Below are 72,089 nucleotides of genomic sequence, written 5' to 3' on the forward strand. Positions count from 1 at the left end.
CTGACCATAGCTGTTCAACAACCTTCTCATCCAGTGCCTTGTTAGGAGACCTATTGTGATAAGACATGGTAACCACTAAACTCATTCCAAGTTGAAACAAGTGAAATCCTCAGGCATAATGCATCTCTTGTGGGAGAATCACTTAGTTTTGTGTCTCTGCCAATATCCCCTAGCATATTTAAACACAAAATTTGAATAAAGAATGGCAACTTTGTATAGTAATCATTCCTAAACTTTAAATAACTATTAGAATGTTTACCTATGGTGCTAACTTTAGAGTATTAGTAGAAACAATTTGTTGCCTCAATTTTATTGTAGTGGATATTTCCTTGCCTTTCCATGGCAGTTGACCCTCCCTAGGACCCCCCTCTGGCATTGAGAGCCTCCCAGCAGGTAACACCCCCGTAGCATCCTTCCCTGCACCGCCCTCCCTTCTGCCTTACCCTCTCATCATTCTTCCCACCCCGCTAGTCGTTCCTCTTGCTGCACCCCCCCCGCCCCCCCGCATTGTCTCCTATCCCCTCTTTCGCCCCTGTTGCTTCCCTTCCCCCCTCCCCCTCCCCCTCCTGCCTACCCCCCCTGTCGTACTCCCCGTCCTCCCCTTCGCCAGCTGGCTCTACAGCCCTACCTTCGAGAGCTCAGACCTCTGCTTCTCCGGAGATGAGGCGCCCCTTCTCCTTCTCCCTGAGTACGATTGCCTTTCAGCTCCTCTAGAGCTCAAGGGACCAGGGCACCAGACCCTCGATTCAGATTCGGACCTCCCCCTATTCAGTGATTGGGGTGGCGCTTCATGAGATTGATCTCAGCCTGGCCGCTAAGGCCCATGGGTATGTTTCTTCGACTCTTCGGGGCTGAGGAAGCCCCCCGGACTCAGACTAGGGTACATATCATCATGATATAGGGGCGGGGGTCGGCTGAATCGGCGGTAGCCTTCTCCTTCCCATTCTGCTACCCGGTGTGCAGATGGGGTGGACTTCAGAGCAGTTGAGGAGAGTACTCCTTCTCCATGCCTATGAGTTTGCCTACCATTTGGGACACCTAGAGTTAGTTGACTCTCTCAGTCTATTGTGGTCACTGGTACAATTCGGTGGCTCTTTTACTCATGGAAGTGGCTTGCAGCATATGATATTGTATTGGCACTCAGATGTGGGGATGCAGCCACAGTACATGTACATACATGAGGATGCTATGCTCAATGCACCTGAGGTAGCCCGCACTACGTGGGACCCTGTATGCATGTAGCTGATGTCCTCTCTATCAGGTTACTATGAGAGGTTGGACGGGGATTACTCCCCCTCCAAACCACTAGCAAATGTCTCTCGTGTCCTTGCAAGGAGCCCAGCCCCTCGTAGTTCCGCACCATAAGGATTGTCTCATGGAATGTGCAGGGCATGGGAGGTCCGTGCTTTTTGCGGTATCATGGGCGCATGTGACAAGAGTTGCAGAGATGCCTTATCGGAGGACAGCTAGATGTCTTGATTGATCAAGAGCATCATTTGTGTGATAGCCGTATTCGACATTGTGGACAGTTACTCCTTTTGGTAGGAGTCAGACTCAATGGTCAGTTGCTTTTGGCCATGGTGGTATTCAAGGAGGTGTATGTATTGCTATTGCGGCACAGTCATGTATGCACATTGTGGATCATGGGATTTTAGTGCCTGGCAAAGCACAGTGGGTGCGTATGCGCTGGAACGTAGTTTAGGAGTCAGTTGGAGCCCTCCCTCCCTAAGGCTGACATGTGGTGCATGGGGGGGGGGACTTCAACATGATTGAGGATGTAGCTGACCATACAGGGGGTAGTATGACCACCATTTAGAGCTCAAAGCTGGGCTCCTAGGAGTGTCTATGCCTGGCTAGAGGTTTGACGGATGCATGGCACAGTGAGGCCTTTACCCGACTTGAGGGTTCCTTGCTTTTCTCCAGATCAAATAGGAGGATTGGTGGCGCCAACCTCTCCAGGATTGATAGCTTCTATGTTGACCCACTGATTGAGAGGTTTGGTGGGTTGGTCGGTGTTCTTGCAGGCACTTTCTTCTCGGATCACGCTTCGGTGATTTTGCATATTGAGGAGGGCCGTAGATGGGGTGATGCTAGGAGAGTTAAGACCCAGATAGCTTACCCGAGGAGGAGGGCATGTCCTCCCGTGTTGAGGAGATTTGGAGAGATCTACAGTGGATCCCTGGAGAGGCGGCAAGGACTGCCGTAGAGGGCCTTCAGCGGATTAGCAGTTTCTTGCATGAGTATGTGCAGTGTCATTTGGATCAGATCAAAGAGACTGAGAGACATCTCAGCGTTGGGCTCGCCTCCCTGCAGCGCTTGAAGGAGCATCACCCAGAGTGCCCGGACATAGCTAGCCAGATAGTTGTGGCTAGAGCAGAGCTCCAGGAGAGTGAGGATGGGAGATAGGAGTTTCAACACCACAGGAGAGCCGCCCACTTGACACAAGTTGGGGACAGAGCCACGCGAGAGTAATTTGAGGTGACTGGCCCTTGTCACTCGTAGGGCAGCATTGGGGCCTTGTGAGGAGAGAGGATGGGACCCTCACCAGTGATCCCTTTGAGATCAGCTGCATGGCGAGCGACTGACTTCATCGCCATCTCCTTACAGTCGAGACGTTCTCAGATCGAACCGCGCAGGGCAGAGAGAGAGAGAGTTTGGGTTCATGTTAGGTGCAAAGTCATAGAGCAGATGTGCTATAGGCTATGTGCTCCCCTGTAGGGGGGGAAAGAGTTGTATGAGGCTCTATGCGACTTGCCTCGAGGGTGCTGTCCAAGCGAGGATGGACTCACTGTTGTGATATTTTTTATGCATTTATGGTCCTTGTTGGAGACCCACTTGACTGAGGTTTTCTAGGAGATCCTGGAGTCAAGCAGCATGCCCACTAGTCTATCAGTAGGGCTGCTTCATTTGATCCCCAAAGTGGGGGGGGACAGAGAGCAGACGGCATTGGCGTCCTATCACTCTACTTGGGAGGACAACTTATAAGATCTTGGAGAAAGCACTCCAATGCTATCTACAGCTACTTTTGCCTGATCTCATACATGACACTCGGATCGGTTTTGTCAAGGGTCATAGCATCCTTGACAACATCTTCACTTTCTGGGAGGCTTCAGCTCTAGTGAGAAGCTGTGCTGGCGAGAAGCTAGCAGTGGTACTTCTAGACTCTGAGAAAGCCTATGAGACAGGTGTCAGGCAAAAATCTGAGAAGTGTTTTGGGCTTGTGTACATATGGGATGCATGGTATGCAATAAAACTTTGCCCTGAATGCCCTGGCAAATGTACAAACTGAATGGTTTGCAGTGAGCTAGTACATGCGTGTTGTTTTTTTCGGGAGCAGGTGCTTGAGATTGGAAGTTTTTTATTGCAGCAGTATGGTGTGCGGGTGGTTGCCAAATGCATGGCACCGACTGTAATGGTCGTATTTTGGTAAGTCATGATGCAGCTGATGGAAGACTGTGAGCAGCACTTGTTTTGGAAAGCCATGGGGGCGCCGCATGTTCAGGTGAGTACAAGGTAATGAGAGGAGCGTGGTGGCCATCATTGAGGCTTTAAAGGAAAAAAAAATATAAAAATGATATCCACGTGGCCAGCTTGTAGGAGACCACATGGAGGTTTATCTCGCTGCCAGCGTGAGGTTCAAGAAGGTTGGCGAAGCGTGGGATGCGAGGAAGAAGTGGAGTCGGGTTGTAAAAAGGAAGTTGGCGGCCTTGTGCGAGGGGGCTCTCGGGGAAGTGAAGGCCTAGCTCTGGTGAGTCTGCATAGAGACGCAGACAAGGTGAGAGTGTTGCTGCCTTGTGGGAGAGAGCCTGGAGCGTGCGACTAGAGGGTGGTTTTTGCTCGGGTGATCGTGCAGAGGCTGACTAGTAGGCGCTGCAGAGGGCCAGGCGAGAGCTGGGGAGCCGCCTTAGTGATGAGAAGAGTTGGGTACGTCAACGAAAGAGGTAGCAGAGCTGCTGCAGGCACTGTAGAGAGGGAGCCGCCAGAAGGAGTCGCCGGTGAGACAGTGAGGAGAGTATGGAAAAGATGGTTTTCGCTTGGCGCTTGTTTGGTCCGCTAGAGGAGCTGTGGCTCTGGTGCAGGAACTAGCGGGGACTGGCACGTAAAGCAGCTGCAGAGGTGGCTGGTAGTGCTGAAGACAGGTGCAAAGGCCAGGTACTATAAAAGCTGGGTTGTTTCGTGTGTGGATGCTGTGTTGAGAGCTGGGCTGTTGGTCGTGACACACAGAGAGTGAGCTACTAAAGTCGAGGGTTGCTGGTGGGGCGTCCGCTGAAGAGAGAAGTGGCCGTGGTTTGTGTGGGTGTGGCGACTGCAGGCAGAGAGTGGATGCTGACCAGAGAGAGAGCCTTGGGTGTTGTGTGTTAGCTGTAGTAGAGGTGTTGATGTGTGGGCTGGAGACAGGTGGGGCTCGCCTACGACACTTGGCAGGCAGCAGCTGGACAAAGAGTAGCCGGGCTACAGAGGAAGTTGAGGGTTGCTGGTGGGGCGTCCTTTGAAGAGAAGCAGAGATCGGGAGAGAGAGGCTTGGTTGTCAGACGCAAGGGTGAACTCCCTTGGCAGTAAATCCAAGCCAGAGTCTTGGTTTTTGGTGAAATTGTTGAGTTTGTTTGAAATGTGGATGGTAATGTGTATGTTTTTTGCTGGATGATCATTTGTCTATCGTGGTTTTGAGCTATCTTTCTGGTGTGGGTGGGTGGTGAATTGTGAAAAGTGTTCCAGCCGGTGGGGCTGGTGGTGCCCCCGTTTGTAGTTGTTGTATCAAAGTTGGGAGGTGAAGGGCTATAGAGGCATGGTCTTTTTTTCTTGTTTTCACCTCATATCTTTCTGGTGCTCCCACTAAGGAGAGCTGAGTTTTTTGAGGGTGTTAATTAGCAAGTAGTAGTTCTGCTTGAAGCCACCTCCAGGAGGGTGTATGTCCCATAGGAGCACGACTCGCTAGCTACTTTTTCTTGCAGTGTTGTGTTGGTTTTCAGAATGTTGATGTATCCGGAGTTTTTGGTGGTTCTAATGAAGATATAGTAGATTTTCTTGAGAGGTTCGAGGTTGCGTGCATTAGCAACCTTGCTGATAATGAAGAGCAGGTGTTGAAACTTTTGAGGATCTTTTTGAAGAGTGATGTTAGAGATTGGCTCAAAGGTTTTGAAGCAAAGGAAGCTAAGGCTGTACCACCTAGTGTTTTGATATTAGACAGGTTGACAGAGGCTCTTTTGGAGCGGTTCCAGCGAGTTGAAGACTCGAGTGTGCTATGGCAGGAACTCAATGATTTGCGACAGGGACAAGGACAAAACGTGGATGATTTTTTGCATGTGTTCACAGGGTTGCGGAATCGACGGTGCTTTTCTTTGCAGAGTGAGGCTCCCCCGATATTTGTGAAGAAAGGATTGTTTATAAGTGGTTTGCTTCCTGCGTTGAAGCTCAAGGTCGAAGGGAAGAAACCCAAAACGTTTGAGGATGCTGTGCAGATTGCAAGGGACAAGGAGTGGAAGATGAAGAAGATGGCAGAGCTCGGTATGCATTTAGAGGATGTGCATGAGGATCTCTTTAATGCTGGAAAGGATGCCAAATATTTTTGGTTAGAAGGAATGCCTTCAAGGCCAAAGCAAGTGAATAAATGTATGCTTGATAAGCTGTCAGGTTTGTTTTCGTGGTTGAAAGGGTGTCCGAATGAGGATTCCATACAGGTTAAAAAGCCAAAGCAAAAGGAGTGCTTGACAGGTCTTGAAGAGAAGCCATCGCTTTTGGAAAGCGGGGTTGTTGACGAAGACGTTATTATGTCGAATGAAGAGATGGAGGTGCCAATTTGTGTAGAGGAAGAGATGTCCTTGCAATCGTATGTGGATGTTGTTGTGGAAAGTGATTTGGAATGCTCTCTTGGTGATGACTTGATTGTGGCTGCGGATGTTTGTGATGACACACCCATGTGGGAGGATAAGCAGGTTCTTTTGGTTGACGAAAAAGATGCTTTTTATAATGATATTTGTTTTGATGATTTTTGTATACAGACCATTACCAAGGAGGACAGGGTAGAGAGCTTTTCACTTGAGGATGATGATGTGAGTGCTTATATATGTGTGGACAAGATGTGGCCCATGAGCTGATTGCTTTGAAGAATGAAGAGGAGCAGGTCATTGCGGACTTCTTGGATGAGCATGTTTATGATTGTGAGAATGTGATTGATGCTGTGGATGTTTCCTTGTTTGATGAGCCAAGTGATATGGATCTTATGCATGAAGATGAAACCTGGATGGGCATAGACAAGAATGTTATGGATGATTGCTTTGATGTGACTTTGGACAGGAAAGATGATGCTCCCTTGTATGCTTTGGTTAGAGGATGGTGTTCACAAGTGGTCTTGAATTTGATGATGAGTGCTGCCATACAACAGGCTAGACAGATGAGTCTATGCATTGTGGGTTATCACTTATGTGATGCTTTGAAGCAGGAATCGACCAAAGTTTTGGACAAAGAGGACAGGATGTGTGATGAGCATGTTACAAAGGGGTTTTTAGCTGCTATGGGTGAGAATGGTGCGGTGATAAAGGAGAAGCTTTCAATAAAAAAGATGGATATATGGTCAAAACAGGTACTCTTGGATGTTAAAGTTGGATGGTGGTCTATGCGTTTTGGACATGGTTTGCATGCAGATGTTGAGGGTGCTTATCTTCTCAAGTGGTGGCACTGTATTGATCAGTCCTTGTTCTTTCAAGAGCCTTTATGCTGGCATGGTGAATTTAAAAGGATGCTCTTTGACCCAAGTGGGTGGATGTGGTATGCTATGATGTTAAGTTGGGTGATACAACTTTGGCCGTTTGATCCAGGAATATGAATGCAAGTTCTTGTTATCTGCTGAGCATGAATGCTCTAGCAGGCTGGGGGTGGGAAAAGTATCAGGCAAAAATCTGAGAAGTGTTTTGGGCTTGTGTACATATGGGATGCATGGTATGCAATAAAACTTTGCCCTGAATGCCCTGGCAAATGTACAAACTGAATGGTTTGCAGTGAGCTAGTACATGCGTGTTGTTTTTTTCGGGAGCAGGTGCTTGAGATTGGAAGTTTTTTATTGCAGCAGTATGGTGTGCGGGTGGTTGCCAAATGCATGGCACCGATTGTAATGGTCGTATTTTGGTAAGTCATGATGCAGCTGATGGAAGACTGTGAGCAGCACTTGTTTTGGAAAGCCATGGGGGAGCCGCATGTTCAGGTGAGTACAAGGTAATGAGAGGAGCGTGGTGGCCATCATTGAGGCTTTAAAGGAAAAAAAAATATAAAAATGATATCCACGTGGCCAGCTTGTAGGAGACCACATGGAGGTTTATCTCGCTGCCAGCGTGAGGTTCAAGAAGGTTGGCGAAGCGTGGGATGCGAGGAAGAAGTGGAGTCGGGTTGTAAAAAGGAAGTTGGCGGCCTTGTGCGAGGGGGCTCTCGGGGAAGTGAAGGCCTAGCTCTGGTGAGTCTGCATAGAGACGCAGACAAGGTGAGAGTGTTGCTGCCTTGTGGGAGAGAGCCTGGAGCGTGCGACTAGAGGGTGGTTTTTGCTCGGGTGATCGTGCAAAGGCTGACTAGTAGGCGCTGCAGAGGGCCAGGCGAGAGCTGGGGAGCCGCCTTAGTGATGAGAAGCGTTGGGTACGTCAGCGAAAGAGGTAGCAGAGCTGCTGTTTGCAGGCACTGTAGAGAGGGAGCCGCTAGAAGGAGTCGCCGGTGAGACAGTGAAGAGAGTATTCCGCTTGGCGCTTGTTTGGTCCGCTAGAGGAGCTGTGGCTCTGGTGCAAGAACTAGCGGGGACTGGCACGTAAAGCAGCTGCAGAGGTGGCTGGTAGTACTGAAGACAGGTGCAAAGGCCAGGTACCATAAAAGCTGGGTTGTTTCGTGTGTGGATGCCGTGTTGAGAGCTGGGCTACTGGTCGTGACACACAGAGAGTGAGCTACTAAAGTCGAGGGTTGCTGGTGGGGTGCCCGCTGAAGAGAGAAGTGGCCGTGGTTTGTGTGGGTGTGGCGACTGCAGGCAGAGAGTGGATGCTGACCAGAGAGAGAGCCTTGGGTGTTGTGTGTTAGCTGCAGTAGAGGTGTTGATGTGTGGGCTGGAGACAGGTGGGGCTCGCCTATGACACTTGGCAGACAGCAGCTGGACAAAGAGTAGCCGGGCTACAGAGGAAGTTGAGGGTTGCTGGTGGGGCGCCCTTTGAAGAGAAGCAGAGATCGGGAGAGAGAGGCTTGGTTGTCAGACACAAGGGTGAACTCCCTTGGCAGTAAATCCAAGCCAGAGTCTTGGTTTTTGGTGAAATTGTTGAGTTTGTTTGAAATGTGGATGGTAATGTGTATGTTTTTTGCTGGATGATCATTTGTCTATCGTGGTTTTGAGCTATCTTTCTGGTGTGGGTGGGTGGTGAATTGTGAAAAGTGTTCCAGCCGGTGGGGCTGGTGGTGCCCCCGTTTGTAGTTGTTGTATCAAAGTTGGGAGGTGAAGGGCTATAGAGGCATGGTCTTTTTTTCTTGTTTTCACCTCACAACATGGTGGATTGGGCTTTTGTAGAGGGCACTCTTGAGAGGATGGGCTTCCCTTTGTAGTGGATCACGGGGGTGGCCTCACTATATCGGGGAGCACACAACCGTGTTATGTGTGGTGGCAGCTTCGGAGAGCAGATCTCCTTATCTCGCTCTGTCTGGCAGGGATGTCCTTTGGCTCCCTTCTTGTTTCTTTTCTTTGCTGAGGCCTTGAGCTCCTTCTTGCCAGCTAGAGTCGTGGGCATTCATGGATTATATATGCCAATGAGAGAGGAAGACTTGATTGATGTGGAGTTCGTAGATGACACTGGTGCTTACTTAGATGGCACTCTTGAGAACTTGCAGCAGTTCCAAGAGATGATTGAGATCTTTTGTGATGCTTCTGGTGCCCTGATCAACTGGCACAAATCTTGTGGTTTTTGGGTAGGACAGGGCACTCACCCACCTTGGTTACCCAGCACAGATTTTAGATGATTTGAGGAGGGTGTGCCAGTGCATTACTTGGGATGCTATGTGGGCATTGGCCTTACTTTAGAGCAGTAGCTTGGTCCTCTCCTCTTGGGCATTCGGAGGAAGCTTCACTATTGCATATCTCTTGCCGGCAGGCAGAGTAGTGGTCACCACCCAGGTGATTTTGGCCACAATGTGGTACATTACCTCATGCTGGGCATTCTCGCATTCTTGCATCAGCCAGATTCAATAGCTCATCAAGAACTATCTTTGGTCAGGTAGGGATGGGAGCCCCGCTCGGGCGAAGGTGGCCTAGGGTGTTTTGATGCTACCGTCAGTGCAGGGCGGCCTTCGCTTGATTGATCCGGCTACTCAGAGCATAGCCCTACTGGGCAAGTTTGTGGTCAGAGGTCTTCTCCCAGGGAGCAAGCCTTGGAAGGAGCTGCTGTTATAGCACGTCAGCATGCTACAGCCTAGGCTGGGCAGACCTTGGCAATTGCATACGCGATGGCTATTCACTGACATGAGGCCGAAATTTCTCTTGAGAGGCCAGGAGGACCATTTCATTTGTAGTATCTAGAGAGCATGGAAGCGTTTTTTTCCCGGATTGCATCAGAGGGAGCCCCAGTCTCTCGATGAGTGGTTACAATAGCCTTTGATCTAGAACCCTAGATTCCAGACTGAGGCTAGCCACATGCTTAGAGTGTGCCCCCATGTGGCTTGGGGGGCCATGGAGTCCGAACATGCTAGGACACTTGGATCCTGGCTCGAATTTAGTCACTGGACGAGATTCCTTAGAGTCGTTTGATGCAGGGCATCCACGGAGCTCGTAGCATGATAGAGGATATTTCGATGGTCACAGAGGGTTGCTCCCCCTTGCCTGAGGAGACTATAGGCACCTAGAGAGGCCACTTCTCGCGACTCGGCTTTCTCATAGGTGTCACTTGGTGCTCCACAGAGGAGGAGCTGACCTTTTTTGAGCCTCAGGAGGATGGTCATCTACAGTGCATTTCCCCACCACCGGTGGAGTGGCTGGAGCTTACTACTACGTAAGGTATCAGAGTGATTGGTAGGTGTGGCCAGCGATGGATCATAGACCCAGCCCCCCTGTATTAGGCTTATTGGGTTCTTTGGGTGTGGGAGAGGAGACCATTGGTTGAGCTTGAGTGGGATCTAGCAGAGTGGGAATGGCACGACCCCTTTGCCTCTCCAGGCCAGAGTCCCATTCCTTTCTTCTAGTACTCAGTGCGGGTTGGCAGGCGTATATAGATTTCCAAGAGCCAGGCAGCTCCAGTGGGGCTGTTGAGCATTGGTGTCGTCAGGGGATTGGAGCGGACTTCCTTTAGGACTTCTGGGTCAGGATATGGGGTAGCAGAGTTCCGTGCAGGGTTACTACTTTTGGATGGCTGCTAGCACAGCGGATTGTGTGTCTCTCTTCTCCTTCTTCATCTCCATATCTCCTGCACACACACATGCTCCACTTGTACACTTCAAGTGGTATCAAAGCAGGTGGGAGCTTCCAGGTAGCACCGCATGCATGCAAGGTCAAAATTTCAGATTGGGCTAAGATTTGTTGAGCATGTAGAAGAGTGCAAGTACTATAAAACAAGCTTGTAGGGCTTGTGATCGATTACTTTTTCCATTCGAGACCATTTCGACCTTCGTTTGGGCTTCGCAAGGCCTATGTAGGCACTTTCGTCATTTTCTACAGAAGCAGGCCGAGTTTTGCATTTTTCTACATTTTTGGCATTTGGACATCTTTACCCACTGTGCCAAGGGAAGATCTAAAGGGTCGAGATCTACAAGTGGCAGATCTACTGCTTCAGATCAACAGTCTTGTGGATTGTAGAATTCAAGGTGCAGACTTTTGACATTCAGGCATGTAGGTTGCGGTTGAAGGTACTAGTTATCGTCGTGAGCTTCTTAGCGCTCACATAGGTGTTCTACATATTGTAGACTTTTGTTGTCAAAGATATGCTTTTGGTGTGTAGGCAGTGTTATTTTGTTCATATTCATAGTGTATGATGTATGAGATCGTGTGGGTCCATTTAGTTTGAACAAATTGCAGCTGTAGAGAGACTTTTATTGTGGATGTATATTGAATGTGGTGGATGTATCTAGTAGTTGCATAGCCTTTTGTTGAGGGTCGTTTGTGAGGTTTTGTGAAGCTACCATACTCTGAGCATGGCATAAAAGTATGGTGGTGGATTAGGTACTAGAGCGATCCTTCGACATCACCATTGTCTACATCAACAATAGGATGTATGTTTATGTGGCTAGATCAATGATTGGATTGCATATTGGTTATTTTCTAGATAGTGTATCATTGTTTCTTTCCCATATACACATGCCATTTTATGCCACAGTTAGAGTTTGACACATTGGTTGATAGATGGTGACAAAGTTAGTCATTCAAAGTGAGCAGTTTTTATGCTGAGATCAATTTTTATGATTGACAAATTGCTCCTTTTTTGAAAGACTTTGCCGAATTTTTGCTAGGGAGTCAAGGTTGCTGTTTTTTTACGGTATGTGAAGCATGGCATATTGAATGTGCTGTCTTTACCAGACAGCACATTCAATATTGAAAAGTTGGATGGTACTAACTTCCCCTTTTGGAAGGAGACGATCTTCAATGTGTTGGTGTAGAAAAAATAGATCAGACCTATAAAGCTACAAGGTGTTAAGCCAAAGGGTATGACTGATCTTGAATGGTAGTGAACTTGCTAGGTCTACAATTATGCTCATGCTATCCAAGAGTGTTTACTTCAATGTCAAGGACCAAACAACATTGTATGGGTTATAGCAGAAGTTGTGTAGCTTGTATGACAAGCAGAGTGTATCCTCACAGGTTTATTGGGCTAAAGCGGTTGGTGTGGCTTAGGATGAAGGAGGGGACATCTATGTCGCATCATATTAATGACTTCAACAAAATATTCAACTAGCTATCTGTACACAGGGAATCAATTTCAATGATTCTGTCAAGGCTATTTTTCTACTGGTGACTCTCCTAGAGAGTTGAGATACATTTTGTATAGCTATAAGCACTTCTGCACCTGCAATGACTGGTCTAACCAGTGTTGGTGTTGAAGGTCACCTATTAAAAGAGGAGGTCGATAGGAAGAACATGGAAGGCTTAAAGTCCAGTAATGCTCTTATTGTTAGAGGTCTGGGCAAGGAGAAGAATGCTAAAAGGTCACAGTCGATATAAGTCACGTACTCCTAAGAAAGAACTTGAGTGCTTCTATTACCATAAAAAGGGGCATATAAAGAAGGATTGTCACAGTCGATATAAGTCACATACTCCTAAGAAAGAGCTTGAGTGCTTCTATTACCATAAAAAGGGGCATATAAAGAAGGATTGTCAGAAGTGGAGGCATGACAAAGGCAAATAAAAGAAGCACGAAGGAGACAAAAGTGATTCCCAAGGAAAAATAGATGAGGCCAATATTGAGGCCAATACTGTGTGTAAGGAAGAAAAGGACGGTGATGTTCTTTTCATATCAGCTAATGAATCATGCTAATCTAGTTGCCATAGATGGCTATGCCTTGCATGACTAGATTTTAGATTCAGGGGCATCATTTCATGTTACTCCAAATAGGGAGTGATTCAGCACATATGATACATCTCGCAGTGGGGCAACAATGACTCGTCAACATTGGTGATGTGCAGCTAAAATTTCAGAATGGCTTATCTTTCACACTTCGGATTGTGGTCCCCAAACTCACCAAGAGTTTGATCAGCACATGGCAAGTGGATGACACAAGCTATCATTCTTCATTTGGTGATCATGCATGGAAAATCACCAAAGGTCCCCTTGTTATAGCCTATGGGTCAAAGTGTGGCACACTCTATTTGCTACATGTTTTCAATGTTAAAAACCATGTACTCTATGTAATCGAGCAGCCAAGTGTTTCTTTGTGGCATCACTGATTAGGACGTATGTCTAAAAATGGAATGGAAATATTGTCTTATCTTGGTTATGTTCTTGGCTTCAACTTTTCTGATTTGATGTGTGTGAATATTGTCTTTATGGTAAACAAACTCAATCGCCACACAAAAAGGGTAGTATACTCGTAAAAGTGAGCCTCTTTCACTGTTACATAGTAATGTGTGTGGGCCTATGCCTACATTGTCTTTGGGTGGTGCTAGCTATTTCATCACTTTCATAAATGACTACTCACAGAAAGTGTGGGTGTATCCTCTCAAGAGAAGGAAGATGTTCCTTTAGTGTTTTAGAAATTTGTGACACTAGTGGAGAATCAGTTTGGCAAGAAGGTCAAGAGCTTGCATTTAGAAAATGGTGGGGAGTATGTCTCAAAAGCCTTTCAAGAATTCTGTGATTCTAAAGGTATTAGCTGAGAGGATGAATCATATAATTCAAGTAAAAGTACAAAGCATGTTGTATGCTAGTTTGTCCAATTAACTTTGGGCAGAAGCAGTTGGTACAGCTACCCATTTGATTACCCATTCTCCAAATAAGGTAATAGAAGAGAAGGTATCTGAAGTGCTTTGGTCTAGAAAGCCACCTTCATACAAGCATCTTAAAGTCTTTAGTTAACGAGGCATTTTTCCATGTTCCTAAGGGGTTTAGATCCCAAGTCAAAAAAATGCATTTTTCTTGGCTATAGTGCTTTTGGGGGAGATGGGATATCATTTGTGGGATCTTGAAGCTAGAAAGATTGTTTGCAGCAATGACATATACTTCAATGAAGAGAAGATGCATAAGAGCCCTTCGCCTAGTGTGGAGATCAGAAAGGTTATCATTCAAGAGGATGGATATGTGCATGATGGGGCTAGTGAACAACATGTACTACAAGCACCTATTGTTGAATGAAAAAATCAACCCATGGTTGATGGCGATAGAGTGGAACAATAGGCTATTCAGGCTGAGCTAGTTTTAAGGAAGTCTACAAGGGTTTCACGACCTCCTGATTGTTGTTATGTTCTATCTCTAGATTATGTCATGTTGACAGATTGCGAAGAGCCATCCTACTGTAAAGAAGCTATGTTGAGATATGGCAAGCTTAAGTGGGAGTGAGCTATGCAATCAAAAATAGATTCACTATATAAGAATGCTACTTGGGATTTGGTATAGCTACCAAAGAGTAAGCAAGCATTACCTTGCAAATGGATATACAAGATGAAGATTACACCTGATGATGGCAAGCCAAAGTACAAAGCATGATTGGTTGTGCTGAGGGATTTAAGCAACAACAAGGTGTTGAATTTGATGAGATATTCTCTCCAATTGTCAAGATGACCACTTTGTAGTGTGTGCTTGAGTTGGTTACCAAGGAGGACATGGATCTTGTCTAAATGGATGTCAAGATGGCATTCTTGAATGGTGATCTTCATGAAGATATTTATATGTAATAGCTAGAAGGGTTTGTGGATAAAGGCAAGGAGCACTTGTTGCATAAGCTAAAGAAGAGCCTTTATGGTCTTAAACAGGCACCAAGGGAGTGGTATCACAAGTTCCATACTTTAATGCTCTCTCAAGGTTACCAAAGGAGCGATGTTGACCATTGCCTCTACACCAAGGCAAGCTATGGATGGTAGTTTGCTGATTTTGATCCTTTATGTGGATGATATGCTTATTGCAGGCCAAAACAGTGCTGAAATTTCAGCCCTAAAGTTAAAATTAAGTGAGACCTTTGACACGAAGGATTTGGGGAAAGCAATACATATTCTTGGCATGCATATTTTTTGAGATAGGAGTTGTAAGGTTCCCCCCTTCTAAAATAGAGGAAACACTTAAGATAGTCCACTAAGTCTTATTTTGGAAAAAATTTCCTACTTATCGACACCTTGACCATGCAGAGATTCAAGGATACGATTCATAGGTAAGACCTAGTTCTATCCCGCAAGGGAAGCATGATCTTCTAAAAGTCAAATCACCCAAAGGGTAATTTATCATAAATTGGGCAACTACTAGACTTGATTTCTAGAGGCAACGCTTTTTTCCTCATCCATGCAAGGCACAGCCGCTGACCTAGTCTTCTAGAATAGAGTTGCCCAAGAACCTAATTATCTAGCGTAGGGCTTTCACTTAATTTGTTGGAAAGCTACCCGACTAATCGGGTCCACCCGTCCGTAGGATGGTGCCATCGGGGCATTCCATCCTCCCACTTTCCACCCTACTCACGCGTCAATTTGTTTTCTACTTACTCCTACCACACTGTTTGACATAAATAAACATGTTCCTTAAGGTCCTTTTCACAAGGTTTGTTAAAATAGCCTTTTTACACAATACAATCATGCCAAAGACAAGATATATATATAGAAGGTTTATACATGAAAAAATTCCATACAAGCCAAACCGGCTCTCTTATTCTTTTCCTTTATTCTGTCGATGATCTAGAATTCGGCCTTCCATACACCTCATCCTCGGTCGCCGCTGGCGAGGACTCAAGCCGGCCTGTCGCCCTCTTAGGCTCCATCGCTCGATCCTCCCACCGGATGTCTACACACTAGGGTGGGCTTATTTACCGCACTAGCCTGGGTCCTCAGAACTAGGCAGCATCATAACCTCTCGCCTCAATCGGCGAACCTTATTCTCCCAATGGTATAAGGGATACCTTGGGCCGTTCCCGGGCTTTGCTAACGACGTCGCCCGGCTACACAAGCACGGAACGGAGTTAGCGTTGAAGCCACGAAAAACTTGCACTCTTTAAAGATAACAATTTCAATGCAATTTATTGAATACAGCATCACACAATTCGTAACTTCATACAATTTTATGTCATTATTTTTAAAAGGAAAAGATACACATTTATTAGCACTAATATAAAAAATAAAAAAAATAAAAATAAAACTCTTCTTTAAAATATAACCAAGCTAACCTGGCCACCATTTCCTTGGGGAGCTTGAAAAGGGAGGGTTGGAGCTGCATCGGGAGCATCTTCCCTAATCTCGTTGTTGCGCGCTCCTCTCGAGGCAATATTCTGACGTTTTCGGGATGGGGCCATCTTGGACGTCGTCTTGTAGGGCTCGCTGCCGCGGTCGAAATGCTTCAGTCGGATCTCAATTCTGAGATCGTTTGCTCACTGTATGAGCAAAAGACTATAGCGCATGAACCCTTTCTTAAGGCAAAAACCTCTTATTAAAGTCTATGCAAATGGGGGGGGGAGGGGGGAATTGTGAGATGTCCTTACGTCAAAAACGTTTTGCTAAAGGGGAGAAGGGCTGAGGGCTGAGGTAAGTTTCTTCACACGAGGGGGGGGGGTGGGGGGGGGGGGGAGAAGAGTTAAGGACACTACCTCCTAGCAAAGAGGGAGATGGAGGAAAATTGCCTTATCTGAAAAGAGGCAAATGAGGGGGTGTGAGAGGGGTGGCTGCAAGGGGCGGCTGTACTATAGCAAGTACACTGCACAGGGACAGACGGCGGTACAACAGGACGTACGACGCTGTGCAGAAATGTGTGTTGCTTGTGGAGCATGCCTATGGAGCACCCCGGAGCATCCCGGGGGTTTATATAGCTGTGGGGTATGGGTACGGGCGTCGCGCAAAGCAAGGACGAAAGAACGGTGTACCATTAAAGGCTATGGATCAGTGGCCTGCATGGGTCTAGGGGAAAGGTACGGTGTCAGTTATCAGGGAAAGGAGTGGTACACATGTACCTTATCTGGTCTGGGGTAGCATGGGTGTCCATGTAGCTGTACGTGTGGACCACACAGTGGGCGGCCATCTTTTGGTTCTTGTGCAGCCATCGTACGGGTACCCTGGTAAGTGTGTACGGTCCAAATTTTTGGGGAGGGGTCCCCAAATTTGGGACGCCCGCCTCGATTTGCATGCCGGACCGGGGGCGATTTTTTTTTTTTGTCCGGGAGGTTCTCTTGGTCATTGGGGTTTAGACCGTTCGTCAATCGGACACCCGGTCGTGCATTTATTAAGGTTTAAAGGTCGTCGCTTTTTAACTAAAATGACTGAAATTTACGTATAAGCTTGATCCGGTATCCGTTTTGGATGCTGTAAAATCCTATATTAGGGTAAAATCACACGTAGATTCTAAATTTGGGCTCAGAATTTGAAGATTCTAAGTAGAAATGACTCAAATAATAAAATCATTGATTTTTATTCCATAAAAACTCATAAATTTATCTATTACATGAACATTTCTTTATTAGTGGAGATGGGTATGTTACATCCTTCCCCCCTTAAAGAAATCGAGATGTCCTCATCTCGTCATGAATTGGGGATAATCCTTTAAGAGTGTAGCTTCATCATCCCAAGTTGCATCCTCTTCAGGGTAATCTTTCCTCATCATCAATGGAATATTGTTTATACTTTTTCCCCCAACAAACTTTATCACACCTAAATGAACCAATGTCAAGTGGTTGTGAAGGGTCTCTATCTCAGTACATAACCCAAGAGACTCACCTAGTCTCTTTGGACTAGTTCCCGCTCTCCTTCTCGTCAAAATCTCAGCTAATCGCTTTGGATTATAGCACTCCTTTCAAATGAGGAAGGTGTAGGTTGCTGATAAGTTCAACTACGTACAGCAAGCCGTACCTTTGAAAAGATTGGATCATGCTCGCACATACCACGTAGTATGATGACATGTATCATCAATTTGTTTTATAGTTAAGCTTTATGATGACACGTATCATCAATTTTTTAATATCATTTTGATTCTAATAGGATATAAATACGATATTCAAGGAAACATCTTTTTACACACACACACACACACACACACAAGTGAGCTTCCATGCATATGAAGTAAGGAATATAGTCCACTTTCCACCAAACATTTTGTCGAGACAAAAGGAGAGAGAGATGGAGATTAAGATTATTAATCATACTTAATGTGCTAATTGCTATATTATCTATATGATCTACTTTTAATCATGTTTTTGCATACTATTTTATTTATCATGGATTAATTTCTTAGTCAGAGTGTACATTGTGAGGAATCAGTTGGATTATTTATGGGGCACTTTGCATTGATATCAAAGCATGGGGGCACTATTGAGCAATTAACAACATTAGAAATCTAATTAAATCATTGGGATTTATTTGTAGTATTGATCCATGGCTTGATATTTGGGAGAAATTTCTTTACATCTTGTGGGAGAAATATATTTTTTTTTGAAGAAAATCTCTAAGTTTTATGAAGCTATTCATAAGTACTCTTACTTTACGTGCTATATAATAGATAAAGAGGATACTTTAGCCTTATATTATCAAAGCGTGCATCTAAAGAGTAAACAGAAAGATTTTGAGAATAAAATCGATGCTCTTTGTGATTTGTAAATACAAAAAGCATATTTCATATCAGAATACTTTATCTTTTATCAAAGCATATACTAGAGTCTAGAAGAATTGTTGAATGAAAGATTGAAGAAAGAAGTCTTTTTCTTGCATGTGCTTTCTAAAGAAAAAACATGCAGCAAGAAGTCTTTTTCTTTCAAAAGGAAGTTTTCTTACTAAAAGCCAATGTTTTTAATTAAAGAGGTATTTCTCAGAAAGAGAAAAAAGAGAAGTCTTTTTATTTCACACGAGAGCATTCCCACTCAAGCCAACAATCAAGAATTTTCAAGATTATCCTTATATTTTCTAAGATTCATACAAGCTTGGAAATTGCTCAAAATCAATTTAAGGCCTCATTATAATCAACATCCCTTGCTCAATACTCAAGGAGAAATTCAAATGTGATGAGGAGATAATTGTTCAATATTTCATATATATGTATATTTATTGCTTTGTATATTTTTTTCTTTTACAAAATGGCACAAAATTCTAGTATTTACATTTTGGAAATCAATTAGAATTAATTCAAAATCAAATGCTTTAAGAGAAAGAATAAGGGGAAAACTTAGAACAAAAATTTCTAAAATTTAGAAAAGGAAAAAATTATTCTCAAAAAATGAAATTCATGAGGGTATTGAAGATTCAAGTCCTACTAAAATTTTTAAAAAATTGAGGAAGTTTTAAAATTTTAGGAAATAAAAATGAATCTAAAATCGGTACTAAGGCTTTTTCGTTTCAAAAATTTACGATAAAAGAGATGATTGTGAGGTGATTGAGTGATTAAGTCATTTGAATGAATATTTTGAAAGTGATTTAAAAAAAAGAACCCAATAAATTTTTTTTGGGATGTCCTTAAAGCGACCCAATAAACCAAGGTCATGGAAGAAATTCTGAAAAGTAGTTAAAAAGAACTTCATGTTTCCTATGTTCAAATTTCAATTGGGTAAATTGCATAAGAAATTGGGACAAAAGAAAAATAAAAATGGTACTTCATGAAGAATGTATTTTTGGCTATATTTTTGGCTTTAGTGATCCCTCGAGGAGTGAAGTGGTGATTATGAAGCACCAATTGTCAAGCTACCTTTGTAGTAGCAAGTGTTTGGGTGGAGGCTTGGAGCTGAGCCTATATGGTTCTTCTTTCCTACAAGGTAAGAGTATTATAGAGGTTGGTCATATTTCCCTTGTTGGGGGTCTTGAAAACAAAAGAATTTCTTTGCAGCAATCGAATACACAAAAGCATTTCACTTCTAATACTTGTTCACTTCTTCTTAGGTAGGCCCATGTATAACCCTAAAAGGATTTGTTGTTGCCACATTAGCTTTCCATTCCTGAGTGGGGAGAGGGACTCTTCTATTATAGCAATGAAGAGTTTTGAGAGACGGCATTCAAATAAAAGATGGGTAATTGTTTTCTCTTTCTTGTGACATTTGGGGCACCATCCATTAATAAACCCTAGCTCCTTAGCTTTGGAGTAGCCCAGATAGTAGTATGTGCTATCATCCAAAGAAGAAAGGACTTTTGTGGTTCTACATGAGGCCCCCAAAGTACAAAAAAGACCTCATATACCACTAGTGTGATTCCACAACATTGCCCACTTATTGTTTTTAATGTGAATAGGAGGCTTATCGGATTGTGTTGGGATAGGGAGGAGCAAGTGCCCATCTAACCATGTGAAGGTTCTCTGGGAGGTCATGTGAGAGGGGCATGGAAGGAAGGAAATTATCTTCAAGAGGCCAAAAAGAAATCCCTCGTGACAAGACAACCGCCACAACTAGGAGGTTGAATAATTGTTGCATCTTCGGTCCTAAATACCATATGTGGTCTTCAAGCTTCATAAAGCAAAATGCGCCACATTTGAAGATCTATACAATAGTGATGCTAAAAATTTTGCCCAAATTTTTTGTGCAACAGGGCTCTGGAATACCATTTAATCCTTGGATATGTATTTTATTTTCAAAGTGCTATGCTCCCCCCCCCCCCCCCCCCCCCCGCGAATAATGTAACAAAGAGATGCTTCCCTGACAAAAAAGCCAATTTTTGTATTTTGAGATCTTCCTCTCCTCTCTTTTTCTATTAATATAAACTCCTCACCTTTATTGCAAAAAGAAAATGGTACTTCATACATTGAGTGTTTTTAGAAATGTTTTAATCAAATCTCAATTGTGAAGAAAGTAAGCAAGAGAAGGCAAAGAGATAGCTGAAAGTGGACTTGTTTTGGTTGCTTGATTAGGGCATTATTAGTGAGAGATTAATGCTTGAGCTTAAGAGATTAGCAATGGTAATTGTGGGGCTGATTTTATGAATGTTTTTGGGCTGATTTGAGCTTTAAATTTGAGCTTAATGATGGTGGAAATGATTATGAAGGCCTGAAGAAGAAGAGAGAGCTTGATAGAGATGAGTTAAGATGCAATGGAAACTTGAATGGTGATGGTAATGGGCTGATTTTGTGGGCTATTTTTCTTCAAGCTTTTGGCTATGGAGAAAGCTTAGAATTGGGGAAGAAGATGAGCTAAAGGTGTGTACATGAGTTGCACATGAGTTAGGCATAGAATGAGGAGAGTATGAGGTGCTACACACACACACCTACAAGCCCTAAAATGGAGTGCATGCCAACTTTCCTTCTCTGTCTACTCTCTTGCTTCCACACAACTGCTCACTTCACTTTCCACTTGCCCACTTGCCCCCAAAGTCAAACCTACCTATCTTTGGCCCTTATTGAGTGGAGGTGCCAACCAACTAGAGATATTCCCTAAGGGGTAAAACCTATGCACCTAGACTAAATGCAACTAACCTAGTACTCTGATACTAGTTGTTGGGGTAAATTTATGGTGGATCTTCTAGAGTTGCATTCATGGTAGAGACAGAATGACACACACTAAAACAAAAGACTAGTAAACTTGAATTGGTAACTAGAAATGCATACAAGCTTGATTCATAAAAATGAGAGATGGAGTGGCCTTATGTAGGTGCTTGAGAGTGATTACATCATGGTGCACATCATCGATGTGACATCATGCGGTAGGTGTATGTGCATGTAGGATGCATATTACATGGATGCTCATGTGATGAGCTTTAGATGTGATTTTCATGGAGTAGCATAGGCTTACTCCTTCACTTATCACTAAACTTGTGACCTCTAAAAACTTTTTGTATACTTTTGGTAGAAAATTCATGCTGTTAGGCTACGAAAGGAGTGAAACCACCTCTATAGCTATGCTACCTACCAGCACCAAACCATCAACAAATCCTCAAAAGAGGCCCACAAATTCTCTACACAAGAGATTCCAACCCAAACTCCAACTCCAACTCTCTTGGGAGTTTACAAGCCAACACCCACCCAAGAGTCTTCCTGTAAGATTCCTCCCCAACCTCTCAAGATGTCCAGCATCTTCCCCTGTAATCAAATCCCTCTTCAGAAATATAAAAGATCTTGTTTCTACCAGTTTTGGCCTAAAGAGAGAAAATGTTCTAGAAAGAGAATATTCGGATTTTAAATATTTTTGGATAGAAAAATATCTCATCTTAATAAAATAAGTTTCCTTGAAACAAAAGTTCAAAAAGATTTCCAGAAGGTGCATTAGATATTAAGTATAATCTGTTCAAGAGGCATTATCCTAGGGGTGAAGATTTTTTCGAAATTTTAAATTAAGGTTCCTATTGACCAATAAGATTCATCCAAATGTAGGGAGGAGATAAATGAAGAAATAAAAGAAAAATCCCCCAAAAATGAGTAAATACTCACATAAGATGAAGAGTTGACTAAGGACAAGGTTAATAGTTAAAAAAGACAGATATTTAGGTGAAATGATGCATTTTTGACACCTCTGCATGGGGAAATTCCCCTCATGAAGGAGGCGCCTATTTCACATGCTTGAATGAGTTTTAAACTCCCAAATAATGGGATATTTTTATCTCTCCTCTCTCCTGTTTCAACTAGATCCAAAAAGTGAGCAAAACTGACCTAAAAATGGTCAAAAATTGACCAAACTGATCTGGAAAATTCTAGAATCAGTTGGCTTGGTTAGAAGCTCACTTTTTTCCTATAAATAGAAGCCCTCCTCTTTGTTGAAACTTAATAGTGTTTTTGCACTGTTACCCTGTCTCTCCCAAGTGCCAAAGACTGTGAATTTTACCCATAATTCACTAGTTTTTGACCCTCCCTCTTCCAAAAGATTGGTGGCCACTCTTGTCTCAAACAAGAGTTGAACCCTCAAACCATCAAGCCAAAGAAAAGCTCCCAAAGTCATTAGTAAGTTGGTGATTCTTCTCTTTCCGCTTATTTTATGGTTTTTTTAATGGTTTTTTCTGCTTTGTCTTCTCTAAAATTGCAAATAATGTTATGCCTCATTACAAAAAGGCATTCCCCTCTCTTCTCTAGTAAATCCAACCATTCTCTATCCTAGGTGAATGATTAATGATTAAAGTCAAGTTTTTATAATGATTGTCTTAAATAAGTAGAAAAATGTTTACTTTAGAATAAATTCAATACTCTTGGTACACTTTTAATTAATTTTAGAGGCTTAAAATTTAAAAAATGGTCAGCCATACAAAGGAGGTTATGGCGAAATTTTTAGAAATTAGTGAAATAAATTTCATCTTTTATTATTCTAAAAGAGTAATCCTTATGGTATCTATATTCTAAAGTATCATTTTCATGCATAGAAGATGCATTTTGATTATTTGTATAAAAAAATTTAGTATTATTATAAAAGTATTACTTTCATTATATTTGATTTTTATGCATAAAAGTATGCATAAAAGATTAATTTTTATTATAAAAGTGTTACTTTTATCATATTTCAATTTCATGCATAGAAGTATGCATAAAAGATTAATTTTTATTATAAAAGTGTTACTTTTATCATATTTGATATTTATGCATAGAAGTATGCATAAAAGAGTTTTTTAACTATAAAAGTGTTACTTTTATCATATTTGATTTTCATGCATAGAAGTATGCATGAAAGATTATTCTTTATTATAAAAGTGTTACTTTTATCATATTTGAATTTCATGCATAGAAGTATGCATAAAAGATTAATTTTTATTATAAAAGTGTTACTTTTATCATATTTGATATTTATGCATAGAAGTATGCATAAAAGATTATTTTTTTATTATAAAAGTGTTACTTTTATCATATTTGATATTTATGCATAGAAGTATGCATAAAAGATTTTTTTTAATTATAGAAGTGTTACTTTTATCATATTTGCTTTTCATGCATAGAAGTATGCATAAAAGATTAATTTTTATTATAAAAGTGTTACTTTTATCATATTTGAATTTCATGCATAGAAGTATGCATAAAAGATTATTTTTTTATAATAAAAGTGTTACTTTTATCATATTTGATTTTCATGCATAGAAGTATGCATAAAAGATTACTTTTTTATTATAAAAGTGTTACTTTCATCATAAATGATTTTTATGCATAAATGGTTGCATAAAAGATTTTTTATTATTATTAAAAGAGTGATTTTCATCATAAATGGTTTTTATGCATAAATGGGTGTATAAAAGATATTTTTTTATGATGATAAAAGTGTGACTTTCATCAGAATCGGATTTTATGCATAATTAGATGCATATAGAATCATTATAATTAAATAAGGGTTCTCCTTAATCCTCTATTTAATTTTCATAAAAATTAGAAAAATGAATAAGTAGATAATCTGTGAGAAGAAATGCTACCGTTTTATATTCACTAAGATGGTAATGAGAAAATTCAATTAAACTATTGAAGTTAGAGATTGAGATAAATGATTATTTTATTCTTTTTAAGAAATCCATGTTTTAGAAATCTGTAAGCAAATATTCGTCGAACGAAATTTAGAAAAAGAGAAATTGAAATTGTACCTTTCAAGAAAGATAGTTTAGGAAGAAACTTTCCAGACCCAAACTGTAATTCAGACTATTGACCAAGACCTAATTCCTTCGTCAATGACGATGTGATCAATTCAGGGAAAATGTACTTAAATCACCCACCGAATCTGAAACTAAGATAAGACTTTTGATTTTGATCTGAGGATCAAGTTAACAGAATTCGAGGGATTCTGTTTGGAATTCAGACCTGGATCTAGAAGTATTGGGATACGGAATTAAGATTTATTCATGGTATTCAAACAAAATCAAAACTATAAACTTGTATAGAAACCCTGTTTTCTTAAAAGACTGTCTTACGCCAGAATGTTGGGGAGGGAGTATTTGGCATTTATGTTTATCTAAGGGAAGTTCGGTTGCAACAGCTGGCGGGGAGTGTTCGAGGGATAGCTCACGCGGCAAAGCCTGCCGAGGTCTTGACCAGCCTCGGTATGGTTAAAATGGTGCGCTTCCGGTACGATGGACGAGGGCCGACAAAGCGGTCCCTGAGTGAAGTGCCAGGACACCTAAGGAGGATCCTGGAGGGTTCTGACCAGGCGATGCACGGGCTCGCGGTGTCGAGGACACCCATATGTATGTCGAGGAAGATATTGTATGACAGACCAATGTTATTGTAATCTATGGATCTCGTTGTTGACTTGCTGGTCTCAACGGAGAGTCCAGAGTGATACTGTTTTGTGAGAAACAAAGATTCCATGGAAATTTTGAAGTATGACATGTTTAACCAGTAAATTGTTTGTCAATGAATTGTTTTTTTTTTTAGTTTTAGAGAGGAGTGTGTGCGTATCTGTTTTCTAAAGCTAAAGTTAAGAAAGGCATTTCAATTATGGGTGGGTGAGTACTTGTTTGGATCTACCGATTCCAGTGGCTAACCCATGGGCCGGATGGGGTTAGGCTGGAATCAGTGGAGTTTTAATAATCAAACTGAAAAAAAATCTTAGGATTACGCTAGGATTCGAATAGATAGTTAATTCCCTGATAAATTTCTCGATTGAGTGGATCAACATGTGTGCCTAATCTTGATTAGGAAAAAAGCGTTGAATTGCTCAGATGATCAAATTATATCAGTGATAGTTTCCTTCTATCTGTTTATTCAGGTGGAGGATAGTTTAGAATTGATCTCGTTAGAAAAATTCATTAAGAAAAATCAAAAAGGTGGAATCGTCCCCGCTTTCCAGGCATGGAAAATTTTCCCAGTTTCGGTTTTTCGGAGTGACCACCAGCCTAGTCTCGTGCCCGGACATTCGTGGGCGAGGCCTCGAGTGAGAGACCCTGCCCCGCGCATGAGGGGAATGCTTCCGCTGTCAGCTACCGAGAATCCGGTGCACGGAGGGGGCAGAGGGATCTCACAGTTGGTATCAGAGCCAAAATTGCCTAAATTTATAATAGAAATCTGGGAAAGAAATATTTTTCACTTGTTAATACTATATGAATGAACTTCAAAAATAGAAAAATTATAAATTGAATTGGAAATTTATAGATGGACACCCCAAACCTATCTGGAATTCCTGGACTCTCTCAGAGTCAGGATATGATAGCTTTTGCATTTGATCACCTCATCAACTCTGCGACGACCTGAATGAGCAGAGTGAGACTCGCTCGCCATTTTGAGAGTCTTTACTTTCCTGATCCTCTTGAGCGACGTCGGTATATGTGGTTCTATGGAGGACGGTGTATTAACATCAGTACCAGTCAACGTCAGAGGCTTAGGCAAAACATGATTCTGATAAGACTAGGGCTTGTTCAGCACGTTCTACTCTGTGATCATTCACCCAGGAGCTTGAGAACTTCATGATGACTTTTTAGACTTCTTAGCCACTTTACCCCGAGAAATAGAATTAGAGCACCTCTTTGTGTAATGAATCGTGTATACCATGGTATGTCTTATTCGCAGTTTCCCTTCTTTATGCGATTACGACTGAGGCGGTGATTCTGGAGCCGAGCTGCTCTGTACATATTGCAACTTTTATATAAATAAAGAAACGTTTTCCGGAGAAAAATTTCCTGTTGTATAAGTGATTGTTTACGGACAATCTGATAAAAAGAAATCTGTTATCGGACATATGTCATAGATCTCCAATAAGATCATTGTCTTGTTTAAGAAATTGTTTTCCGAACCTCTTAAGTCTTAGAATCTCGTGGATGATATCAAAATAAAAATTTAATAATATATAAATTTTTGGCAGAATCATGAGATGAGGAAACCGTGGCCGTCAGTCAGACCCTGTCTCTGAAGATGACGAGCTTGACCATGATGTTCGCAAGGCTCTTCATAGGACTCAGCCAGGACCCTTCAAAGGAGAAGGGGAGAACCTGGGTGAGGCTGTGGAGAAATGGGTGGAAGCCATGGAAGAGTATTTTGACGTCACATGCTACAATGAGCGGAGCAAAATGGCTCTTGCTCGGCTTAAAATAGTGGAAACAGCCAGGGTAGCATGGAGGAACCACTGTGACACCAACGGTCTGGACAGAAATACTCAGTCCTGGAATGATCTAAAAACCTATCTAAGAAAGAGATTTTGTCCTCCTGGATTCTTGGAAACCAAAATGAACGAATTCTTAGAGCTAAAGCAGGAGAGCAAAACCATCGAGGAATATCACCAGGCCTTTGCTCTTCTACTCAAATATTCACCACCTCTAGATGAAGAAGAACTCATGGCCAGGTTCATTTGAGGAATGAACGAACCCTTGGACACACTGGTCAAAAATGCCAAGCCAGTGTCCATGGCTGAAGCAGTAAGAATGGCAAAGGATTTTGCCAAAGCCTTTGTAGTAAAGGTCCCGCCAAAGCCTGCACCCTCTAACTTTAAAAGATTCCAAGCCCAGGGAAGTACTTCAAACTTTCCACTCCCAAAGAGGTAGCAAGGCCCGAATCAGAATCAGGATGCAGGAAGATTCAAAAGTGAAGGAAGACCCTTCCCCTAGAATACTTTCTCAAGAGCCACACCTCTTTCAAGAAATCAGAGAGATGAGCTCAGAACTGAAAACCGATGTTTTGGATGCCAGGGTTTTGGTTACCAGTTAAAAGACTGCCCGACTCCTTCCATGTCAAGGGGACAGGGAAGTCAAGGACCCCGAGTTCAGAGACCAACCCCTTCATACCAGTCTAATCAGGGTCCGTCTCGCCCAAGCCAAGGAAACCCCAAAAGAACTCCAGCCCAGCCATCTGCCTTTATCCAGAGTAACCTCAGAACTCCTTCCTAGAACTGGGGCAACCAAAGGGAAAGAGTTTCGCCTCAGATAGCAGCCAGAGCAGTCACAATTTCAGATGTAGTAGAAGAGGAAAAAGGGCAGATCTATGCTGCAATTGAAAATCAAGGGCCTAACCAACAGTTCTTTGTCATCCATACTCCAACAGAGTATCAGGGTAAGCCTTTTAAGCTTTTGATTGATTCAGGCAGTTCTCATTCATTCATTTCCCCTGGATGCTTGCGTAAGCTAGTCTTAGAACAGAAATCAGGGAAACCTATGCAAGTTGAATTGGCCAGTGGGAAGACTCTTTTCACTCACCATGAGATAGATCTTATCCAGTTCAATCTAGATGGTAATGTAATCGACTGTCAGTTCAAAGTCTTACCTCTGGGAGTTTTTAACAGGATCCTTGGAATGGATTGGCTCCACAAAAATTAAGCTGACATACACTGTCACAATGGAACCATTTCCTTCCATGACCTTCACGGGAACAAAGTTCAAGAAACTGGAGTTTCCGGATCCCCAGACCTTCAGTTAGTAAAAGCTTCCAGGTTATTGAAAGGACTTAGGAAGAAGTAGCAAATTTATGTTGTCAAAATGAACCCAGTAGACTCAAAGCTTAAGGCTAAAGAACCAGAATGGTTAAGTGAATTTGATGATCTATTCCCAGCAGAGCTAACTGAAATGCCTCCAATTCGGGAAGTAGATCATGTGATTGAATTAACACCCGGAGCTCAGCCAGTAGCCCTGCGCACGTACAAAATGCCAATTCCTGAAGCCATTGAACTCAAGGAACAGCTTAGACAGCTGTTAGAACAAGGGTTTGTAAGACCCAGTGTTTCACCTTGGGGTGCGCCAGTTCTTCAGTTTACTAACATGGAAGACAGGATGAACTTGAGAACTCTCCGGTAACTCAAGTTTGTAGGCTACGTCCCCAATCTTCTTAAGGACCTTGAAAGGATCGCAATTTCTAGGAGAAAGTTTATCACACTTTCCCGTTTTCATGGTTGCTGACTGCGCAGGAACCTTTAAAAATACAAAGTCACCTTCTGCAAAGGTCACTTGTTTGCGTCCTTTATAGGCAAATGTTTTAGCTCGATTCTGTGCGCTATGAATGCTCTCACGTGCAGCTTTGAGCATATCATTCATATCTTCAAGGAAATCCTTGGCAGATTGAATCTTCTCCTTTTCTAGGCCTACAACCATCGGAGATCTCGGCTGGAATCCATACATTAACATGAATGGTGTAAATCCAGTCGCGCTGAGTGTTTGGAGCTGTTATAGGCAAACTCCAATAAGGGCAAGTACTCTTCCCAATTAGATTGCTTCTTACTAACATAAGAACGCAACATATCCTCTAGAATTTGGTTAACTCTGTCAGTTTGACCATCAGACTCCGAATGATCTGCCATACTCATACTCAGAGTAGTATCCAGTCTTTTGAAGACTTCCCTCCCAAAGTGACTGTTAAACTTTCTATCTCTATCTGACACTATATCTGCGGGCAGGCCATATAGCTTGTAGAGATGTTCAATAAAGAGTCTTGCCAACTCTGGCGTTTTTACATTTTTCTTCGTGGCAATAAACTTTGCCATTTTAGTTAACCTGTCCACTACCACCCACACTGAGTCATTCCCTCGACTCGGGTAAAACCGGTAATGAAATCCTTGGAAATGTTTTCCCATTTCCCTTGAGGAATCTCCGGCGAATGGAGTAGTCCTCCAACCTTAAGACGTTCATGTTTATTGACCTGGCACTTACTGCATTTCAGCACATAAGTCTGGACGTTCTTAAACAAACTAGGCCAATAAAACTGTCTTTTTACTAGTGCATAGGTCTTCTGAATCCCAGGATGACCCGCACTTGGACTATCAAAAAAATACCCCGAAGGCTCGGCTAGCCTCTCCGGACTAACTCTCGCCTCGCTACCCGCCGCACCTACGGCCAGTCTCTCCGGACTAGCATTACGTGCCGGCGAGGAAGGTGACCGAGGCTGTGACAAAGTGCGTACGCGTACAGCGCGCCAGACCTCTGTAAAGACAGGATCATGCTCAAACAAGCCATGATTTGGTATTTCAACCAAAACCTTAAGGCAAATTTCATGCCTTGATTTTGCATCATGTCATTAGCACAGAAGCTAATGTACTGGAGAGCACTCTAGTAGCGCAAGTTCTTAGACTATGCTACTAGATATTTGTAGACTACGCTACCATGTTGCATCACCAACTTGTTAAAACTTCTCGTTGGAAAGCTCTACGGCCATAGGAGAAATAAACTAGAGCCAATCTAATCATGCATCACAAGGATTAGTTCCAAAGCTGAGAGATACTTTCTCTCTTAGAGTAACATCGTTGCACAAGCATATGCTCTAGAATTTTGTTGAGTTTCTAACTCCACTCTAACTCAGAGTAAATGTAACTTTTTGAAGATTTCCCTTCAAATATAACAATCAAACTTCCTATCTCTTATGCCATACTATATATGCGGGCAGACCATATAGTATGTGGAGATGTTTGATAAAGATTCTTGCACCACTACGGGTGTCTGGAGTTACATCCAATCACTTACAACTCTTTGTTGCTATTACCAGACACATCCCTTCAAGTATTGTCTGGACTCACACAACTATTCGAGTTTATGTGATATTTGAGGATATCCCTCCTTTCCCTCAAGAAAGGTTTTTGTCCTCAAAAACTCTACTCTCAAGCGGACTACGCGCTAGTGTCATAGGTCCAAGAACAAATCTAGACCGTGTTTAGTATCATATGTTATATTCTTGAGTCCTTCCAAGAAACTTTTAAACATCTTGCAACGAAGATGTGGTATAGTGTCTACGCACATATGGTGGTACTATTAATAAACTGCTTTGCAACATATCAGTGGTTTCACACTTGTAACAAAGTGCTTCATTGTTGCATATTATCACCCTTCATAAGCGGTTACACACTTATGAATCATTTGGGTGGGTTGTACCATCTATCAAGAAAAATTCCAAACTACTAATAACCACATTATCAATCCACAGATAATGACTGAGCTTTCTGCGAAGCCATAGGTTGCTAGATAATTGATGGTAATTACACAAGCCCAATGTCTCATTACATCATACATTCAATATAAATGCAAACATCACAGTACTTCGTGATGATGAACTTAGGAATTTCATCCTATCCCTGTTTGGTGTTGGTATGAAGTATAACTATGAGAACATTATTTGCTGCCTCCTCATTATAGCGGCAAAGCTACCTACTCATCACAAGTGGCAATCTCTACCAAGCTATAACCAATGACAAGCAAATAAATGAGTACTCTTGTAAGTTCTTCATGACCATATCTCGTACCAAACTCATAATCACTACGGATTAAATGCCAGGGCTTGCAAAATTGAATGTTATCTGATAGGTAGAGGGGATCATCAAACTACGGATGACCTCGACAACTCACTAGGACTAGTGATGTGTAACTTTTAAGTTACTCCACTCTCCTTGCTTATTCCATACCATCGAACAAATCGGTCCCTCGATTTGAGCAACGTCAACATATTTATGAGTACCTCGATACTCATGGATTGTGGTTCGGTAATTTAAAATGTTGATCTTAATTTTATTAGCAGCTATGTATTAGTAGTGAGTAACTATGTACACACTATCATCACACTAGTAGCTCCATACTAGTCTGTGAGTAACTCCGTACCCATGGCGTATGTCCCCCGAGTGGGAGTACCATATACAACCATCTATAACAAGATGCTTAAGTCACTTGCTGCTAAGAAGTGACTACACAAATTGACATACTAGTCTGTGAGAGTAACTCCGTACCCAATGGCGTACCTCCCCCGAGTGGGAGTACCATATACAGCCATCTATAACAAGATGCTTAAGTCACCTGTGCTAAGAAGTGACTACACAAATTGACCCCTCCATTGCACATTGCAGTACAATTTTTGGTATTACAACACGAATTTTTGGACGTTCTTATCATAGAGGTCAACTTAAAAACTAGTGCATAGGTCTTGTGGAGTCTCGGCCGACCTAACCACACCATTGGTGACTTCCTACAAAAAATGTGGCGCCGAAGTCGCCACCTATGTACTTTAACTCCGTAAAGTACATGGTCTTCATCTATCATCTATGGAAAGTTGTAAAACATTCCTGCGAGATGGATTTTTATCACCCTAAAATTATTGTGCACTATTTTAGTGTGAAGAGCTTTTTTCGTGGGTACCATGGTTCACCCCAAGCTCATCTTTTGCTAAATTCTCCGATTTAACAAAAGATATGTCTGCCTCCGAACACTCCGGTTCAGCCCCAAACTTTGAGTTTACTTCTTAACACTCCGGTTAAGTCAAAACTCACCAGATACAGTAGGATTTACCACTAAGCTCTCCGGCTTAGCCTTCTATCCTAACTCAGCCCGAGTTTATGTACACTTCATATGTCGGATCCGATACTAACAACAACCAGGCTCATCTGGAGTGAGATACTACTCACTATTGCCATGTAAAACCTTATTAAATCCTAGAAATGCTCCACTCATTTTCCAGGGGTCATACGACTTATAGGGTTTACACGCACATGAACTTTGTAAGCAAAATAGCCTGTCATGCAATATTACAATTGCTTATGTAGGAAAGTAATATATTTCCCAAATTCAAAATGTGCTCACAATCGCACACTTATGTTGAACATAGGCAAGACTACACTTGCAAAATGCTATAGGGCGTCCCCCATGCATGAAATTGTCCAACCAAACTAGTCTTACTGCTAACCTCTAGATTTAGATTATCCGGAACTAAATCACTTTGTTAGCACTAGTACACCATCATGGTCTTGCTACTTAGAGCTTCTCCGAACTCTGTAACTGGGTTTTATCCCATCTTATGGCTATATTTGTAATTGTCAAAGTTCAAATTTTATCTTGCACACTTTATCACTACAGACAAGTGTACATACAACCTGCCAAAGAGTCAAGTTACATGCACAGGCCTTGGCGTCCCATTCCACCAAGACTACAATCGATTCCGTGAGAATTTGATGTCCCATACCATCAAATTACCACCAAACCAATTGATGTGACATATAAAAAGGCTCTTTCCCCCCTCGAAAGATCACCACAAACTCTCGAGCAGTGGGATGTCGACGCATGGCAATAAAAAGAAGAGAAAACCATGCTAGTAAGTTTAAGAACAGTTCTCTTCGATCACTTCTATAAGGGCATTGAGCATTACATCTCAAGACTATACCCCTTCAGATTTACCTTTGATTTCTACAAATCAATCCTAAATCTGGTATTATTATCTATGCATATGCTAATCCCTCAGATTAGTACTCCTAGATAAACCATTCAGTTGAGTACTCTAGCAGCACTACTAGCCCCTTTATCCCAAGTAATACACACCTTAGGGATTACTTTTACCAGGCAATCACGTGACTAAATCAAACTAGTCACCACTCTCTAGGCCCAAGTAGTGACACTATTTTGTTACTTTTAACAAGGGCCAGCTTGCCTCTACGGGCCAAGGCCTTTTATTGCTACAAACAGTAAGCAACTTGTTTGGACACGAGGCATAACCACATCAAGACTACGCTTGTACATGGTTCTCATTTGCCAAAGTTTATCACAATCTTCTGGCAACTGTTAAAAGATTGTGAAGGGTTACGAGCACTACGGCTCAATTAGGCTTACCTTGATTTCTCATGATAAGCACTTCGTCTAATTTGGGCACAACTGACGCCATTGCCGGTCTTCTTAGCCCAAGTAAAACACACCGCAGTTTTAGATTTACACTAGCCAAATTACGTGACTTTGATGGTCAACACTAAGTCTATGCTCAGCTTAAATTTAGTCTTTCTGAACCAAATGTGTGATCACCACATGTGCTACTTTTGAGGCGCTACGGTCATAGACGTGTTCACTAGGCACAACGGCCATAGAACGGCTCTCTCTGAAGGACTCGGCACTACGGCCGTGGGATTTGTCTCTCTCTTAGCACGCGGCGCTACGGCCGTGTGAGGTGGGTCTCTTTCGTGGGCTGGTCTGCGCCTGCCTTTCGATTTTCGCTTGGGGCTACTCTTCGCCCCTTCAAGGCGGGTTCTACACACAGTCTAGCCACAGCAGCCCACTACTCGCATTTCCAAGGCAAGCCCCCCCTTGTGAGGTACGGGGCTGCTGTTCGCCTTCCCCCACACTCAACGCAAGTCACAGACAGTGGGGCTGTGCCGCCCTTTCCACACAGAAAACGAAATTTTTTTTATTCTTTTGCACACAAGCTTCAACGCAGCAAAAAACGAAAATAGCTTACCTCCAATGCTGCTTGCTGTGTGACGGGGAGAGAGAGAGAGAGAGAGTTCTTCCCTTGCATTCTTCCATGGCCGCCTCCCTCCACACCCTCCATTCCAGATAAGGATAAGGAGACGAATGGTCGAAAACCATCGAGTGGGCTCCGGTCCCCCGGTCACGCGCGGGCTCTGACAATCCCATCGAACCACGCTCTGATACCAGTGTTACATTCCCGTAACGCCGCCTACGGGCATTACCACAAGAGGGGACGGCCTCTGGCTCACCACCCAGCCATAGAGGAAGAATGAGGATTGCCCCTCATCCCCCAGGCTATATAGTGTGTGGCCTGCCGTCCACACTAGCCTGGCCGCCCATGACTCCGCATGGGCGTCCTCTCCCACTAAACCCCGGATATAGCCATCCGGTCTGCCGTCGGTCATCACAGGCGTTACAACCTACGTGACAGAATTATTGGTAAAATGGAAGTTCTATCCTTTTGAAGATGCCACCTGGGAGAATGAAGTCGATCTGTTTTGCGGGATTATCCCCAGTTTGCGAGATGAGGACATCTCGCATTTTTCAAGTGGGAGGGAATGTAAGATTCCTCCCCAACCTCTCAAGATGTCCAGCATCTTCCCCTGTAATCAAATCCCTCTTCAGAAATATAAAAGATCTTGTTTCTACCAGTTTTGGCCTAGAGAGAGAAAATGTTCTAGAAAGAGAATATTTAGATTTTAAATATTTTTGGATAAAACAATATCTCATCTTATTAAAATAAGTTCCCCTGAAATAGAAGTTCAAAAAGATTTCCAGAAGGTGCATTAGATATTAAGTATAGTCTGTTCAAGAGGCATTATCTTGGGGGTGAAGATTTTTTTGAAATTTTAAATTAAGGTTCCTATGGACCAATAAGATTCATTCAAATGTAGGGAGGAGATAAATGAAGAAATAAAAGAAAAATCTCCCAAAAATGAGTAAATACTCACATAAGATGAAGAGTTGACTAAGGACAAGGTTAATAGTTAAAAAAGAGAGATATTTAGGTGAAATGATGCATTTTTGACATCTCTGCATGGGGGAATTTTCCTCATGAAGGAGGCGCCTATTTCACATGCTTGAATGAGTTTTAAACTCCCAAATAATGGGACATTTTTATCTCTCCTCTCTCCTGTTTCAACTAGATCCAAAAAGTGAGCAAAACTGACCTAAAAATGGTCAAAAATTGACCAAATTGATCTTGAAAATTCTAGAATCAGTTGGCTTGGTTAGAAGCTCACTTTTTTCCTATAAATAGAAGCCCTCCCCTTTGTTGAAACTTAATAGTGTTTTTGCACTGTTACCCTGTCTCTCCCGAGTGCCAAAGACTGTGAATTTTATCCATAATTCACTAGTTTTTGACCCTCCCTCTTCCAAAAGATTGGTGGCCACTCTTGTCTCAAACAAGAGTTGAACCCTCAAACCATCAAGCCAAAGGAAAGCTCCCAAAGTCATTAGTAAGTTGGTGATTCTTCTCTTTCCGCTTATTTTATGGTTTTTATGGTTTTTTTAATGGTTTTTTCTGCTTTGTCTTCTCTAAAATTGCAAATAATGTTATGCCTCATTACAAAAAGGCATTCCCCTCTCTTCTCTAGTAAATCCAACCATTCTCTATCCTAGGTGAATGATTAATGATTAAAGTCAAGTTTTTATAATGATTGTCTTAAATAAGTAGAAAAATGTTTACTTTAGAATAAATTCAATACTCTTGGTACACTTTCAATTAATTTTAGAGGCTTAAAATTGAAAAAATGGTCAGCCATACAAAGGAGGTTATGGCGAAATTTTTAGAAATTAATGAAATAAATTTCATCTTTTATTATTCTAAAAGAGTAATCCTTATGGTATCTATATTCTAAAGTATCATTTTCATGCATAGAAGATGCATTTTGATTATTTGTATATAAAAAATTTAGTATTATTATAAAAGTATTATTTTTATTATATTTGATTTTTATGCATAAAAGATTAATTTTTATTATAAAAGTGTTACTTTTATCATATTTGAATTTCATGCATAGAAGTATGCATAAAAGATTAATTTTTATTATAAAAGTGTTACTTTTATCATATTTGATATTTATGCATAGAAGTATGCATAAAAGATTATTTTTTTAATTATAAAAGTGTTACTTTTATCATATTTGATTTTCATGCATAGAAGTATGCATAAAAGATTATTCTTTATTATAAAAGTGTTACTTTTATCATAATTGAATTTCATGCATAGAAGTATGCATAAAAGATTAATTTTTATTATAAAAGTGTTACTTTTATCATATTTGATATTTATGCATAGAAGTATGCATAAAAGATTATTTTTTTTATTATAAAAGTGTTACTTTTATCATATTTGATATTTATGCATAGAAGTATGCATAAAAGATTATTTTTTTAATTATAAAAGTGTTACTTTTATCATATTTGAATTTCATGCATAGAAGTATGCATAAAAGATTAATTTTTATTATAAAAGTGTTACTTTTATCATATTTGAATTTCATGCATAGAAGTATGCATAAAAGATTATTTTTTTATTATAAAAGTGTTACTTTTATCATATTTGATTTTCATGCATAGAAGTACGCATAAAAGATTATTTTTTTATTATAAAAGTGTTACTTTCATCATAAATGATTTTTATGCATAAATGGTTGCATAAAAGAATTTTTTATATATTAAAAGAGTGATTTTCATCATAAATGGTTTTTATGCATAAATGGGTACATAAAAGATATTTTCTTTTATGATGATAAAAGTGCGACTTTCATCAGAATCGGATTTTATGCATAATTAGATGCATATAGAATCTTTATAATTAAATAAGGGTTCTCCTTAATCCTCTATTTAATGTTCGTAAAAATTAAAAAAATAAATAAGTAGATAATCTACGAGAAGAAATGCTACCGTTTCATATTCACTAAGATGGTAATGAGAAAATTCAATTAAACTATTAAAGTCGGAGATTGAGATAAATGATTATTTTATTTCTTTTAAGAAATCCATGTTTTAGAAATCTGTAAGCAAATATTCGTCGAACGAAATTTAGAAAAAGAGAAATTGAAATAGTACCTTTCGAGAAAGATAGTTTAGGAAGAACCTTTCCAGACCCAAACTCTAATTCAGACTATTGACCAAGACCTAATTCCTTCGTCAATGACGATGTGATCAGTTCAGGAAAAATATACTTAAATCACCCACCGAATCTGAAACTAAGATAAGACTTTTGATTTTGATCTGAGGATCAAGTTAACAGAATTCGAGGGATTCTGTTTGGAATTCAGACCTGGATGTATTGGGATACGGAGTTAAGATTTATTCATGGTATTCAAACAAAATCAAAACTATAAACTTGCATAGAAACCCTGTTTTCTTAAAAGACCGTCTTACGCCAGAATGGTGGAGGGAGTATTTGGCATTTATGTTTATCTAAGGGAAGTTCGGTTGCAACAGGCGGGGAGTGTTCGAGGGACAGCTCACGCGCGGCAAAGCCTGCCGAGGTCTTGACCAGCCTCGGGATGGTTAAAATGGTGCGCTTCCGGTACGATGGACGAGGGCTGACGAAGCGGTCCCTGAGTGAAGTGCCAGGACACCTAAGGAGGATCCTGGAGGGTTCTGACCAGGCGATGCACGGGCTCGCGGTGCTGAGGACACCCATACGTATACCGAGGACACCCATACGTATGTCGAGGAAGATATTGTATGACAGACCAATGTTATTGTAATCTATCACTGGATCTCGTTGTTGACTCGCTGGTCTCAACGGAGAGTCCAGAGAGTGATACTGTTTTGTGAGAAACAAAGATTCCATGGAAATTTTGAAGTATGACATGTTTAACCAGTAAATTGTTTGTCAATGGATTGTTTTTTTTTAAAAAAGTTTTAGAGAGGAGTGTGTGCGTATCTGTTTTCTAAAGCTAAAGTTAAGAAAGGCATTTCAATTATGGGTGGGTGAGTACTTGTTTGGATCTACCGATTCCAGTGGTAGGGTGCTGAACTCTCTTGCAAAGAGTCTCTCCCTGACATAGTGACGATGCACCTCAATGTGCTTTGGTGAGAGTAAAATATTTGATTTCTAGACCACTAGCTATCCAATACTCAAATCATCCACAAGGCATCTTAGCCAAACACACTCAACCATTGTTGTGAAAGCTAGAATACACGATTGTCATAACATGTAGCCCATTTAGAATCTAAAGTGGCAACAATAGGCTGCTTCTTTCTCAACCATGAAATGCATGAGTTTCCAAGCATGAAGTAAAAACCACTTGTGGGATGCACAAGTGTCATAACAACTAGCCTAGTTTGAATCTAAAAAAGCATATAAATGGGGTGGGCAATGATTCCCCCCTTGGGATAAAACTACCCAAGTTGCCTAGTGCCACTCAACTAGTGAAAGATTCACTTAACTACTTGCCAATGCTTAGTGCCTTGGCTATGCATAAATCTGCTAACCTATGAGATTGCAAACTAAATATCCGACCTCAAAATGCATACATAAATGAGGCAACCAACAACTTGCTGATAGAGAAGACAACAAAGTAATCTCCGACATGATGAAGGCTAGTTTTTAAATCCATTTCCATAGGTGTAGCCACTAGTTTGCAATCCTCAAGGACAAATCTACACAACAATGTCCCAATATACTTTTTTTAACACAAAGAAATACCTTCATTGCAATGCTTAAAATAAATGCCCAAAAAGTGATGCAAGAGGCCCAAATCGGACGTCTTAAAAATCAAGCTTAAAATCAGCAATATGTGTCTCATTTGGACCAATGAGTAGCATTTCGTCCACATATAATACAATGATTAAAATTATATCTCCTTTCCATTTTGACATACAAGGTGCTCTCAGTTGTTGGATTATTACAAAGACCATGTGTAGTTAAGTATGCATGTATTTTCTCATACCAAGCACAAGGTGCTTTCTTTAAACAATACAAAGCTTTTCTCAACTTGAACACTTTGTTCTTTTTTCCCTTTTTGAACAAAAATAGGAGGCTATGTCACATACACTTCCTCATGTAAGTCGCCATTCAAAAATATAGTCTTGTGTCTAATTAATGTACATTCCATCCATGGTGCACTACCAATGCACAAATTCTATGAATCATTGTCATATAGAAAGTGGAAGCAAAAGCTCCATCAAAGTAAATGCCATTTTCTTGAGCATAACCTTTTGCAACTATCCTAGCCTTATCAATTCTACCATCTACTTTATAGTTCAGCTTATAAAATCACTTTCTACCAATTGCCTTTTTTCTAGGAAGCAAATCACATAAGTACCAAGTGTCATTCTTGAAAATAGAATCATACTTAATTTGCATAGTAGCCATCTAAATTTCAAAATTTTGTGCCTTATCAAATGAAAAAAGATTTTTCTCTTCATACATAATCAATCCAGCCAATACATACAATGCATGATGAGAACCATAATGAGTACGGCTAGGCAAAGGTGCATCCAATTTACTGCTACACAAAGTCTACACTAGAGTCCTCAATTTCTATTCTCTCCTCATAAGTGCATCATGAACATCAACATCAACCATGGGCTAATTGATAGACTCATTGGAAACCTACATAGATTGCACACCTACCTTATTTGGTTCTAGATATGGCTATCCTACCAATAAAGAGACAACAAAGTATCATACATTTCTTATAAGTGTACATTTCTCTCTTTAAAAGTAATGCGTGCACAACATCTTCCATAAACAATAAATCTTGAGTGACCAAGATACGCTTAGTTTGCAAATGATTCAACCTGTAAGCCTTCATTTTAGACCTCTAACTGACAAAAACGCATTTTATAGCTCTATCATCCAATTTCCTATGATGTTGCTCTAGCACAAAAGCATAAGACAAGCAACCAAAAACACATAGGTGAGCAACAAAAGGCTTCTTGCCATGGAAAGCCTCATATGGAGTGATAGACTTCAATGCTTTGGTGTGATACATGTTTAGCATAGATGTGGCACACATGATAGCCTTAAGCCAAAATACATGTAGCAAATCTTACCTTTTGAGCATACATTATGTCATCTTCATAATAAGGAACCTATTTTTCTTCTCAGCTACGCCATTTTGCTAAGGCATATAAAATAGTTTACATTGGTGTTTTATCCCACGTTCAATCAAAAATGAATTAAATACTTTAGACGTATACTCCCCCCCTCGATCAAAACTGAGGATGCTCACTTTACATCTAGATATGTTCTCACAATTTCTTGAAGCAAGCACAAAAACACTTTGAACTTAGTCCTCAATGGATACACCCATGCATGCTTGGAATAATCATCAATGAAGGAAAAGTAATTTCCAAAAGATGGTGTCTACATAGGACCACATACCATTAGGAATTTTTTGAGGCCATTTTTGGGCCTTGTAAGAAAGTTTGACCAGAATATTCCCTGCACACCGGATAAAATTTTTGCACATGAACTCCAAATTTGTCGTACCTCACATATTTAGATTCTATTCTTCAAAAGCTATCCATTGATATATAGCACGATAGAGTTCGGAGAAGGGACAAGATAGATACCTAGAAGATTTCTTTTTGCTAAAGGTGAACCGGTTGATGCAAGATTCGCCGTTTCCAAAAACCCTGCCATAGTGGGTACCATATATCTATATATGACCTACCATGATTGCATTTTGAGAGATACATGATAATTAATGCTTAGTATCTTAAAAATATCTAGGGATGATTCGAATGTGGTATTGAAAGTAAAACCCCCCAAGAAGTCCAATGGGATATCCTATAAGCAAGGCCCAAAAGGATGCAAAGCTACCTATCCAATCTAGAAATGACCAAGCATGTCTCATAGCCGGTTTTGATTCGTTATTACTAGAGCAATTTACTGGCAAGGGGGCTCCACACAAGCCTGAGTTGCCTTCAAAGCTGGTGTAGTTGTACCTAGTGTTGAAGTTGTTGGTCGTAGGTAGGTGGTTGTATGACAAGTCTACTGTGGAGAGCCCCCCCAACTCTCCGAGGTCTTCAGGAATGTTGCCCGTGAAGTTGTTATGAGAAAGATCTAGCTCATCTAGATTGACAAGTTTTCCAAAACTCTCTGGAATTTTGCCTTGAATGTTGCTATGTGAAAGGTTAAGACTTGTGAGGGCAAGAAGCTCACCAAAGCTTTCTGCAATCTCCCCCTCTAAGTAGTTCATAGAGACGTCAAAGGAGATTCTAGTGTTGAGGATGTAAGAGAGAACTTGAAAGGTGCCCTTGATGTCCTGGGGTACTTCCTCATAGAGTGTGGTTTGATTTGAGATGCGGCCTTGATCTTGCTTGAAGTAGTCAAGATGGGTGACTGTTGCTGCCGTTAAAATGGTTGTTGGAGAGACCAAGCACCTGCAACATGGGAAGCTTCCACACCCCGTTTGGCTGATTGTAGCGCATTACCAGCACCCGTAGATTCCTTAGTCCGATAATTGCTCCCATGTGAGCAGAGGGCAAAGTCCCTGACAATTTATTCCTTTGCACATCAAAGAGTATAAGACTCTTACTACTTGAGAACCCGCTAGGCAAGCCTCCGATGAAATTATTTTGTTGTACTACAGTGAATGTGGTGAGTTGGTGCATCTTTGAGAGATCAAAGTGCTCTATTCTCCCAGTGAGATTGTTGTGGTAGTGGCGTAAGGTTTGGAGATTGGTGCAATTCTCAAGAGATGTGGTGGGAACATGCCCAACGAGGTTGTTTTTGGAGAGGTCAAGAACTTTAAGCTGGGCCAATGCGCCGAGCTCTTTGGGAATTTCTCCCGAAAGCTTGTTGCCGGAAAGGTGTAGGTTTTGGGTCAAGCTGGTCAGCTGGCCAAGAGTGGCAGGAATCATTCCCTCCAGTCTATTGTTGGCGAGGACGAGGTCCTGTATTGCAGAACAGTTGCCAAGGCTGGGTGGAATCCTTCCTTCGATCTGGTTTTGATCAATATGGGTTATGCCATATGGAGATCTTAGCCTCCATAGTCCCTAGGACATATTAATTCAAGTAAAAGCCATCCTTCATTGATGTGTTGGGGTAGGTATAGAATACAGGTTCAAGCCCATGTGCCCGCCAGCTCATAACTCGGGCGGTCGGTTATTATTTTAATACATAAAAGATAATAAGCTCATAACACACAACAATTGTGTGAGTCCACAAACACTGCGAGTTATCTCTTCCTCTTTCTCTTCTCTGCACACAGCTCCATCCTCGCACACACTCCCCTTCAACTGGTATCAGAGCGTGTTAGTGAGTAGCAGCAGCAGCTAGTGCATTGTACGACAGCCAGCAGGCGATTCTTGTGAGCAAGGCGGCTGATTTTCAGCAGCGCGCACACATTTCCTCAGCCCACGCCTCACTTCTTCAGCTCCCGGCACACTCCCAGCTCTCCCGCAGGCCCTGGGTGAGCGTTCTGCACATATTTTTTGCTGTGTAGAGTGGATTGCAGGTGTTTCTTCTCGCAAATCCGGAGCATTCAGCTGTATTTCAGCAGCTCTTCACTTCCGACCAGTTTGTATACATGCTACAGGCTTCACAGGTTGGAGCATTCTGCTGCAGGGCTTTACAGGTTGGAGCATTCTGCTGCAGGACGCAGTTTTCTGCTCATACAGCTGGAAAAGACGGCAATGACCCGTGAAGCTTGAATGGCCTTGCATCAGAGTTGTCTATGGAATCTGATACTTCTCTGTCCTCCACCACCAGCGTCTCCAGCAAAGGTAACTGCCAAAATCCTGGAGGAATGACGCCCTCAAGACCAATCACATCAAGAATCAAAACCCGTAACTGCTTGCACTCGGCCAGATAGGCGGGGAAGGCTGATCCTCTCGCAATGACACTGCTAAGCTCTAGAGCCCTGATGGTGGGGCAGCTCGGGAATTTCTGTGGCAAAGATGCTTCCAAAGGCGAATCCCCAACCACTTCGAGCACGATCAGGCGGGGAAGCTGCCAAATATCTGATGGGATCCTCCCACAGCTGAGGCCGGTCTCTACTAAGTAAAGCCTCTGTAAAGCCTTGCACTGACCCAAGGATGCCGGAATCTCACCAACAAAGTGATTGAAGCTCAAGTCAAGGAGGGCGGACAGATTTGCGAAGGAGTCTGGCAGTGCCCCCTCGAGCAAGTTGGAGGAGAGGTCGAGGTATCGGAGGGCACTGTGAGGAAGAAGGAGGCTGCTGGAGAGGCTGCCATGAAGGAAGTTGTCGGAGAGGTTGAGGTATGACAAAGCAGGGAGGAGGGCGAGTGAGGGGGATATGGAGCCCGAGATATGAGAGCTTGCAAGGTTAAGACCGTTCACATGCTGCTTCTGCGCGTCGCAGATAATACCGCTCCAGGCAGCAGTGCATGGGTGGGCTGATGATTCGGTGACTTGGGCCCAAGATGCGAGCCGTCCCAAAGGATCACTGGCAATAGGGCTTCATCCACATCATGCATGCAAGCACCTTGCTTATCATGATTATTATACTGAGTACTAGTACTCTAGTGTTTGCCATTCCTCAAGCTTCACAACAGCTCCACAGCTCAACAAGAGGTAGGAGAACAAGAGCTGTGCTGGATACTATATATATGAATAATTAATTAATGAGGTATATATAATTAATGACTACTACTAGGGAGTTGCTTCTTATAGTGCTAAATTACACATGCACACATTTTTCTTCTTTTAGTAATGCTGTATTACTTAACATAGTTGTTCGTAGTGCTAAATTAGTGGGCTCAGCCACGCGCGCGCGCACACTAGAGCTGTGCTTGATGTCATGCATACACGAAATCAATTCCTGAAATATGATGGCTAGTACTAAATCATAGAAGCTCACGTACTCCACAAAAAGTGGCTGTTTTTTATTATGATTCTGAAGCTCCGTGACTCCGTCACGTTAACTCTCACTTTCCCTTTCCCTCTAACTGCCCAAAGAGGTGGTCACTCATGGATTTGGCAGGGCGGCTGAAGGTCGCATTTGGTTTCCTGCCATCTTGCCATCATGTGTTGGATGGGCAGGATCCTGCTCTTTTGACTCTTGTGATTTTTCACGGGCCCTTCTAGCTGAATCCCGCTCAAATGCATTTTAACAAAACCACACTTTCCCCAAGCCTTTAAAATGTGGACGATCTTCTCACACTTCACTCCTCAAACGAATCAGGCTGGCTTTTGAAATAGCAATGCAACCTTTAGTTTCATGAGCGGGTCAAATTTCGAACTTGCCCACCGAGCTGGGATACGTGGGCAGTGTGGCTAGATCACAGGACAATGCGACCAAGCCTTTATGTTTCCGCAGACGAGGCTTCTCATGCCTAGCTCCCTCTCTCTTGGGTTCCTGCGACAAAGCTCTCTCTCTCTCTCTCTCTCTCTCTCTCTCTCTCTCTCGCCACACACATATTTGTCTCTCTGAGCTCTCTCTCTCACATATCGCTTGCTCTCTCATACATGATTCCTTTGTTTAGCTCCCTCTCTCTTTGGTTCCTGCGTCACATCTCTTGTGTCATGCGCAGTGCGCACTTGCCACACACGTATTTCTCTCTCTCTCTTAGCTCTCTACAATCAACACAATTCTTAGAGATAATAATAGTAGAATAATAATATAGAGATAATAATAAACTAGTTGATGTGGACTTCCTTCACACGATTGGACTTCTTTTACGTGCAAGATTGATTTCAAGTCCAAAATCATAAATGGGTCGTCAAGCTGTCTTGGATTTTGGTACATTCTCCATAATTTTCCTCTCTCTCTTTCTCTCTCTTATTCAATCGAAGGGTAGTTGATGTACTGGACTTCTTTTACGCGCAAGATTGGTTTCAAGTCCAAAATAATAAATGGGTCGTCGAGCTGTCTTGGTTTTTGGTACCTTGATTAGATTGCATCATCTCGGTGAGCACTTGAGGTGAATCTTTCATGATTGTTTGGAGAGGGGTGTCTTCATGATGGTTTGGAGAGGGGTGTCTTCATGATGGTGATGGATGCTCAGGTAGTGGATTGGTGGTTCTGTCACCTTAATGAGGGATTCGGTAGCGTCGATGCATGGGAGGGTCACAGGAGATAGCCGTTGAGACTGGCTTCTGAAAACATTCGTCGTCGTTGAGTGTGTCGAGAAGGAAAGTGCCGTCGTAAAGACGATCCAGAATGGTCCTGTCCACTAGAGCTTCAGTTTTCTAGGATGTGGACCCATGCAAGATTGAAATAGAAGAACTGGATCTTCTTCTTTTGATATCCCAAATTAGGAATGACAGTCGACCCATTTTTTTCTTCTTTGCTAAATGACCATGGTGACATAGAAACTCTTGAGGTGAACTTTATCCAGTGCAAGGAGTTTGGTCCAAGAAATGTTGAATGGACTCTACTGGGCTTAGCATTTTTGCAATAGCAATGTGAAGACATGGCACTATGAATTCCATTGGTACAACTGCTTCAGTGCCATATACTAATTTGAATGGGGTCATTCTGGTGGAGCTCTTATAGGCTGTGAAAAAGTCCCATAAAGCTGAATAAACATTTTCATCCCAGTCATTGTGATTTATATTGACCAACTTTGTGAAGATCTTCTTGAGGATTTTGTTAGTTGATTCAGCTTGACCGTTGTCTTGCGAATAGTATACTGTGGAGCGTTTATGAATGATGAGATGTTGGGTGACCAGTTCTTTGATGACATCATTGACAAAGTGCTTGCCTTGGTCACTAATCAACTCGATCGGGCATCCAAAACAAGTGATGATCATCTCGTACAGAAATTTGGCACTGATTGCCATGTTATCTCGAAGAGAACGAGCTTCTACCCACTTGGTGATGTAGTCTATCACACTACTAATATAGACTTGTGACTGGTGAAACAGGTTGGGGGGCTTAAATGGGCCAACAAAGTCGAGGTCCCATTTTTGGAATGGTTCTAGGGGAAGTATTGAGTTGTGTGGCATCATGTCTTTGTCTATTGGCTGGCCGAGATGTTGATATATGTCACATTGCTTGGCCCCTTTGTAAGCATCACCAAGGAAGATTTTCCTCCTGGTGATTTCTCCGACAAAGTGTCCTCCATTGATTCCTTGGTGATCTTCTTTGAGGACAGCTTCCTACTCATGTGGTGGGATACACCTTCAAAGGATTTGGTCAATCCCTTTCTTATAAGGTTGGTCGGCTATGACCTGAAGTACCGACTGCAAATTGGAATCCACTTCCACTGATCTTTGGGAAGGTTATCCTCCTCCATCAGACCTGTGACAACAAATGTTAGCATTTCATCATACCATGTCTAGGGGATGGGAGTGATTGTGTGAGTTGTAAATAGTTCAGCATTTGGTAGGTCATCTACCACTCCAGTTGGGGCTTCTCAAGACTCAAGTCGAGATAAATAATCTACCAATGTATGATTGGCACCTAGGGCGTGCACTATTGTGAAACCAAATTCTTGGAGTATTAATATTCATCTAGCTAGCTTTCCTACTAGACTCTACTTATCAACCAAATATAGCAAGGGTGGAGTGATCTACCTGAAAGGTAAATTTGTTACCCAATAGGTCGTGCCGGAACTTGGTTACTTTCAGTAGATCATGCGAAGGGCTTCTCTGTGTGTGGTTGAGTAGTTCGCTTAGGTTTAGAGGGCCTTTGACTGGCATAGTAGACATGCAAGAACCATTTCTTCTCGGCCTCTTGCATATCAGCACACTGCGAATTGCAACATTAGAGGCATCTACAAAGACATGAAAGGGTAGGTCCCAATTTGGAGGTTGGACCATTGGTGCTTCTGATAGCATGAGCTTAAGATGCCAAAATGAAATGTCACATTCCTCTGTCCAATTGAAATTTGCATACCTTAACTGCTTGGTCAGAGGTTTTTTTATTTGCACCATTATTTGATTCAGAGGGGCTGCTACATGGGTGAGGTATCTGAGCATTCTGTTGTGCCATCTGACTTGTCCTAGAAATCTTTTAAGTTCTTTCTCATTTGTGGGAGTTGGGGTTTTCTGGATTACCTTGACCTTGACCTTGGCTACATTGATTGCTACTACTCCTCTGGAAATGATGTGGCCTAGTAGCATTTCACTTTGGACAACAAAGGCACATTTGGTTGGTTTTAGGCTTAATTTAGAGAGTCTACATTTGACCAAACACAACTGTAGATGCATCAAATGTTGAGATGTTTTACCAAAAACATTGAAGTCATCAATGCTCACATGAAGGAGGTCAGGAAATTGGCAAAAATTTCCTGAACCATGCACTAAAATGTGGCAGGCGCATTCTGTTAGTATACACACTCAATGCTCACCTCTCAACATGTATCTCACTTTGATGTATAATTCACATTTGTTAGGCCCCCGTTATGAGGAGTAGCCATGGTGCATATGTCTTTAGTGGGAACCCTGGCTTAGATGTTGATGGGGTCATTATTGTGACCATTGATAATGGTTAGGAGATGGTCAGGGTATGAGCGTTAGCTGGGGTCCGGGACATCACCCCCGACTGGGGAGGCAAGGGGCTAGCCACTCCCCTGGCAGGGGTTTAGGGAGCGGGAGCCTCCGAGGCGACGGTACTAGGAATATTCCCTCGGATACTAGGTCCATCATTAGTGGACACAGGCCAATGATCGGTGGGATACATTCTTCATGCGTGGGTGGTGACTGTGTCTATGCAGTGTAACCGCCCTCATTATATATGCGTCTACCACACCACCTACAATTGCCATGAGCTAAGCCATCCAATGCTTGTGATGAGTATCCAACCCCTTCTAAATCTCGTACATACTCCATCCAGAGTCTATCTAGATTTCCATCTAATCTCTACTTGAGAGCACATAGGTGGACAGCACCATCACTTGTACCTCTTTGGTATAATCAGAATTTTAAATTCTCTCCATTGTGTATCTATTGCATTGTCTGTTGTACTTTATCTTTCTATCTCTTTCCACTGTGCCATATAGTATATGGTATCAAAGCTTAGGTGCTCTTAGTAGGAATAGTGCACAAAGTTTAGTCTTTCTTTGCATAGAACCCTAGGAGGAGTGATGGCTTCTACCCTCTGCCCGCTGTTGTTGCTGTTGCACCAGTCTTGCACATTCATTCACTTGCCTTCACAGAAGGCAAGCTCGATGGGATGAACTTTACTCTTTGGTGGATCAAACCAAATAAAAAAGGGAGCCAAAATGGTCCAAATCTTATCCCAATTGAGTGAAATGACCTAGAAAATTCTAGAACCTAGTTGGACTTGGTTAGTGGCCTCCCTCACCTATAAATAGACCCTTAGTCATTTGTAATGGAATATGGGACCTATACCATACCAGTATTATATTAAAATAATCATATTTTCTATTATCCCTTAAAATTTTCTCTCTCTTGGGAGCTTGGAGCTCTCTCTCTCTACAACAACTCTTGGAGTTGCTCTTCTCCTCTTGGTGGACCAATTGATTGGTCGGGGGCTTCACTGCAATTAGAGAATCAAGCCAAACTTGGAGGTAAAATCAAATTTCATGGTTTTTTTCAATTTTCTCAATGACTTTCTTCTTCTCAACCCCTCTCAAGCTTGAAAAGCTTTCTAAATGATTGTCTTAATTCAAATCAAGCTTTCCCTTAAAGTCTTAATGTTTAATTAAGAGAAAGTTAATCTTTATGCTTATTTGTAATACTTTTTTTAAGTAAATCTCTCTCTCTAAAAGAATAGCCATCTTATGGCTAAATCCCTTGAAAAAGGATGCTTCTTAATGATAGTCTCTTAATTCAAAGCTAAACTCTAGGCTTGATAAGCTAGAGATTAAGAAAATGATATTTTCATGATTTTGTGCTATTAAAATAATGGTAAATTCTTTTAGATCATTTATGAGTGGTTGAAAACAACTCTAATTCATTCTAAATGAGAAATGGATTATCCTAACAATTGGAAAAAAGAGGAATGTTAAAATTAGATCAATCTAGTGGGATAATCATAGTTATGTTTAATTTAATGGGATTAAAATTATGATTTAAATTCATAGTTTGATTTTAAGCATAAAAGAGGAACTACTATCATATTTTCATTACAAGATTTTACTCTTTTAGGAAAAATTGAGAATTATCAATAATAGCAGCGAAGCTATGGTAAAATTTTTAAAAAATAATACATATCGTATTTTTATGCATAATGCTAAAAGAGGACTTCCTACCATATTCTAGGATTGGACATCCTATGCAAAAAGAATGATTTCATCATATTCATGAGAAATAATTTTTTGTAATTATGCATAATTAATTGACTATGAGAAAATGGGATGTGAATGGGTGTGATGAGATGTGAATGGGTGTGATGAGATGTGAATGGATGCGATGAGATGTGAATGGATGCGATGAGATATGAATGGATGTGAATGTGATGATATCTGAATGAATGTGGTGAGATGATATCTGAATAGATGTGATGTGATGATATCTGAATGAATGTGGTGATGATATGTGAATGAATGTGGTGAGATGATATGTGAATGAATGTGGTGAGAAGCGATGAGATGTGAATGTGACGTAATGAGATGAGAATGGATGTGATGTGATGTGAATGGATGTGATGCAGATCTGGGTAGGTGTGAATGGATGTGATGCGATGTGAATATGATATGATGAGATGTAAATGGATGTGAATATGATGTGATGAGATGTGAATGGATGAGATGTGATGTGAATGGGATCTGGGTAAGTGTGAATGGATGTGTTGTGATGTGAATATGATATGATGAGATGTAAATGGATGTGAATATGATGTGATGAGATGTGAATGGATGTGAATATGATGTGATGAGATGTAAATGGATGTGAATATGATGTGATGAGATATGAATATGATATGATGAGATGTAAATAGATGTGAATATGATATGATTAGATATAAATGGATGTGAATATGATGTGATGAGATGTGAATGGATGTGAATATGATTTGATGAGATGTGAATGGATGTGAATATGATGTGATGAGATGTGAATGGATGTGAATATGATTTGATGAGATGTGAATGGATGTGAATATGATGTGATGAGATGTAAACGGATATGAATATGATGTAATGAGATGGAAATGGATGTGAATATGATGTGATGAGATGTGAATATGATATGATGAGATGTAAATGGATGTGAATATGATATGATGAGATGTAAATGGATGTGAATATGATGTGATGAGATGTAATGTGAATATGATGTGATGAGATGTGAATGTATGAGATGTGATGTGGATGGATGTGATGTGATGAGATGTGGATCTGAATGAATATAAATAGATGTGATGTGAATGGATGGATGAGATGTAAGGTGGATGAATGTGATGAGATGTGGATCTAGGTAGATGTGAATGGATGAGATGTGATGTGAATGGATGTGATGTGGATCGGGGTAGATGTGAATGGATGAGATGTGATGTGATGTGATGTGATGTGGATATGGGTAGATGTGAATGGATGAGATGTGATGAGGATGGATGTGACGTGATGTGATGAGGATCTGAATAGATGTAAATGGATGTGATGAGATGTGATGTGGATATGGGTAGATGTGAATGGATAAGATGTGATGAGGATGGATGTGACGTGATGAGATGTGATGAGGATGGATGTGGCGTGATGTGATGAGGATCTGAATAGATGTAAATGGATGTGATGAGATGTGATGCGGATGAATGTGATGTGATGTGGATAGATGTGATGAGATGTCATATGATGTGATTGGATGAGATGTGATGTGGATAGATGTGATGTGATGTAATATGATGTGATTGGATGAGAATGGATGAAGGATGATGGGAATAGATATGAATGGATTAGGAATAAGCAAAGTCAATTGATTTAGAAGAATGTGGAATAACGAGAAACGATGTGGAACAATGTGGAAAGATGAGAGTTCATGAGAAACTGTATTTATGACTTGTTTTTAAATGATTGTTTTATGTCAAGAATGCTGGGGAAGCATTTTGACCATCTTGTGAATGAGATCGTGGAGACCTAAGTGATAAAGTTGCACAACAGCTGACGGAGAGTCAATGGAGGACGTCTCGCGTAGCAAGGTCGGCCGAGGTCTTGACTAGCCTCGGTTTGATTTAAATGGTGAGCTTCCGGTACGGTGGATGAGGGACCAAGGAAGCGGCCTATGAGTGAAGCACTAGGTGACCTGCGAAGGAGCCTAGAGGGTGCTGACCATACGGTGCTTGGGCTATTGGTCGCCGAAGATACCCACATGTGCATCAAGGAAGAAAATGAAACAAGGAGTTAGAGTTGTTTTCTGAACTTGGGCATGGATCTAGTTGTGGCCTTGCTGGTCTTCAACGGATGAGTCCATGGCTCTTTTATATGGATCTGTTGGTTGATCTTGCTGATCTTCAATGGAGATTCCATCTAGATTTTCTTACGTGATTATATTCTCGGGTACTATGAGCTAGGAACTATTGAAAAGGCCTCTGAGTGAACAAATGGTGAGCGTTTTGGTTGCCAATGATGCCATAGGTACACCGATGAAGGAATGATTGCAAATTAGAATTCAAGCTAGATATCTTAGAGGATTATGATCAGTGATACCATGGTTTCATTAAAATATTGTTTTAAAGGCAGCTGAATCTCTGAAACAGGCAATTTTATATTGGGTGTGTAAGTGGTGTGACTATCTTGAAGTTTGCTTTGAAGCGCCGGCTAGGGGGCCTCGGAACTCTTTTCCCTGGTACCTAGAGCAAAACATAACCAAATTCCTAAATGGATCCTATCACTACAATGGTTGGCCCATGGGATTGGATGGGGTTAGGCTAGACTGATGGATCCCTAAAATGAGACTCAATTATGTTAAATTACGATAGTTGAAGTTAATCCCGGATTACCCTTGTTCTATGGAAAAGAATTAATGGTTGTGTCTCTTGATGAGGAAAAAAGCGTCGGACTCTATGATCCAAGTGTAAGTCTCTTCCTTGATCTGACCATGAGACTTACGGGTTCGGTCGGATCAGTTTGGTTAGTGAAGACCTTGACTACGTTAGAATAAAATAGCCCGGACGAATCACCTATGTCTACTGGGCGAGGGAAAACTTCCACTCTGCTAGCACCCCAGAATTTGTTGCGCGGAGGGGACAGGGATCTTTCATGTGGACATAATTTGGCATGCATATATAAGATTTGTGCCTACCCAAGCCCCACACATGGAATGATATCTAGGCTTTGAAGTTTACCAAGCCTAGATTTCCAAACCTAACTACTACGATTGGTTTTGGACTTGAAAAGGGAAGAGTGGACACAATATGGGAATTTGCACTTGGGAGGATTGAAAATGGACCTTCCCATACTCAAATTAAGCCAAAATATTTTAAATAAATTCATGGCAACAAGTATATTGATCCCTAGAGGTTCTAGATTAAAAGATTCAATATTTGATTTTCTAGAATTAAATTACAATTGATTTAATGGGCCTCTAACTGTCATAACAAATTTTTCAAAGTAAATCTATAAAAATCTAACTGTTAGATTTGTAATTTTACCTTATACCCACATTCTACTAATCTTTCCCAATCTAATCATCACTAGATCAATACAATTTGAGCATTTTAAATGGTAGATGCAGTGGGAGGACAAAATAGTATGTTTTTTAATAATTCTAATGCATTTTAAATAATACAGAAAATAGTAGAACACATCAAAAATTACTCGATAAATTAAGTTAAGCTCTATGTTATTTGTATTTTTGATATGCAAAGTGGGAACATCATATGAGTAATAATGTAAAAGTTATAGGCTATTTACTCACATTTATTGTACTTGTCTAAACCTCTAACAAGGCCTGTATACAATTTTGGTTCCCAAAGAAAAGGGGATTTGTAACTATTGGATATTCAATCAAATTATAGTTTTAGGTGCCCAACTTTGCATATGATGTTTCATTAGAAGACCTTGAAGTGAAACTCCTTGACTAACTAGGAGAGATTGGCTATTCTTCTTGAAAAAATGTCTATTTTCAGGCTAAAGCCAAGGGTGCCCACTACATGAAACTAGATAACCTCATCTTGCAACCATCCCTACTGGATTCATTTTAATGACATAGATAGCTTGCCTCTTTCTCGGTCCCTTTAAAACAATTTAGAAGCTTTGACTAATTGCAGAACTGGGGATCCGAAAATTCCAGTTCATTGGACTCGATTCTCGTCTAGGTCGAGGAAAGAAATGGTTCCATTATGACCGTGAATGATAGCCTGCAAGCCTATTGCTACTCCAACGGAGACAGGTTTGAAGTTGAGTCTTCATGATGCTGGGATCACTTTGATGTCACACTCTATCAGACAGTTGTTGGTTGCCTCATTTATGTATGCATTACGAGGCCGGACATTTAGTTTGCAGTCTCACAGGTGAGCAGGTTTATGCATAGCCCAGGGTCTCAGCATTGGAAGGCAGTTAAACGCATCTTTCGCTACTTGAGTGGTACCATACATCTTGGGTTGTTTTATCCCAAGGGGGGATCGTTGCCACCAGATTTACATGCTTTTTCGGACTCAGATTGGGCTGGTTGCTATGACACAAGAGTGTCCACAAGTGGTTTTTGTTTCATGCTCGGTAGCTCATGCATATCTTGGTTGAGCAAGAAGCAACCTACTGTGGCCACTTCTAGTTGTGAAGCTGAGTACAGGGTAGCTTTCATAGCTACGGTTGAGTGTGTGTGGCTCAGACGGCTTATGGCTGACTTGGGTGTTGGACAGGAGTCTGCCACCTCTATCTTCACTGATAGTCAGAGCGCCTTGGCAGTTGCAAAAAACCCAGTTTTTCATGCTCGCACAAAGCACATTGAGGTGCATTATCACTATGTCAGGGAGAGACTCTCAGTAGGAGAGATCAGCTTGGCCTATGTGCCAACACAGGACAACCTCGCTGGTCTTTTCACAAAGGCGCTTCCTCGTGAGAAGTTCGAAGCTTTCCGCAAAGCTTTGGGCTTGCTCCCCTTTGTGGACTGATCTACTTCGGGCATGGCACTCCCCTATACATGAGTGCCAGCTCTCGTTCACACCACGCCCATCCTTCTAGGGCTAACTTATCTTTTGTACATTGACACAATCTAATACATTGTGTGTTGTGTGCATTCTTGCTTCTTCTTCTCCAAGCTTTGTGTGCTTTCCTGCAACCCTAATTCCAACACCATGTACATATTCACCTATGAATATGCATGGATATCATTGATATTAATTACATTGAAATTAATTTCTATGCATAGAAAGATGCATATTGGAAATCTTTTATTATAAAAGTGTTGTTTCCATTAAATATAAATTCTATGCATAGAAAGATGCATAATAAAATTTTTTTAATTATAAAAGTGTTGTTTTCATTGAATTTAAATTCTATGCATAGAAAGATGCATATTGGACTTTTTTATTATTATAAAAGTGTTATTTTCATTGAATTTAATTTCTATGCATAAAGAAATTCTTTTTATTTTAAAAGTGTTATTCCTATTAAATTGATTTTATGCATAAAAGAATTTTCTTTTATATAAAAATGTTACTCCATTGAAGTTGGATTTTATGCATAAATAGATGCATAAAGAATTTTTATATCAAAATTAGATTTCTCTTTAATTCTATGAGTAATTGATAAATGAATAAGTAAATACTCTAAGAGAGAAATTTCTATCGTTTTATATTCACTCGGATTGTAAAGAGAAAATTCAAAAAATCTATCAAAGTCAAAATCTCAGATAAATGATTAATTTATTCTTCATCGAAATTCGTGATTAATTTAGAATTCAGTTAAGTGAATATTTAATAAATGAAATTCAGTACAATAGTAATTGAAATATCACCCCCCTTTTTGAGAAAGATAGTTCAGGAAAAACCTTATCAGACTCGAACCCTGAATCAGACTATGACCAAGACCAAACTCTTTCGTCAGTTTTGAGGAAAGAAGATGTGACCAGTTCTTCAGGAAAATACACTCAAATCTCCCACCAAATATGAAACTAAGTTAAGACCCTTTGAATTGATCTAAGGATCAAGGTTAGAGAATTCAAGGAATTATGTTTTAAAATTCAGTATTACGATTATGAAGTTTTGGGGATACTGATTTAAGATATACTCATTGTATTCAAAAGAAACTGCCCAAGTCTTGACCAGCCTCGGTATGGTTAAAATGGTGCGCTTCCGGTGATATGATGGACGAGGGCCGATGAAGCGGTTCCTGAGTGAAGTGCCAGGACACCTAAGGAGGATCCTAGAGGGTTCTAACCAGGCGATGCATGGGCTCGCGGTGCCTAGGACACCCATGGGTATGTCGTGGAATATTTGTATGATGGACCAATGATTATTGTAATCTGTTATACTGGATCTCATTTTGCTGACCAGCTGGTCTCGACGGAGAGTCCAGAGTGATACTATTTTTTTTTAGAAACAAGGATTGGATGGAAATTTTGACTTATGACATCTGTAATCAATAACTGTTTGTCAATGGATTGTTTTAAAAGTTAAAGTTTAAAGAGGAGTGTGTGCGTATCTGTATTCGAAAGCAAAAGTTAAGAAAGGCATTCAATTATGGGTGGGTGAGTAATTGTCTGGTTCTACCAATTCTAGTGGTTGGGCGGTGGCTAACCCATGGGCGGGATGGGATTAGCTTGGAATCAGTAGAGTTTTAATAATGAAATTGATTAATAGGAATACGATTAGAACTCGAGTAGTTAAATAAAGACCTGAAGACTTCTCAAATGAATAGATCAATAGCTGTGCCTGATTCAGCTAGGAAAAAAGCATTGATTTCTTCAAGTTAAGTCTATAATAGTTTTCCTTCTATCTGGTTTATTCAGGTGAAGGTTAGTTTAGTCTCTTGACCCCGTTAGAAAATTCGTTAAGGAAATCAAAAAGGTGAAATCCTCCTTGTTTTCCAGGAAAGGAAAATTTTCCCGATTTTGGTTTCGGAATGACCACTAGATTAGTCTCGTGTCCGGACATTCGAGGGTGAGGCCCCGAGTGGGAAACCTTTTCCAGTGCAAGAGGAAGCTACTTCCGCTGCTAGCAACCGGGAATTTGGTGCGTGGAGGGGGCAGTGGGATCTCACATGTTGCCTGATCTATCGGATATATGAACCTGACTTGTAGTAGCTTATCTATTTCTTCCTTCACCCTTTTGGCATAATTTGGGTTCATATGGTATCTTTGTTGCTGGTGGATAGGGATGACATCTTCCTTTAGATTGATCTGAAGTTGGTAAAATATCAGATCAATCCCTTTCATCTTGGTGTAGCTCCAAGAAAAGACATATTTTAAAGAAGTGAGCAACAACCCGGACCTCTTCTTGGAACCCAGTGTGTCCAGCTTTGCATTTGGGGTCATTATTAGTTTCGAGGTTCATTTCCATGAGTTCATCCTCTTTGACTCTTTTGGAGTGCCTGAGGTCTTTGTCAAAATATTTTTCTGCTGCAATGAGTTGTTGGTAAGATTAGAGTAGTCTCTTCCTCAGCTACAGTCTCATAAAAATCTTATTCTGTTTTCGGACTGTGTTCCTCCATCCCTGGGGGGGGCAGAGTGATCCTGAAGAACCTCATCCATGTGGTACGTCTTGGTCGATATCTATCCATTATTTAGACTACATCAACCTCAAATAAGCTAATCAAATGAGCATTTTGTTGGACCATTAGGGAATAATTAGAGATCAAAGAAGAGGGTTAAAGAGTGATTAATAGTGGGATTAGAAAAGATTAATTTTTAGTTAAGTTAGAGTGCCTCTAGATTAGTTAAAAACCACTAATCTAGAGTTAACCTCTAACTTTAGCCTCTTCCCACCTACTTGACATTAATGAGGAAATCTTAGCTGTCCCTCACTTAAAAATTAAAAACTGGACCCAGCCCAAATTCAAAATTGTGCGCCACATGGACGTATGGACAAACCATCCCAAAAAAAAGCTTTAGAAAAAAACTTTAATAAAAAAAACTCAGCCACAATCGTTCACACCTAAGCCATGGTCATTTGCTCCTAAAACCACAGCCGTTTTCTCATAAGTGTATGCACGTACACTTCCATACAAAAAAAATTTATTAAAAAAAGAAAACTTTAAAAAAAAACTTAGCCACAACCGTTCACACCTAAGCCATGGCCGTTCGCAAAGCCATGGCCATTCGCTCATAAGTATACGGATGTACGCTTCCAAAAAAAATAATTAAAAAAACTTAACCATAGTCGTTCACACCTAAGCCATGGTTGTTAGCTCCTAAAGCCATGGCCAATCGCTTCTAAGCATACGGGCGTACATGTCACAAAAAAACAAATTAAGCGTGTGTTCATGTGTAAGGAAAAAGAGAGCTAAAACCTCTATTTTAGATTTGTGCGCGTGTGCCATTGAAGTGTTTTTAGGACTCAATGCACACCATGGACACCTTTTGGTGATGGTTGCACATCCCAAGTGCCTCCATTCCATTGGGCAAAACTCCGATCATTATACATTTACATATGGCCGCCATGCTAAACACGTTTGGTCGTGACGGCAAAACGATGTATGAAGAGCCCTCGTCTAGTGGTGCACCTCCATACATGCACCCCGACGTGAATAGATGCGCGAGCACATACACGTACCTCCTTCTATAACTATGGGCCTATACCCACCCCCCCACCCATGTCCCTACTCCCCTTGATCCCCAAATTGACATCATGAACTCAGCACAAACTATAGGAAAGGGAGTGGCACAACAATTGCACCCATATACATCACCTACACAACCTATGTGGGAAAAAAATTTCAAACTTATTCAAACATTCCATGGAGTTGGAGACTCTGTATTCCACCTAGAGGTCTTTAACCAAATCTATAAGGCACTTGAAATTCATGATGATGCAACAAAGGTCCATCCTCTATGGACTGAACCTTGAAGGCAAGGCGGTGCAATGGTTCCAATCCTTGGACCCTTGGCACAAAGGCACTTTCAAAGCAGTGAAAGAGGCCTCACTTTTGGATTTGTACCCTATAGGCCCAAATGGAGCCCCATAATCCAATTGTTCCAATTGGAACAAAAACCAAAGGAAACCTTACGCAGTTACATAACACACATTAAGTAACTCGATTCGCATTGCGAAGAAAGAAAAAAATTGAGTGATAAGCAATTAGTGGACCGTTTCCTTTTGGGTTTGCATAATCTAAGGCTTCACGACCATATGTTAGTGAAGGACAACATATGCGAGAAAGCCATTCCATGCAATTGGCTGAGCTAATGACAACCCAAAGCTCATTTATAACATTACCCTCATCTCCTCCTAAGCACCATGCATTATTGGTGGCACCACCCCCCCTAACTAACCACTCACTCATATTGCCACCACAACCTTCTCCAGTGCCCATCTTTCCATTCAAACCCCATTGATCATGGAAAGATCCAAATCTTGTCCATTGCTAAGCCCATGGAGCCCATGTGCTCTGACACCCCTGGGGGGCACCCATAACACATCATATTCCTTTACATGTGCCTCACATGGACCCTAAACCAATTGTCCATGTGCCTCACATGGACCCTAAACCAATTGTGCACACCATAGGTGCACTCGGTAGGGAAACCACCGCTTCAATTTTTCTTCTGGCCATGGACCCAATGCCCTCAAAAGAAAATCCTACTAGTAACACCACAATGTCATGGGTGTGGAAACAACCATTACTTCAAGGATTTCTCTTTGCACTTAGTTTCTCACTCCATGGTCAAAGGTATGCCATCCCTCAATGTGTTAAGCATTCAACATGGGAAGATATCCGTTTTCCCATTAAATGTAGTCATACGGTTACAAGCCAAACTCAAGGAGGCCAATAAGCCAAAGAAGTCTAGCACCTTAGCTACCAAATGTGCCCCATCCAAAAAGAAATAATGCGCTAAGCACATTGGCCAAAGTGACAAGTGGGTTACCATCAGAAGTGGCTCAACAAAGACCACATCATCCTCCCGGGAGTGATGATCATGCCAAAATTCCACTCCCCCAAGTAGCCCCACGAAAACTAACCAAACAAAAAAAGCGGTTGGCTTCATATCCTAATCCCATCATTAGGAAGAAACGTCTTCATCAAGAGGCCCAACCACTAGTATAGCACTACTAGGCTCAAATCAAAGAACCACCCATTTTTGTGACCTTTGAAACAATACCCAAGGACACACAATTTCCCATTGAACTATTTACTCAATGTCTGAGACAACAACTTGAACTTCCGCACTAGGTAAGGTAGGAGCCCCAACTTATGCTCGAGGCTGAGGAAGATCCATTCGCCAACATGACATTAACAAATGAAGATCCTACCCCACCTATGCCTCCTAATCCTCCATTGCCTATTCCAGAGGCGGCCAAGACCAAATCCCACATTCACATCAAACAATTCGATGATGCGGATAGTGTCATAGAGTCCGACAAACACTCATAAGGTGCCCACACAAAATTTGTTGAGGTATTTTACCCTCCTACAAAACCCAAATCTTGACCTCAAGCCTTGTAAAATAAGGACCAAATTTAACTTCCATATACCATTATAGGTCCACCCTATGAAGTAGGCCCTGAAAGGAGGAAGCTCCTCATCAAGGCAATCTTGGCGGCATATCAGCCTTTCTTTTCTCCCAAATCCAAATGCCCATTGAAACCTTGTTAAAAGGAAATCCAAATTTATGGAATGACCTTAGGGATTAGATGGAACAAAAACTACAGGCTTCCGTGTAGAGGAGAGAAATAACTCAGATTCCTTGGATGAATCTGAGCCCCATCATCCTGAACTACTCCATAGCACAACCCACAACAACCCAACTTCATGCACCAACATGCTAGATTAGAGTTACAAGATAAAGGGAGAGATAACACTCCACTTCTATTGCACAAAGTGGGATAATGAGTTACAAACAAGAGAAATTGGGTTTTATAGTTCCAAGACTTTTCCCACTAAGTCATGCCGAGAGTAAGTGACGCGATGCGCCCAAAACATATCTTTTTATCTATGTTTTGGCCAACTGACCAAGATCATCTTGTCTATCCTTTGAATTTCAATACTTGGGAGCATCTTCAAGGTGTTTCCCTCATCAAATGATGGGATTTACGATATAATATGGGCGCACATTACATAAGTGTGCGGACCTAGTTGTTGTAGGAATGTGTTAATCAATATGTGGTTAACATACTTCCCTTCCTAAGCTCAATCCCATCCTCATGATTGGTAAGAGGTTGTCAAGGCATGCGGGGAAGTGTCGCACTTGGTTGGTTCTCCTATCTCTCCGAAAATGAGAGGGGGTGGGGGAGTTAGTAAGATGAAAGGAAGTTATTGGAGTACTAGCGACTAAGTATCCAGCTAGTTTGATGGGCTCTTATAAATTCTCGTTCTTGTGCCTAGTAGTACTATTTATTTTGTTTTTAGTGTTTTTATTTTTTGTTGTCTTTGTAGCGGGACATCCTCCTTAGAGGAGTCAGAGTACTTGAATGAGTATACTAGCACATAATACTTTTAATAGCGGGACATCCTCCTTAGAGGAGTCAGAGTACTTGAATGAGTATACTAGAACAGAATACTTAATGACCAGTATCCAAGTGGTAGGTAGTATTATTAAGGGGTATTACTAAAACACACTATTCTTTTTTAACAAAGGGGAGGCTTCTATTTATAGGAAAAATTGAGCTCCTAACCAAACAAACTGATTCTAGAATTTTCCAAATCAGTATGGTCAATTTTTTACCATTTTTAGATCAGTTAAGCTAACTTTTTGGAACTAGACTTGAATTAGGAGAGAGGAGAGATGAAATATCTCAATTTTTGAGGATTTAAAACTCAATCAAGCATGTGAATTAGGCGCCTCATTGAAGGGCCACCCCTTCCTTACATATGTGTCAAAAATGGAATCATTATACCCAATTTATCTCATATTTTTAATATTGCTCATAGTTTCTTACTAATAAACCTTGTACATATTCAACTCTTCATCTTATGTGAGCATTGAAGGGACTCCCCTTCCTTACATATGTGTCAAAATGGAATCATTATACCCAAAATATCTCATATTTTTAATATTGCTCATAGTTTCTTACTAATAAACCTTGTACCTGGTCCCATCGCGCAATGGATTCGGGGTATCTTCTTTTACAAAATTGGATTTATCTCCTCCCCACACACGGATTGATCTTAATGGCCCATAGGAACCTAAATTGGACCATAATCCAAAATTTTCTAAAAATCTAGACCCTTAGGCTAAGGTCCTTTATACCCATTTCCAATTAATTCCAATTGCACATTAGACAGTTCTTTCTGAATTTCTATTTCAGGGAAATTCATTTTAATAAGATGAGATATTTTTCTATCCAAAAATATTAAAAATCTGAATATTCTCTCTCTAGAATATTTTCTCTCTCTATGTTAAAACGGTTAGAAATGAAAGAAAGTAACAGGGGTGGGTTAGTCCCTCACCAAGGGAGTGGCTCATGAAGGAGTCACCACTTAGCATCTCACGGGAGAAGCTCACCATTGATTCTTGGAACAGATAACATTATCATGAATGACCCATAATCCCATTTACATTGGTATTTATACTCCACCCAAGAGTTCACACCTACTTACTAGTTGTCCATGGCCTTGGGCCCATAATGCTTTCTTACAAACCATCCCTTCCCCAATGGTTTCGTCCTCGAAACCTCAATTGAATACCCCAAATTCGGAGAAGAATGTTCCATGTGGCTGAATTTACACCAACCCATATTGCTCTATCAATGCTTCATATCCCTCTAATGCTGAAATAGGTTGCCATGAAGCTTCTTCCTTAGGTAAACCTTTCCATTGAACAAGATACTCCACCAAGGTACGAGTGCGAAGTACCTTTTTCCTTGTACCCAAGATAGCTTCTGGAATGTATTCAATCATTCCCTCTTCATTCATTGGAGGTAACTCATCAACCATTTGATCGATCATACCCACATATCCTTTCAAGTGAGAGACATGAAACACATCATGAATCTTTGTTGTAGATGGAAGTAAGAGTTGATATGCAACCTCCCCAACTCTTCGTATCACTTGATAAGGACCATAATAGCGATGAGCTAGTTTGGTGTTGGTGCTTCCCTTCAAAGACGCATATCTTGACTTTGGTATTCTCAAAAGAACCCAATCTCCCACTTTGAATTCCAATGCTCTTCGATGAACATTGGCATATTGTCTCATTTTCTCTTGTGCAACCTTCAAATTACTTTTGCATTGTTGCAACAAAGCTTGCATCCTTTCAGCTTCCTCCTTGGCATTATGGTTAGAAGTCTCATATGTACCCACCAACATAGGCAAATTGACCTTGTAACCATATAAAGCCTCAAAGGGTGACATGCCAATGCTCACATGATATGTTGAGTTGTAAGCAAACTCAACCAAAGGTAACCAATCATCCCATGTGCTTTGAGTATCATGACAATAGTGGCGTAGATATGTTTCCACCCATTTGTTTACTCTTTCTGTTTGACCATCGGTTTCGGGATGATAGGCGGTGCTTGGAGTAAGCTTGGTTCCCATATATTCAAACAATGTTCTCCAAAAAGTGCTCATGAATTTGACATCGCGATCACTCACAATTTGTGACGGCATACCATGCAACTTGAAAACCCCATCAACAAATTGCTTGGCAACATTTTGGGCTGAATATGTGACCTTGGAAGGAATGAAATGGGCCACTTTGGTCAATCTATCCACCACAACATACAAGCTGTCCCACCCTTTCTTTGTGCGCGGAAGGTTAGTAATGAAATCCATTGATATATGACTCCATTTGCCTTCGGGAATGGGCAATGGCTGAAGAAAACCTCCCGGTTTATGTGTAGGATCCTTGTTCAATTGACATGACCGGCACCCACTTACATAAGCATGAATGCTCTTCCACATCCCCTTCCAAAAGAAACTTTTCCTTATTGCATCAAAGGTTTTGTAGACACCCAAATGACCAGCCATAGGAGTACAATGCATCTCTTCCATGATCTTCTTGATAAATGATGAAGTAGGAACCAAGTAGACTTTTCCTTTGTAGTAGAGGAGACCATTTTTCAGCTCATAATGGGGTAACTCTTCACATACACCTTGCTGTAATTTCTGCACTATTTGTGAGGTTTCTTCATCAAACAAGTACTCTTCTTGTATCTCCATGATCCAATCTTTATGCACCTCAGAAATAGCATACAATGAGCAGGCCCACATACGAGACAAGGAATCGGCAACCACATTTTCTTTGCCCTTTGTGTATGTGATTTCAAAATCATAGTTTTGTAGTGTTGCTACCCACCTTCTTTGCTTAGGAGACAAATTGGGTTGTGTGAGGAAATACTTCAGCACCCTATGATCACTTCTCACATAAAAATGACTCCCATATAAGTAATGGTGCCATTTCTTGATAGCATGGAGTATAGCAATCATCTCTTGCTCATACACATGGAGTTCTCTTTCTTTGTCATTCATCTTTCTACTTTCATAAGCAATGACTCCATGGTCTTGGTAAAGTACCGCACCAATCCCTCTTCCACTTGCATCCGCCCTTATTGTGAAAGGTTTGGTGAAGTCTGGACATACCAAAATAGGTGCTGATGTGAGCATCTTCTTCATATCTTCAAAGCTTTTGTTGGCAATGGCATCCCAAAAGAAGGTTTCCTTCTTCAATTTGTCCGTCATTGGGGCTGCAATTTCTGCATAGTGGGCAATAAAGCGCCTATAGAATGAAGATAACCCCAAAAATCCCCTCAATTGAGTAGTGTTTGAAGGAACCGGCCAATTCCTAATACATTCCACTTTCTTTGGATCCACACAAATGCCATCCTTGCTCACAATGTGACCCAAATATTCCACCTCATGTGCCATGAAGGTACATTTTGTCTCCTTAGCATACAACTTGTTTTGCCTCAAGACCTCCAAAACCTCTTTCACGTGCTTCAAATGCACTTTCTCATGTTTGCTATAGATAAGTATGTCGTTGAAAAAGACCAATACAAACTTGTAGAGGAAAGGTTGAAGCACTTTGTTCATCAATGCTTGAAAAGTTGCCGGTGCATTGCATAATCCAAACGGCATAACCATGAATTGGTAAAGGCCCCTTTCTGTACGAAATGCTGTTTTGAACTCATCACCACTTTTCATCCTTATTTGATGGTATCCGGAACGCAAATCAATCTTTGAAAAGCATGTGGCACCCTTCAACTCATCCAAAAGATCATCCACCCTTGGTATTGGAAAACGATTTTTGATGGTGATCTTATTCAAATCACGGTAATCAATGCACATGCGGAAAGTACCATCCTTTTTCTTCACAAGTAGCACCGGAGAAGCAAAAGGAGATTGACTTGGTTCAACCCATCCCATGTCAATGAGTTCTTTGACTTGCTTTGCCACCTCTTCCTTTTCAACCTTTGACAAATGATAGGGAGGCTTGTTGATTGGTTTGGCATTTGGTTCCAAATCAATAGCGTGATCAACACTCCTCTTTGGCGGCATTGATTTTGGCATGGTAAACACATCTTCATAATCCTTGAGTAGCTTAACCATGTCCACATTTTCGATGCAATCCTTTTTGCTATTATCTTCCTCTTTGCAAAGCTGTAGTACATAAACATAGCCCTCTTTCTTGAACTCTTTCTTCATTTGAGTAGCATTGATCATGAAGAGCTTGGACCCTTGCATTCCATTCAATGTAATAACCCCTCCATGATGCACAAAACTCATGAAACTTTTCTGTAAGTTCATGGTAAAAGAGTTCAAAGTGGACAGCCAATCACATCCAAGTACTATGTCAATTGGTCCCAACTCAATCACCAAAAGATCAACTTTGCAAGAGTAGCTCTTGGACAACTCCAATTCTGTACTTTGACACTTCATATTGCAACCCATTGAATCACCATTGGCCACTTGCACCATGTGCTTGTTTGGTAAAGAAGTTGGTTGCATTTTGAGAGTGTTCAAAGGCCTTTTATTGACAAAACTATGCGTGCTTCCAGTATCAATGAGTGCATATGCTGTTCTCCCATTCACCTTGATCTTCAATCTCAATGTGTTGGCACCCTTACTTCCCGCATAAGCATCATGAGAGATTGTACACAAGGTAGTATGTGCACTATTGTTTTCATTCCACACGCATAAAGGCATCCCATCATCCATTTTGTCATGAGTAAACTTTAGTTTCCCACCCGGATCAAAAGGAAACTCGGGATTTTCTTCATCAAAACCATCATCATGAGAACCTCCACCCTCATGAGGATCTCCCCATCCTAAGGCATCATTGCATTCAAGGAATTCCTCCTCCTCATGATTAGCATTGTCCTCAGTGATAATGTAGCTTATGGAAATATCCTTGGATTTGCATACTTTGAAGTGATCCTTGTTCCATTTTTCTCCACATTTGAAACATAGACCTTTGAGCCTCATTTCATGCAAACGGTCCTTCTTGATAACCTTGCTTTTTGAACCCCCATTTGCTGGCTTGGACTCATTGTATGTAGCTTTGTTGGACATAAATGGTGGTTTAAATGGAAGTCTATTAGACCCTCTACCATACACGGTAGGAAATCTTGGAAGATTAGGTCTTGTGTTTGCATGAGAACCCATGTCAGTCCTTGTGATCACTTCCCCTTTGATATTTCCTTTGCTAGCCCACTTTGTCAAGTACTTCTCTTCATGAATTTCTGCAAGCATCATTGCTTTCTTCAAAGTGGCGGGTTCATGAGACTTGACATCACCACCAATAGGAGCTTTCAAGCCCCTTATATACTTGACAACAAGATAATGCTCATCAAAGTCGTCCAAGTATAATAGAAGCTTTAGAAACTTATGAGAATATTCCTTCATGGTAGTGATTTGCTCTAGCTTGTCCCATTCCACAATGTGATTGTCCCTTTGCATGCGAGAAGTAAACTCTTCTGCCATGTCATTCTTGAATTCTTCCCAAGTAGTGATGACATAACCATGAGATTGCTTCCTCCTCCACCAAGTGTGAGCAAAACCTTCAAGATGAAGTGAGGCGAAGTAGACTTTGGCAATCTCGCTCCTTGGGCTGATTTCGAAGTAGAGATCCATCTTGTTTGCCCACTCTTCAAAGTCTTCGATAGAATTTGATTCTCCTTTGAACTTATTAAATATGATTTTGTCCTTCACAGCATTGTCAAAATCACCATGCATTCTTGAACCCCTCTGCCGTGCTCTTGGATCATTAAATCCTCTTCCTTCACCCAAGTGTCTATGCATTTGCTCATCTTCCAATCACCTGCATCTTTAAATCCCTTCTGTTCATACCCTCTTTAAATCACCTGCATCTTTAAATCCCTTCTGTTCATACCCTCTTCTTGCATCTTGCATAAAGGATGAAGTTCTTGGAATACTGGCATTGGATCTCTCATAAGAAGCATCACCCATAGGTCTCTTGCCCTTGTCCATGTAAGAAGAATGTGGCATCATTTGAGGTGGCATCATTTGTCTTACTTTGTTCTCTTCTGGCATAGAAGGCTTTCCATCATGTTTGGCATCATAATGTACACCATCCATTGCATTCATATCGGCTTCTTGGTTGAGCTTGAGAGGAGCCAATGCACTAATGGCTTTCTCCAAGTCTTTTAACCCTCTTTGCATCACGTCATCCAGGTAGTGGTGTCGCTTGTCGAACCGTTCCATGAGGTGTTCACCAAATTGTTGTTGCCAATTTGTTTGGTTATTTTCAATCCTTTGAAACATACTCTCCATAGCCATTAACATCATGTCCACTGTTAGCGGAGTAGTTCCCAAAGATTGAGGCATTTCCACTGGCTGAGATTCATCTGGAGATGGTGCTTTTATGGTTGAACTTTCTTCATTCCTCGTTGATGAACTCGTTGCCATCATTGCTTCCGGTTGTCTTTGATCATTTTCATTCCGGGCTCCCTTGTTTTGACCTCCTCTAGTCATTTCCATGCGCGTAATTGATCCCTCCTTGCAAAGACCACTTACTTGATTTTTTTTTCTCTATTCAAACGGTATCCGATTTGGGTGATCTTTATATTGATGCGAAGCTCTTGACGAGACGAATAAGAATCCCCAAAAACAGATCTGAAAAAGTCAACAGCCTTTGACCAGTCAACTATATCGGTTGAAAGTCAACTCTGCTCAATTCTTATCCGATTTGGGTGATCCTTATATCGATGCGAAGCTCTTGATGAGACGAGTAAGGATCCCCAAAAATAGATTTGAAAAAGTCAACAGCCTTTAACTAGTCAACTATTCTAGCTAAAAGTCAACTCTTAACTTTGACCGCTCAATACTACTCCGATTTGAGTGATCTTTAGCTTGTTTGAAAGAGGTTTTCGGGTAGATTGAAGAGCTTTCAGGACAGATTTGAAAAGATTTTGAAAAACCCTAGAAATTCAAGGATTTGTCCTGGCTGCAAGTAGGCAAATTTTGCAAAAATTTTGCCATGGTCTCCCCTCTTTTTGCACCAAATCTCAATCAAATCAAAGCATCTCAATCAAGTATTAAAATTTTTATGCATTTGACCACTATAAGCAAATCAATCCTCAATCATTTTTCCATCTGAGCATGTGACCTTATGGCATCAATTTTGTCCTTTTGCATAAGAAGTCGATGTAGAGGATTTGCTTGTTTGCTCAAGTCGAATGAAGTGGTCGATGAAGCGCGTCGATGCTTGCCGATCTCCCGGCCAAGCACTTCTCACCCCTTCACCAAGTTTACATCCACCAAGGTGAAGGTTGAGGCCATTTCTTTACCACCAAGTACCTAATCCTCTTCCTTACCGCGTTACCCGGCACTAACGGCAAGGAAGATTCAAGACATTCTCCCCTTGGCCTCTCCTCCAAATGCCAAGTACCCTTACTTCATTCTAGATTCTAGGAATAAAATCGTGAGTTACAAGCTCAAATGAATGAGTAGAGTTGACTTACAATTGATTTATAGCATGACTCATGCTCATTCATATCATAATACATGGTTCATAGTGCTTCCTTCATCACATCCACTCATGGCAATGTCAATACATTGCCACATACATCAACAACATCCAAGTGTCACGGAGCGGTGATCTCGGGTCGTGTTCTGGGCGCGAGTTCCTGCTCGGAATTATGAAAATCCAGTACAAAAGTGAAAACAGAGAGCACTTGCTGAATCCTGCACCTCAAGACCTATAGCTCGTCTCGAAGAGGACGACGAGCCGGTCGTTTTGAGTACTAGAACTCCAAAAATGGAGTTCGTATGAGAGAGTTATGACCAAAAACGTGCAACCGGCAATGGAAAACGGTGTCACCAAAAAGTGGGCTTCCAACCCAAAACATTTTATTCAATCCCCCAAATGTGCCAAAAGTTATGCTCACTTATGCCAATATGCAAGGCATAGCATTGAATGGCTATGTGTAGCATTCAAGCATTCATAATGCATAAAGAGCAGCATGAATGGCCATGATTAAAGTCCAATTTCTGAAAATTAGGGTTTTATGTGTAATAAAACTCTAATTCACTCCATAGCTTGAAAGAATGCTTCAAAATTGTAAGGAAGTGATGGAGCAACTCACCAATGTCACCCGGGAAGCCTTAATGCTTGAATTTGTTGAAGGAGATGAAGATTAGGGTCACTTTGGTGAAAAACGTGGGCAGCTTTGGTAGTGATTTTCAGCCACATTGGGAGCCCCATTGCTCATGGAAAATAGGTGAAATACTTCATAAAACATTGCTAGATACATGAGAGACTCAATGCCCTTTTGCTCATGTTGAGATTCCATGGCTAGGGTTTGCAAGAAAGCTCCCAAAAAAAAACGTTTTTGATTAACAACTGCTAATCAAGATTAGAAATTTTTCCCAATTTGGTCCACTCATTCAAAAAAAAATAGGTCCATGTGCTCAGATTTGAACCACAAACTCTACCTTAGCCATATCCCCTTCCCCCATGAATCAAATGAAGCAGAAATTTCACGAAATGAGAAGAAGAAAAGAAAAATTAAAAATCATGGATCAAAAGCCAGGCTCTGATACCAATGAAAGAAAGTAACAGGGGTGGGTTAGTCCCTCACCAAGGGAGTGGCTCATGAAGGAGTCACCACTTAGCATCTCACGGGAGAAGCTCACCATTGATTCTTGGAACAGATAACATTATCATGAATGACCCATAATCCCATTTACATTGGTATTTATACTCCACCCAAGAGTTCACACCTACTTACTAGTTGTCCATGGCCTTGGGCCCATAATGCTTTCTTACAAGAAACAAGATCTTTTATATTTCTGAAGAGGAATTTAATTACACGGGAAGATGCTGGACATCTTGAGAGGCTGGGGAGGAATCTTACAGGTGGTCATTCCGAAAACCGAAACCGGGAAAATTTCCCATACCCAAAAAAGGGGACAATTTCACCATTTTGAATTTCTTAACGAATTTTTCTAACGAGGTCAAAATACTGAACTAACCTTCATCTGAATAAACTAGATAGAATGGAAACTATTATAGACTTAACTTGAAGGGATCAACGCTTTTTTCCTAATTGAAATAGGCACAGCCATTGATCTATTCATTAGAGAAGTCTTCAGGTTTTTATTTAACTACTCGAGTTCTAAACGTATTCCTATTAATCAATTTTATTATTAAAACTCTACTGGGTTAGCCACTGCCCAACCACTAGAATTGGTAGAACCAGACAAGTACACACCCACCCATAATTGAATGCCTTTCTTAACTTTTGCTTTAGAATAGAGATACGCACACACTCCTCTTTAAACTTTAACTTTTAAAACAATCCATTGACAAACAATTATTGGTTACAGATATCATAACTCGAAATTTCCATTCAATCCTTGTTTCTCACAAAACAGTATCACTCTGGACTCTCCGTTGAGACCAGCAGGTAAGCAAAGAGATCCAGTAACAGATTACAATAATTTTCTCGTCATCATACATATATATATCTTCCATGAAATACGCATGGGTGTTCTAAGCACCCCGAGCCCATGCATCGCCTGGTCAGAACCCTCCAGGATCCTCTTTAGGTGTCCTGGCACTTCACTCAGGGACCGCTTCCGTCGACCCTCGCCCATCGTACCAGAAGCACACCATTTTTCACCATACCCAGGCTGGTCAAGACCTGGGCAGGTTTTTGCTGCGTGAGCCGTTCTTTGAACACACCCCACGCTCGCTGTTGCAACCGAACTTCCCTTAGAAAAACACATATACCAAATGCTCCCTCCAGCGCATTCTGGCTAAGACAATCCTTTAAGAAAACAGGGTTTCTATGCAAGTTTTCAATTTTGATTTTCTTTTGAATACAATGGGTATATCTTAAATCTATATCCCAATACTTCTAGATCATAGGTCTAAAATTCCAATAGAATTTCCTCAATTCTGTAACCTTGATTCTCAGATCAGAATCAAGGTTCTTAACTTGATTTCAGATTTAGTGGGTGATTTGAGTGAAGTTTTCCTGAACTGGTCACATCGTCTTTTCTTGAAACTGACGAAGGAGATTAAGTCTTAGTCATAGTCTGATTCAGGGTTTGAGTCCGGAAAGGTTCTCCCTGAACTAACTTTTCGCGAAGGGTAATATTTCAATTACTACTTTACTGAATTTCAATCATTGAGTATTTTGCTTAACTGAATTTAAAACAATCATGAACTCCTATGAGGAATAAATTAATCATTTATCTAAAATTCTGACTTTGATAGTTTTTTTGAATTTTCTCATTACTATCTTAGAGAATATGAAACGATAGAATTTTCTCTCACATAGTATTTACTTATTCATTTACCAACATTCATGGGATTTAAACATAGGATTAAAGAGAACTCTTATTTTGATATAAAAATTATGTATGCATCTATTTATGCATAAAATCCAACTTCTATGGAAATAACACTTTTATATAAAAGAAAATCCTTTTATGCATCTATTTAAATAAAAAATAATTTTGATGAAAGTAACACTTTTATAATAATAAAAATTTCTTTTATGCATCATTTTATGCATAAAAATCAATATTGGTGAAAGTAACACTTTTATAATAAAAAAATCCTTTTATGCATCATTTTATGCATGAAAATCAATATTGATGAAAGTAACACTTTTATAATAAAAAAAATTATTTCCAATATGCATCTTTCTATGCATAGAATTTAAATCTAATGAAAATCGCTCTTTTATAATTTAAAAAAATAAATATGCATCTTTTTATGCATAGAATTTAAATCTAATGAAAGTCACTCTTTTATAATAATAAAAATAACCAATATGCATCTTTCTATGTATAGAATTTAAATCTAATGAAAATCACTCTTTTATAATAAAAAAATAACCAATATGCATCTTTCTATGCATAGAATTTAAATCTAATGAAAATCACTCTTTTATAATAAAAAAATATCCAATATGCATCTTTCTATGCCTAGAATTTAAATCTAATGAAAATCATTCTTTTATAATTTAAAAAAAACCAATATGCATCTTTTTATGCATAGAATTTAAATTTTAATGGAAATAACACTTTTATAACAAAAATATTTCTACTATGCATTCTTCTATGCCTAGAATGAAAATAACACTTTTAGAATACACAAATGGTGGGGTTTACTCTTTTTGAATAATAAAAGATAAAACTTATTTCACAAAATTTAAGAAAATTTTGCCATAACCTCCTTTGTATGGCTGACCATTTTTTCATTTTTTCTATCCTCAAGTTACTTAAAAATTAACCCAAATGGTTTAAAGCAATCAAAACTAATCAAATTTCACTTTTAAAAGAGAAACAATATGAAAAGTTTAATTCTAACAATTTGATTACTTATCTAGGATAAAGAAAGGCTGAATTTAAGAATGAAGAGAGGGGGAAAGCCTTTCCAACAAGGCATAACATCATTTTTTCATTAAAAAAAAACAAAAATTAGAAAACCATTAAAAGGAATAAAGAAAAAGTAGAATTTCTAGCTTACTTGAATTTCTGTGAGCTTTCCTTTGGCTTGATGGTTTGAGGGATCTACTCTTGTTTGCAACAAGAGTGGCCACCAATTCTTTTGAAGAGGGAAAGGTCAAAAACTAATGAATTATCAATAAATTCACTGTTTTTGGCTCTGGGTGGAGTAGAGTAACAGTGCATAAAACACTATTAAGCTTCTACAAAGGGGGAGGCTTTTATTTATAGGAAAAAGTGAGCTTCTAACCAAGCAAACTGATTCTAGAATTTTTCAGATCAGTTTGGTCAATTTTTGACCATTTTTGGGTCAGTTTAGCTTACTTTTTAGAACTATACTTGAATTAGGAGAGAGGAGAGATGAAATATCTCAATATTTGAGAATTTAAATCTCCACCACACATGTGAAATAGGTGCCTCATTCATGAGAGGCAATCCCCACTCTGAGGTGTCAAAAATTTATTTTTTTAGTGTTTCCTTTGGTCCTTAGTCCACTCTTCATCTTATGTGAGTATTTACTCATTTTTGGGGGATTCTCTTTATTTCTTCATTTTGAACAGATTATAATTTATTTCTAATGCCCCTTCTAAAAATCTTTCTGAACTTATGTTTCGAGGAAATTTATTTTAATAAGAAGGGATATTTTTCCATCCAAAAATACCTAAAATCTGAATAATCTCTCTCTAGAATATTT

General features: G+C 40.7%; 1 long non-coding RNA gene across 1 annotated transcript; it reads left to right on the forward strand.

Annotated features, from left to right (window-relative positions):
* Positions 1 to 41,733: 41,733 nt before the first annotated feature.
* LOC147637196 (uncharacterized) lies at positions 41,734 to 43,209 on the forward strand. Its single transcript, XR_015266153.1, has 2 exons — positions 41,734 to 41,979; positions 42,106 to 43,209. It is a non-coding gene; the product is annotated as an uncharacterized LOC147637196 (long non-coding RNA).
* The last annotated feature ends 28,880 nt before the right edge of the window (positions 43,210 to 72,089 follow it).

Source organism: Cibotium barometz, chromosome 7, assembly GCF_041138505.1.
Source record: "Cibotium barometz isolate CiBa-2024 chromosome 7, ASM4113850v1, whole genome shotgun sequence".
Classification (NCBI taxonomy): domain Eukaryota; kingdom Viridiplantae; phylum Streptophyta; class Polypodiopsida; order Cyatheales; family Cibotiaceae; genus Cibotium; species Cibotium barometz.